At 39.3% G+C, this 72,089-nt stretch overlaps 1 protein-coding gene across 1 annotated transcript; it reads right to left on the reverse strand.

Annotated features, from left to right (window-relative positions):
* Positions 1-13,271: 13,271 nt before the first annotated feature.
* On the reverse strand, positions 13,272-45,796 carry LONRF1 (LON peptidase N-terminal domain and ring finger 1). Its single transcript, XM_032288324.1, has 12 exons — positions 44,970-45,796; positions 33,587-33,705; positions 32,194-32,316; positions 29,298-29,447; positions 28,206-28,446; positions 28,012-28,108; positions 26,624-26,738; positions 23,255-23,376; positions 20,667-20,825; positions 20,394-20,556; positions 17,319-17,471; positions 13,272-14,592 (listed from the first exon to the last, which is right to left on the reverse strand). Exons 1-12 carry the CDS (start codon positions 45,688-45,690, stop codon positions 14,434-14,436), a joined length of 2,322 nt encoding a protein of 773 aa, XP_032144215.1. The 5' UTR covers positions 45,691-45,796; the 3' UTR covers positions 13,272-14,433.
* Positions 45,797-72,089: the final 26,293 nt, after the last annotated feature.

Here is a 72,089-nt window from a genome sequence, read left to right on the forward strand (position 1 = left end):
AAGGATCTTTACATTATCTGAAAATGCCTCTCAATGAGTTACCAATTTAAGTGTTGTCATCCTACAAACTCCTCTCTTGGTTAAATTCCATTTGCCACTCAAACATATGGTTTTGTCCATTTCATTCAATCATTCCATATAAATTGGTAAACATCTTCATGACTGACCACCTGGGTTTGCCCTAAAATTAAAGCTATTAACACTAAACATTCTACAAAGAAGATAAATTAGTTACTAAGGCTTTTTTTTTTCTTCTTAACATATTTAACTCCTAACATTCTTTTTATCAATAAGCAATCTAATAGTTATTCTCCAATAGTGAAGTTTGGAGCAGAGGTGAATTTATGCATTTTTTTGCATTTATAAGATAAATCTAACATTATGTGTAATTTTCATTGCAATGAATTTGATGAAATTCCAAATAGCATTTGAATTCCTTGTCATCTGGCTAGGGGACAGCAGAACAATCACAGGTAAGAGTTTTGTATCCAAGAGGCAGAGGCATAGTTCCCTTCCTTGGCACTTACTGTTCTTTATAAAGAAGAACCCTAGGTCTCTGTTCACATGTCTCCCTCTGTCTAGAGTTCACTCCCTCTCTCTTCACCTGGTTAAACACTATTCATCTCTATGGCTCCATCACCACCCAAACTTCATACAGATTAAGCAACCACCTTTGGAGCTTACCTAATGCCCCAGGTGTGTGCCAATCGCTGTCCTTGGCCCTTGTTTTTAATGACCTGCTTCTCCATTTATCTTTTCCACTACAATAAAAGCTCCCTGGAGGCAGAAAGTTGATGTTACTTATAGTTTGGATGTGTGTCCCTGCCCAAATCTCATGTTGAAGTGATCTCCCATGTTGGAAGTGAGGACTGGTGGGAGGTGATGGATCACAGGGTCAGATTCTGCATGAATGGTTTATTACCACCCCACGGTGCTGTCCTCACAAAAGTGAGTGAGTTCTCACGAGGTCTGGTCATTTGAAAGCGTGTGGCAACTTCCCCCCCTTTCTCTTGCTCCTGGTTTTGCCATGTGACATGCGTGCTCCCTGTTTGCCTTCCGCCACGATTGTAAGCTTCATGCGGCCTCATCAGAAGCAGAATTAAATGTCTTTTCTTTGTAAATTACCCAGTCTTGAGTATTTCTTTATAACGATGCAAGAATGGCCCAATACACTTACATTTGTGGCCAAGCATCTGGTGGGATACTGAGTAGGTGTCTACTGTTTGCATGAATACAGAGAAATAACTGGGATTTTACTGTAGACTTGGAAAGGACACACACAGGTAGCTTTGTAGCCAGAGCACTCAGATTGCCCTTTGCAGATCCAAGGGCAGAGGCAAGGGGGTGGGACAGGAATGGCTTGAATTTAAGATGTAACAGACATCATTGGTAGAACACAGGAATGACAGTGACATAAACTCACAAGTGTTAAGAGACATAAGTGGACAACAACATGGTAACAGGCCACTGAGGGAGAATCCTCTGGTTATCTTCCTTAGTCGAAACCTGGTATCTAGTCAGTAGTACCAATGTAGTGAAAAGAGAGGACTGTAAGATTTGACCAGCTGGCAGAGATGTGTATGTCTTTAGGACCAGAGAACTGTTAGAAAGTTTGATTCCACCAGGCACAGTGGCTCATGCCTCTAATCCCACTGCTTTGAGAAGCCAAGACCAGAGAATCACTTGAGCTCAGGAGTCCAAGACCAGTCTGAGCACTATTGAAATATCGCAACTTTACAAAAAATATAAAAATCCAGGTGTGGTGGCACATGCCTGTAGACCCAGCCACTCAGGGAGGCTGAGAGGGAGGACCACTTGGCCCAGGAGGCTGAAGCAGCAATGGCTATGATTGCACCACTGCACTCTAGCCTGGATGACACAGCAAGACCCTCTCTCAAAAAAATAAGAAAGAATTTTAGAAGTTTGACAGTTGGGGTCAGGTGCGGTAGCTCATGCTTATAATCCCAGTACTTTGGGAGGCTGAGGCAGGCAAATCACTCGAGGCCAGAAGTTTGAGACCAGCTGGCCAACATGGGGAAGCCCCATCTCTTCCAAAAGTACAAAAATTAGCTGAGCATGATGGCACACACCTGTAGTCCCAGGTGCTCGGGAGGCTGAGGCAGGAGAAGTGCTTGTACCCCAGAGGTGGAGATTGCTGTGAGCTGAGATTGAGTCACCGCACTCCAGCCTTGGCAACAGAGCAAGATCCTGTCTCAGAAAAAAAAAAAAAAAAAATTTAAAAATTAACTCATTTTGACTTTCCATAGTTTAACACCAGTGGCAAGAAAGTTTTCACCAAATGTAGAATCAACTAGTAGAAAATTGTAGTGGTGATGAAAAGGTGCCACATGTATTCTTTAAATGGTACTGTTTTAATACCCAAAAGGAAGTCTGAGATTTAGTATTTATTCATACATTACTGTTCATTGTTACACATTTTGGATCTTTGAAAGCTCGTGAGGGGTATTTTTAAATTCATTAATTGAGGCATTTCTACAGATCAGGAAATGTAGCAGATGGTGCTTCCTGCTGCATTGCTTTTTCCAATTTTCTGCCAGTTTAGTATGGAGAAGCCTCCCACAAGTCTCATCTCTTTAAAGACGTCCAAACAGTGAAAAGAGGTTTACTGTTTACGGGATTGGATAATTAGGAAGGTGGGGAGGAACAGTGAAGACATTTCATTCTTCATTTTTTATATGTCTGTATTTTCTTTTAAAAGTGTGTATTATACTTGTGATTATATTAAAACAAAGCAAAAAAACAGCCATCTTAATCGGTGTACCTATTGGCCTGGCGAGGAGTGAGTCAAGAGGTCAGCCTAACGCTCAGCAGCTGCTGACAGACCAGTCTTTTTCAAGGTTCGGGAAGTATTCTTCACTGCATTTTCAAATATTTCTGGTTTCCAGTGGGAGGCAAGAAGGGAAATGTGAGTCTAAATATTTAGAAGCAAGTTATTCTATTTTCTCTACTTTGTGTGTGTGTGTGTGTGTGTGTGTGGACAGTGCAAGAAAATAGGCTAGAATGAGACATTTCCAAAATCTTGGAATTTCAGCCTGCAGTTGACACTCTCGGCCACCAGGGGACGCTTGTGTGTCTCTGCAGGAGAAGACAGATGTGAGCAACATTAATTTGTCCAACGCCGGGCCTGCAGGCTGCATGAGGCACAGGACGGCTTTAAATAGGCCCAACACAAATTCCGAAACTTTCTTCAAATATTATGACATTTAAAATTTTTTTTTTTTAGCTCATCAACTATTGTTAGTGTTACTATATTTTATGTGTGGCCCTAGACAATTCTTCCAATGTGGCCCAGGGAAGCCAAAAAAATTGGATATCCAGATCTAAGAATAAATTTTGATAAATTTGGGAAATTTGAGAAATAACCAGATTAACCCATGGAGAAATGAAGTATAGGTGTTTCTTTTTTAAAAAACATTATTATGTTTATTATATTATTGTTTGTAGAGATGAGGTCTCATTATGTTGCCCAGACTGGTCTTGAAGCCCTGGGCTCACGCAATCCTCCCACCTCAGCCTCCCAAAGTGCTGGGATTACAGATGTGAACCAGATTGCACCTGGCCAGGTGTTTCTTGATGCATTTTTATGGGCAGATCAGAAAAGTTTTATATTGGTAAGGAATTCCACTTTCTCCTCAATTAGGAAATAATGATGTTCTGATTTCTGTCTGAACATCTCTATAAATCTACAATCTAAATTCATATTTAAGATTATGGTTATTAAGCTGACTTAATCAAAATGCACAACGTATACACATATTCATCTCATTCCAAAGCTTTTGGTTGACCCCATGCAACAAAAAAGACAGACATATCTTAGACTTGCCACCCACCCACAGCATAAGTGAAGAGCATTTGTTTTCTTCCTGACCATGAGTGACATCATATAGCAATCTTCTATTCATTTAACCAAAAATGGTACAAAATTCAGCCCCCAACCAATTTCTGTTTTGTTTTTGTTTTTCTTTTCCAACAGTTGAGAGCAATTCCACCACACTGAGACTTGGGGTCTTTTTTGAATTCCCTAATGTAGATAGTGTCTTCATAAAGACATGTACACAAATGCATTACGCGTAATGGCAAAAACATGACAAAAAAACAAACAAACAAACTGGAAACGACCCAAATATCAATAGTAAAAGAAATAAATTGTGATAGGTTCATAAAAATGGAATACTAAAGCAAAGAAAATGTAAAAGTATAGATCACTCATCAACATAATATTGATTGAAATCAGCCAGACACAAAAAGGATTATCACCGAGACAGCTATTTGAGCTACTGATATCAGCCCTCTAGAAACTTACGTTTTAGTAGGAAAAACAGATGTGTGCACAAATGTGATCAATATGCCCTAATAAGCTGTGCTGGCTGGGGAGTAGATGGGAGTTGTGAAGCAGATAAAGAAACGAGGCTGAACAAAGACTTACTAAATAATAAATCACATAAACACATAAGTTTGGGCAGGTAAGAAAAAAGAGTGGGGAGTGTAGGGAATGGTCCATGCAAAGGGATCGGCATGAGATTACAGAATCACATCAAGTTTTGTATTGCTTATGATGTGGCCAGAAGGAAAGTGGGTGATGAAAGAAGCAGCTCTAGATGGGAATGAAGTAGTGGGCAGGTGCCAGTTACCAAGGAATTTCAAGGAATTTCCTTTTTTTATCTTTTTTCTTTCTTTCTTTTTAAACAGAATCTCACTCAGTCACTCAGGCTGGGTGCAGTGGCACACTCTTGGCTCACTTGCAACCTCCACCTCCCAGGTTCAGGTGATTCTCGTGCCTCAGCCTCCCGAGTAGCTAGGATTACAGGCATTCAGCACCATGCAGGCTATTTTTTGTATTTTTAGTGGAAACAGGGTTTCACCATGTTGGCCAGTCTTGTCTTGAACTCCTGGCCTCAAGTGATCCACCTGCCTTAGCCTCCCAAAGTGCTGGGATTGAATCCATGAGCTACCATGCCCAGCCTACAAGGACTTTATTCTACAGAAAATATCCCTGCTCAAATATTCATTTCACCCATATTTTTTTTACATATATGACAATCATAAAAACTACACTGCATTTAACTTTATCAATAGCATTCCCACACTAAAAGGTTCATAACAAAATATTCTTAGAACAAAAAATACAGGGCTAGTTCGATATCAAAATACCTATAACAATTTATTTATTTTACTGTTGATAGACATTTGGGTTATTTCCAGTTTGCTTTTTTGTTAACAGATCCTCCCTGTCTGTTCCAGCTTACAGTTTACCCCTGAAGACCCCTTGGCTGGTTGATGCAGCACTGCAATCTCTGCTTCTGTCCTTACCTGGCCATCTTCTCCCTATGCGTCTGTCTTCACATGCTTTCCATTCTATGTGTGTCCTGCTTCCGCTCTTCTTATACGACATCAGTCATACTGAATTAAAGACCCACCTTACTCGTGTGACGTCGTCTTAGCTAATTACACCTGCAACGATCTCATTTCCAAATAAGTTCATATTCTGAGATACTGGGGTTTCAAACTTCAACATATGGATTTTCGATTTTGAAAGTATACAATTCAACTCATAACAAACAGTTTTAGTCATCATAGCCCAAACTGGAAACAGCCCAAATGTCCATCAACTGGTGAATGGACAAACAAAATGCTGTATTTGCATGCAATGGAATGTTACTCAGAAATATAAAGGAATACGTTACTGACACATACAAGCATGGATGAATCTCAAATGCATTATGCTAAGTAAAAGAAATCAGACTCAAAAGCCTACCTTATCAAAAGATTCAAAAGCCTTCATTTACAACATTCCAGAAAAGGCAAAGTTATAAAGATAGAAAACAGATCAGTAGTTTCCAGGGTAGAGTCTGACCACAAAGAGGCAGGAGGAACTTTTGGGGGTTGATTAATCTGCTCAAAATCTTAAGTTTGATGCTGGTAACATGACTGTATATGTTTATGAAAACCCATAAAGCTATATTGCAAATGGATGAATTTAATGTATGCAAATTATGTCTTAATAAGCTTGACTCCCCTAAAATGGTATATACACAAAAATTAACTCAAACTTGATTTTTGATCTAAAGAAAAAAAGTTGAAATTAGCAAAACTTCTAGAAGAAAACATAGGAGAAATCTTTACAACCTAGAGAGAGGTCAAGTTTTCTTAGATATGACACAAAAAGCACAATCTATAAAAGGGAATAAAAGAATTGGACTTTATCAAAATGTTAAATGTTTGCTCTTTGAAAAACACTGTTAACAAATAAAAGGCAAACCGCAGACTAGGAAGAAATAGAAATAGTCATAGCACACATATCTTACAAAGACTTACATCCAAGATATTTAAGAAAATCTTACACCTCAATAATAAGATAATAAATGACTCAAATAAAAATGGGCAAAAGATCTTAATTAGCATTTAAAAAAATTGATAATGAGCACATTAAAAAAAAAGATGCTCAAGGTCAGTGGACATCAGGGGGCTGCAAATTAAAACCCAGTGAATTAACGTTATGTTCTCATTAGAATAGTTAAAATTTAAAACACTATTTTACATTTTGACAAAACAAGTATCAGCAGATGTGAAGTCACCAGAACTGTCATGCACTGCTGAAGGGAGTGTAGATGGTACACCATTTCAAAGACAGGCTTGGAAGGTCTTTATGAAGTTAAACATATACTAATGTACAATTCATTTTAGAAAATTACCCAAGAGAAATGAAAACATGTCTGCATGTAACTACCTCTTCCAGGTATTTACATAGAAAAATTCCTGGGTTACGGAATAACTACGTCTAGCCTTGTGAGTAACTTCTAGAGTGTTTTCCAAAGTAGCTGCACCGTTTTGCACTCCCAGGCTATGTAGATTCCAATTTTCCCACATTCGCAACAAAACTTGTCACTTCCCATGGGTTCTTTGCTGTTGTTGTTTTGCTTTATTTTTATAGCAATCCTAGTAATCCTAGTGGGTGTAAAGTGGTATTTCATTATGGTTTTGATTAGTGTTTCCCTGATGACTAATAATGTTGAACATCTTTTCATGTGCTTATTGGCCATTTGTGTATCTTTTTTGAAAAACAGCTACTCAAATCTGTTGCCCAGGTTTTTGTTTTTGTTTTTGTTTTGTTTTGTTTCTGAGACAGAGTCTCATTCTGTAGCCCAGGCTGGAGGGCAATGGCACAGTCTTGGCTCACTGCAACCACCATCTCCTGGGTTCAAGCAATTCTCCTATCATAGCCTCCTGAGTAGCTGGGACGACAGGCATCCACCACCATACCTGGCTAATTTTTGTATTTTTCAGACAGACAAAATTTTCACCATTTTGGCCAGGCTGGTCTCGAACTCCTGACTTCAGATGATCCGCATGCCTTGGCCTTCCAAAGTGCTAGGATTACAGACATGAGCAACTGCACCCAGCCCTTTGCCTAGTTTTTAATAGGGGTTTTATTATTATTGTTGTTGAGTTATAAAAGTTCTTTACTCCAGAACTAGACCCATATAAGATTATATGATTTACAAATATTTTCTAACATTCTGAGAGTTGTCTTTTCCCTTTCTAGACAGTATCTTTTGGTGCACAAAACTTTTTCATATTGATGAATTCCAACTTATCTATTCTTTTTTTTTTTTTGGTTGCTTGTGCATTTGGTTTCATATCTCAGAAACCATGACCTAATCGAAGGCTATGAACATTTACATTTGTGTCTTATTCTAAAAGTTGTGCAGTTTTAGCTCTTACATTTAGGACTTTGAAATATTTCAGTTAATTTTTGTATATAGTGTTAGGCAGAGGTACAAATTCTTTGTGGCTGCATTATTAGATAGGGAAAGGACAATAGCAAAAAATGGGGGTATTGTTAAAGGTATATACCCATCTAACCATTCTTTACTGTTTTACTGCTTTCAGTTTTAGGACTTTAAGTTTTTACGAATCTCAAATATAACAGAATTTATTCATGCAACCTCTCTGTTCACAAAGGTGTGGTTATGCAGTGACAATTTCAGATGCTAAGACCCAAGTGTAGTGTGGTTATAGATTGAGCAGATTAGTCCTAGATGGCTATTTGTCAATACTACTGCTTTTATTTTTGCATATTATCTTCCAATTTTTAATTGTGTACAGACAATCATAGTATGACCACAATTTTGAATTATGTGTTTTCACACATTAGTCTCTGGTTATTTTTAATAACTGCACAATACTCATTTGGGTTTCTTCTATTTGTTACCTATGGAAGGCATTATATTTTTCTAAGTTTTTGCTTTCTAGAGACATTATAAATATCGTCCACATGGATCTTTAAAAAAAATATTTCCCTAAGGTAATTCCTCAAATAGCTGAGTTAAAAAGTACGAACATTTTAATGATTCTTGATACGTATTTGGAAATATCCTTCTAAAAAGATAATCATTTATACTGTTACTAAAACTATAGGGCTAATCCTAATGTGAGCAACTTACAATCTTGGTGAAATGCTTAAAAACATGTTCTAATTCCACAGCTGTGAAATGCACCCCTCGTATGTAAAGCCTGCTGTCAGGGAGTCATCAATCTTCCAGACCCTTCACTCAATGAATTTCTTAGATGGCTAATAACTTGGTGTCAACATAAGGTGAAGCCAGACTGCATAGGGTCAAAGTCAGTGCTGCCAAGTGTTAACTGTGTGATCCTTTGACAAATGAATGACTTCGCTTTTCAGTTTCCTCATCCGTACAGAGTACCTACTTCACAGGATTTTTCTGAGGGCTAAATGCAAAGCCTACCAATTTTGAAATTAAGTATATGTTCTTTTGAAATGAAGCCTATATATTTTTTCAATATCCTAAATTGAGAACAACAATAACAACTTTCAGGATAAGATTTAATTTTGGTGAAAGGCACAAAGCTATTTGGAGGCAGGTCTGTAAGAGGGTTCATTTATGAAGCTGGGTTCTAAATATCTCATCTAGCAAAAATGTTTATCCTTTTAAAAATGTTGGCATTTAAACATTAGCTTGGGAAGAAAATTTACATCTTTGGATTCATGTCCTTGAGCCAGTCGTTTCATTGCTGATCAATGCCAATTAAGTTACTGCTATTTTATTTGTCCCCAGTCTGTGTACGTTTGCCTTATTTTTTCCCTTTAAATGGATGGATGAACTTGATCCCAAAGAAAGCAAGTAGAATATTTTATTAGTGTTGAGCTTTGAGAAAATTAATTTGTGTTATTTGCTTGTCTTTTACTCTCCTTAAGAAACTTCTATTAGACGGGTGTTAAAACTTTGTATTTATCTTCCATGTCTCAATTTTTCTCTCATACTTTAGTTTTTTGCTCTCTCTCTGCATTGTGTCCTAAAATGGAAGCAAACTTAACCCTCCACCTCATTAATTCATTTTGTATCTGCATTCATTCTCCTACTGGGCTCATCTATCACTTTTATTTTCATGATTCATTCACTGACTCAGCAAACTTTACCAAATGCTTCCATGGTGACAGAGTTGTCTGAGGAACATTTTATAGATTTCCAGATCTTTTGGGGCATTGCAACATCCTCAAATCTAAAGTTATTTTGTTATCTTGTTTAGAGTGCTAAAGTTCCTAAAATTTCTCAGATGTGATTCACTACTTTGTCATTTGAGAATGCCTTTGTTCTCTAGATTATCCCTGTGGGGTTGGTTCCATCAAAGGTAGCCTATGTTGATCCTGGTGAACGCTGGCTCATGCTGCCACATGAGGGAGGCCAGGAGCCCACTCTCTGTGCAAAATGGCTCCTCAACTTATTGGGGAGCTGTAGCTACTGAAGGTTTTGTGGGTCTTCTCTGGTCCAAGGCCCACAGTCAGGGCTTTGGCCTGAGAACCACCGCTGCAGGCGCCTCGTGCTCAGCCTAAGTTGGAGAGATGGTCCCATGATCCAGCTGTTTCAAGCACAGACTCCATAAGGGCATTTTCCAATACCCTTTCCTAGTTTGTGGCTTCGCTGTGGTTACTCCCATTTGACCTACACTTCTCATTTCTGCAAAGCCATGCTTCCTCAGATCTTATATATCTGATCCTGTTTCTATATTCAGAAACTCCTCAAAAGCACTGGTCAACTGATGATTTTGGTTGTACCATGCCATTAGGTTTCATTTTGTCTTTTTTTTGAGGGGGGGTTGGGAGGTTTAGGGAGGAAGAGAAAGCAATGACATTTGCTCAGTGGAACCGTCTTTATCCCATCTCCCTTCTTAACTGGAATTTACTTCAATTCTGTTCAGTGGTCAGCCTAGGTCTTGGAGCTTAAATCTGTCTAAACTGCCAGACACCAGTAATAATACTCAGAAGATTGTTCATGTGTCTAATTTAGTTAATAAATGAAGCCCAAAGAAAGTGCTCTAAAGTTCCAAGTTCTACTAGTTGGGTGAAGGCATCTGAGTTACACCTGAAGAAAAAGGAAGAATTTGACATGTAGGACAGGCATATAAGAAGATACCAACTAGGCTGGGCACAGTGGCTCACACCTGTAATCCCAGCACTTTGGGAGGCCGAGGTGGGCAGATCATCTGAGGTCAGGAGTTCGAGACTGGCCTGGCCAACATAGTGAAACCCTGTCTCTACTAAAAATACAAAAATTAGCCAGATGTGGCGGCAGGCACCTGTAATCCCAGCTACTTGGGAGGCTAAGGCAGGAAAATCGCTTGAACCCTGGAAGCAGAGGCTGCAGTAAGCTGAGATTGTGCCACTGTACTCCAGCCTGAGTGACAGAGCAAGACTCCATCTCAAAAAAAAAAAGGCAACTAGTTTGGTTTGAAACACTATTGATCACAGAACTTAAGATACTTAAAGCAATGGGGAAAAAATATTTGCCATTAAAAAAAATAAGCTGTATGAAAGGTGCAATAGAAAAATACTCAAAGACTTAAAAAATTATAAACAATAATAATCAGAGATCATTTATCACAATATTAGTCAAATAAGGCTAATATATTTCCATTAGTATATGTGTGTATACATATACACACATATACATATATATACATGTGTATATATACATGTATACACACATACACTAATGGAAATATATTGGCCTATATACATATATATATGTAGTATGTGTGTGTCTTTATATATATGTAAATTCTTCACTTATATTACTAAGTCATTTTTTAACAAGCATCTAATAGATTTTTATTACAAGAAACTTTAATCTCTATACCTTAGAAACTATGGATAAGGTGCTTTCAGTGGAATGGCCCACTCTTCAGATGTTTTCTGCAGAACTATTGAATAGATTCTCAATGGGCATAATTGTGACAGTAAGGGTTGGTCCTCTAGGAAGTCATTTCTGTATACATAATTTTAAAATTTCAATATTGAAACATGATTTATGGCTGGCCATGGTGGTGCATGTCTGTAATCCCAGTGCTTTGGGAGGCTGAAACAGGATTGCTTGAGCCCAGGAGTTCGAGACCAGCATGAGCAACACAGCAAGACCTCTTCTGTACAACAAAAAATTTAATTAGCCATACACCTGTAGTCCCAAATACTCTGGAGGCTGAGGCAGGAGTGATGGCAGCAGTGGTCTGTCTGAAGCATCACACTCCCTGGAGCCAGTAGGGGCGGGAACAGGTGGACGCCCCACCCCCTGCTGAGTTGGCAGGGCAGGAGCCCTACACTACTGGGCACACTTGCAGCCACCCAGCTACGGCTCCAGACCTGGGCATCCCTGCACTCCCAGGAAGCCCTCCCATCCCCTACAGGTTCAGAAGTGCCTGCTCTTGCTCCTCCCCACTCCTGGTACCTGCTCCGATTCTGGAGCAAAGCTGAGGCTGAACCCAGGTGCTATCTCAACCTGGCCAGGTGTGCATGTGCTAAGGGTGGTGCTGACATGACAGTCCTACCACCTTGGCCCCCTCTGAATTTTGGGCACCAACAAGCAGGGGAGGGAGGCTGAGGGGGTGCTGAGGGCAGTTTGACACAAGTCTGCAGGTGACCTTTGGTAGGAACAGCCTGGTTGGTGTGGATGGCATACTGATGGTGGCAGGAGGCAGACAGTCTCCTGGATGGAAAAGAGTGGATCCTCGCAAAACCTCACCTTCAAGCCAGGGATGGCCTGAAGCTTGGGGGCTAGGCTGCCAGTTCCAGGTGGAGTCCTCGGCCCAGAGTGAGAACTTATGGTTGCTTCTTCCCCCATCCACCTATGGCCACACATGGACCAATCGGCACACACTTTCTCCCTTCTGAGCTCATAAAAACCCTGGATTCAGTCAGACTCAAACAGACCCTCAGGACTACCAGCTGCAGGAAGGAGCTACCCACTGTGGGTCTCCTTGACTCTTTCAGATGACTCACCTGTGGAAAGGAGCTACCCAATGCAGATCTCTTCTCTGCTGAGAGCTGGACACTCTTTGGGATGATCTGCCTGCAGAAAGGACCTACCCACTGAGGGTCTTCTCTCCACTGAAAGCTGGACTCTCATCAGAACGGCCTGCCTGCAGAAAGGAGCTACCCACTTTGGGTCTCCTGAGAGCTGTTCTGTCACTCAATGAGGCTCCTCTCCACCTTGCTCACCCTCCAGTTATTGGTGCACCTCATTCTTCCTGGATGCAGAGCAAGAACTCAGGACCTGCCAATGGTGAAACTGAAAGAACTGTAACACAAACAGGGTTGAAACATGTCCCCACTCACCCCCTCCCTCCACGCAACATGTTGTGAGCGACAAGGAGAGAAGGGCTGCAGCCCTCTGGGATGCCCAGACCTAAAGGGTCCCCAAGCCAGGGCTGTGACACCCTCTTTGGAGCTCTGCAGTTCCTGGCATCTCCAAGCTTCCAGGTGCGACAGGGTTCCCCTCGTCCAGATGTGGGTGCCCACAGTGGAAGCCACATGCAGTACATCTGGTCCAGCTGCAGCCTCACATGGAGGTGCCACACCACAGCAGCTGGTGTGCCTGGCTGTGTGCAGTGTCTGGACCCCGCATGCACTTGCCCATATACCCCTCACTGCTCAGTGCCTGGCACGTTCTTGGCAGGTGTGGGATCTGGGCCGGTAGTGCAAGCCAAGCACAGCCTGCCAGGCTGAGTGTGAATAAGCCCAGTGGGCATTAGCAATACTCAGGCAGAAGGCACCACCAGCCACAGAGGTTTCTGGCTGGCAAAGTGACACCCCAAGAATCCTGTGACATCAAGATCATATATCTAATGCCACCAACCGTAAGAAAAACTCATCTGTTCTTTAACATATGCAGTTTGGTTCTTCCACTGACTTTTTTTTTTTTTTTTTTTTTAAATAACATTGACCTTACAATTTAAGAAAAAAGTATTAGGAATTTAGCTTTTATTCAAAATTAAATAAGCAAAAGCAAAAATTTTAAGAAACTTTTACAAATTACTTACATAAAAGAAAGTTAATAGGGACAGTCACAAGTTTGCAACAAATAATTACAAAAGTTTCTAGGGCAGCATGAATATAAACCATGTTGCAGCATGGTGATCTAACTGTGATATGAATAAGGCATAACTAACATTTGCACCAAGACGAGAATTAAAAACAAAAACAAATTTTAAAAGCTTAGTTCTATATTAAACTTCTTCTCTTCTCCCAGATCCCTAATGGGTTTATACTACGTATTTTTTTAAACAAACACATCATGTCAAACTCTAAGTTACATAAATGGGCGGTTAATGTGAAAAGCCCCCTAAAATGTACAAACTAACTGGTACTGAATTGAGTTATCCATTTACCTTTATGTACAGTTAAATGTAAACCATATTTTCACAGTTTTGAGTGTTTTATGAATAGATGCACAGTACCACGTCAGGTTTACAATTGTTCCTGAAAACTGGCTCTAGGTTCTGCATACAATGCCTGTCGGTCACTGTGATGCAAGTATTTACATAAATAAGAAACTGTGTCATAGTCAATGGTCAAGACAGTTCAGCAAGAGCAGTATTTCCAACAAAGAATGATCCTCAACACGATATTTTACATAGTTGTGCAAATATAAGCATTAGGACAGATATATCTGAGGAAATTCAATTTGCAAAAACTTGTATCACTACTCTTGTAAACCTGGGCAATAAATGACCCTCAGCAAGTTCTGCTCTCTATGGCTTTTTTTGTTTTAAAATTTTAAAGCCAGAGAAAATGCACACACACACGCACACACTCACACACTCACACTCTCTCACAGACATACAGAGTTCTTATTTCATTTTAGAGTATGGTACATAGTGCAACTTCACAATGTAGAGGTTTAACACACATTCAGTGCGTGTTTTTCTGTGCAAGTTCTTAGTGGTCTAAATCCTAGTTGAAGGTATTCATTTGCAGAACCACACGATTCAGGAGGTTGAAGGAAAAAAAAAGTTTCATTACATTTCTGAAACCAGCACTAGATGTGCAAAGGCAGCGGACAATCTGGCCATGAATATAGCCAGATTAGAGTAACTTTAAAGGGAGATCCAAGCAGTTAGTTACTTAGATTGGTCTCTAGAAAAATAGGTCAGTATATGCTGTATCTTTGTCAACCGTTCTTTCAAAGACTTCATTGACAAAACTGACAGCTGGTATCGTGGATCTACAGGGAGAACTGCAAGAAGCCACCAACACCACGCAGGTCCATTAGGAGTTGCCTAAAACAATGGACAGTTTATGGTATTAATAAAACAAGGATTTACGTAATAACAACAGTAGCAAACCACCAAAAAACTACTATTTATTGAGCACTTTTACTACGCATCAGGTGCTATCTCCAATGTCCTTAACAATTATGTAAAGTATAAAATGGGGAAACGGAAGCTCAGAAACATAATGCAAATTATCCAGGATCTCTCAGCTCATATGTGGCACAGCCAAGATTCAAATCTAGACTTGACTCCATAGTCAACATGTGCTCTTTCCTCCTTACTGCACTGCCTTAAAGCAAGCTATCTTGACCTCAGGCTACCGACACTTTGAGCCAGATAATTCTTTGTTGTGTGTGGCTGTCCCTATGCACTATAGCACATTCAGCAGCATCTCTAACCTCTTAACTACCAGATGCCAGTAGCACCTCCCCACCCAGCTGTGACAGCCAAAAATGTCTCCATATAATGCTAAATATCCTGTGGGGGCAACATGCCCCTAGCTGGCAGCCACTTTCTTGAGATATATATTTAAAGCATTAAGAAATGTTGAGATTTAAAATTTCCTCAAAGTATTATGGAACCTTAGGAAAGATAGAAGAAAAAGGCCCCAGTTTTCAATTTTGTTCAAAAAGGAAACATATCTCCAGTGAAAAAGTCCCTGTGATGTTGTAAAGGCTGGCTACTGAAAAGACTAGAAATTTCCAAAAAAGATTTGTAAGCTACCTTCAGTGAACCTTGAATTGCTATTTATTGGAATTAAAATATAAAGCTTCAAAATGACAAAAGGAGCTAGGACATCAGTGCTGATCTCAGTAGGCCCCCTCCAGAATCAGATTCAGTTTCTACATTCGTGTATTGTCTGCTGTCAGATAAGCATCGCTACCTCCTCTTCTGCATTCCAGAGATGTTAGAAACTGTCTCCTAGAATCCCCTCTGCCATAGGGTTCCAGATTAGGGTTGGCCAATGAAAGGCACTCTCGTAGGGTGTAGAAGCTGGAAGAGAAGCCATTATCCTCGGAAGATTGTTGCAAAGTATAAGCAGCAGCTTTCCAGAGAGGTCCTGGAAACCCCTTCCTCCACTCCTGAGGTAGTAGTGGGGACTTACTGGGATTCCTAAGAATCATAGCCACTTCCCCACTAGTTCTTCAGAAGCACCCTGTTGGCTGTTCCTGATGCAGAATCTCTGGTGGCAGATTCCCTGACTTCTGCAGGTGACATCCCTGACCTTCCCTCCCACAGCTCCCCCAACTACTCTATAAAGTCTGCATCCTACATCAAAACTTTCATCCCAGGAATATGCAGGGTGGCTGCTTTTGCTTTCCTGCCTGAATCCTAACTCACACAACACTGCTAACAGAAAGCAGTGATAGGGGACAGGATAATAAAAGGCAAGGGTGGTGAAGATGATGGGAAAGTTATATTGAATTTTTCTATAAGCTGTTTTTTTCTTATCATTTAAAATTTCTTATTCAATATTGTTCTTACCAAAGCCTATTTCTGTGGCGTTTAATCAGATTCAAGTAATCAGTTAAAACAAATAGATAACAACTGATAATATGCTAAACAGAATGAATACTAAATGTGGAGATGGCCTAATGTTGGTGTTTCAAGTTCAGGTGAAGGATTCAATTGGGATTCAGACAGATGCAGACCAACCCTTGAAAACGGGAATGAGGCAGTGTGCATTACAATGAGATCTATTATTTCTCCATCTTCACATATTCACTGACAGCCAATCCTATGTAAAATCTATCACCTTCTGACCAAAAACATTTAATTCAATTCAAAAATGCTTATGCCTAAAACGTAGTGCTTTAGTGAGTCTATGATCAGATTTTTCAAGAGCCAGACCCTTCTTTTATGCCTCTTGCAGTTTTGCTTGCACAGAAAGTTCCAGATACACATTCATTAGACTACGCTTAAATGTAAACCCTAAGTACCAGCAAGACTAAAAGAATAACAGTTTCTTGGGAGGCCGAGGCGGGTGGATCACAAGGTCAAGAGATCGAGACCATCCTGGTCAAAATGGTGAAACCCCATCTCTACTAAAAATACAAAAAATTAGCTGGGCATAGTGGCGCATGCCTGTAATCCCAGCTACTCAGGAGGCTGAGGCAGGAGAATTGCCTGAACCCAGGAGGCGGAGGTTGCGGTGAGCCGAGAACGCGCCATTGCACTCCAGCCTGGGTACCAAGAGCAAAACTCCGACTCAAAAAAAAAAAAAAAAGAATAACAGTTTCATAAGGAGTGAAGTATTAAACATGAAAAGGCAAAAATGAGTAAGTGGTAGGGTCAAATGTTGGGAGACAGAAAGATGAGAAAAGATTGTTAAGTGTATAGAAAATGGTAAATCTCTCTGCTGTCGAAGAATAACAGCAACAGGTGATGGGCTTGAAGGCATAGTTGTCTCACAGTCACAGTTTCTAGATAGTAACATCCCATTTTTAATTCCTTACCCCTCCTAAAAATCCTCTTAAGGACTTGCTCCCTCTCTGGCAATCTGTCCTACAGGCATCTCAACTGACACCTATTTCCAGCCTCTACTTGTATGGAATGTACTAGACACCACTACTCAAGAGAACTCATGATTCTAAAGATGAGGTGGGGATGAGAGCAGGGGGTGGTCAAAGAAAATGTAGTGCAGAAACGACAATAAAAAAATGATAATGTCAAAGTTTGCAAATTTGGGTTTACATCAAAGTGACTTTAGGGGAACAGAAAAGCCACCATACCTGAAGGTTTTCTTCCCTCTCGGGCATTGATCCAAAGTGCTGAAGAATTTGGCTTCGAAATCTGTCTCGTAAATTCTGAAACCAGCTGCAGGCTTGAGAGTAGACCAAATCATGAAGCTCTCTGAGATTCTTAATCTCATCTTCATTCTCAACCTAGAAATACAATAGTCAGTAAGACTTCTGTGTCTAATCCCCCATCCATATGCCAACTGACACAAATGGAAAAAGGCATCAGAACAACAGGGCAATACCTGCTTCAGTGCTGACCTCCCAGAGAGTATTATTCCTATGCTATAATACATACTTCTGCCTCATGCAGGGCTAGCTGACCATACTAAAGACAGACAGCAAGGCCTGACCTATGCGTAATCTCACTGACTTGGCAGTGCAATATTGCAGAACGCTACTAACAGCCCCCAAGTGGGAGGACTAAGATTGAGAGTGAATTTTGGTTCAAAGGTCTACACTAATTTGGAATTCCTTTTGTCTTTATGAATCAATGGCTTTTGAAAGCAGTGGAACAAAAAAGTGGGTGACAGTTGCTACAAAAAAAGAAAAGATGAGTGATTAGGGTGCAGATGATATGACAGAAAGTAATTAACAGGAGGAGTCCAGGCCCAGTTACATCTTTTACTAGGGAACTGAGTCAAAGCACAAAAACAAACAAAAAGCTACAACAAATAACTTAGCATATAAAGCCAGTACGTCAGAGGGGTAATTACACAATGATGAACTTCTGCTCTAAATGCCCACGGCTACAGCTACCTCTGGAACTCCCTCAGTATATTCTTTAGAGTACTGGGTCACCAAACTGCAAATGTAAAATTAACTGCATCAGTCTTCTACCTTGAGATAGAAGAGTCATCTCAGAGAACACAGGTGGGAAGATTTAAGTTTAACTCATCCATCTTATATTGATTTCTTTAATGCACACTTACATCCTACTTACTATGTGCCAGGTCGTGCTCTGTGTCTCATATATACAAACTCATCCGAACAAATACCAGGCCTGACTCAGCCTTTCATACTTCAAGGATGACTCATATAAAAACAAAGAAACTCTGAAAACATTTTGAAATATAAAAATAGGACTACAGCACACAAGAGACAAAAAAAAATACTTTTTACTTTTGAAAGATTTGAAATGAAAAAACTAAAGCTTAAAGAGCATCTCCTTTTAGCAAAGCTATGTGAATGTACTTAATGCCACTGAACTGTGCACTTAAAGATGGTTAAAATGGTACATTTTGTATATATTTTACCACAAAAAAATAAATTTTTTAAAAATGTAGAAGAGCCATATAATTGAAGAATTTTGGTCTTGGAACGCCAATACAGGATTCCGGCCCTTGCTGGCATACATTGAACTTGACAGAAGCAAGAAATAATCTTATGCCTTGTTCAGTCTTTTTTTTTTTTAAGCATGTGCTTTGCACCCTCACAAAATTCAAGAAAACAAATGACAGGCTCTAATAAACAAGGAATGATAACAATAAGAGTATGCAATGAAAAATGAAGCTCGTCAAAAAGCAGGTAGAAACTTTAAAAGCAAACTTTACTGTAATAATTTTTAACAGAACTTAAAATTTCATTAGAAATCACAGAAAACAGAATCATTATAAGAAGAAGAAAATTTGCTATAAAAAACAAATTTGAGAAGTTTTTCCAGAATGGACAAGAAAATCACTATATAGATGAAGACATTATGATGAAAAATTACCAGTCATTCCTAGGACCACAAAGAGGACTCAAGTTTATAAACATCAAATCTATAATACTTTCAAAATGTGATTCTATTGCCTACCTGTTTATAAGTATTAATACATATAGTCATGTTATTATGTTATTTAGCCATACACTCAAGTGATTTTGTCATCAAACCCAATATATGAAGACAAAAATTTACATAAAACTGAAATAGGGTTACTAACTTTACAAAGGACATTACCTTTAGCAAACGATTCCATTCACCAAGTACGCCTAAGGCACAGATTATATCAATCAACTCAAAATTTCAACTTGCACAATACTTTTGGCCAACCCCACAAGGCGAAGTAGTCCCATAGCATTTTTATAGTAAGATAGGACATGCAACATCAGAACCATCAGGTTTATCAGCAGAGAGGCAAATGGCATAATGATAAAGCTCAGAGCCTGAGTCGGGGAGTTTGCCTTAATCATTTTTATTACATTACCTATAGGATCTCAGGCAAATTAATTAACACCTCTGAACTGTACTTTCCTCATCTACTATTTCATAGAGTTCTGGAAATTCTATGAGTTAATGTTCATGAAAATACCTAATGCCAACATCCAATAAATGTTGACTGAAATGAAAGGCCTAAACAAATTAATGAACAAGTGATGGTATAAGATCTATGCTTTTATAATGCCTTTCCAAAAGAAACTGCCTTCAATTTGATATTTATAGTATCATAAAAACCAACTTAACCCTATTCTAGAAAGACATCACAAAAACCCTACGCTGGTAAGATATCACCAACAGGTACACTGATAGTGCTTTCTATGTCTGCCCCAGGGTCTTCACACAGTATTCAACTCTATTTTATCATGAGGGTTCTCTTAGGCACAAGAACAACCTTAATATACAAAACAACTCTTACAAGATTTGATGTGTTTACATTTACATCAAATTTCAGTCTACTAATTACATCAGCTTCAACTGCTAATACTTTCAATAAAACAGGGCAGAAATGTAAACCTTTCAAAACTTAGATGGCTGAAAGTTCAACTTAACCACCATTGTTAAGTACCTAACATGTGTATCACACATGTCCATGTGTACATACTCACATACATTCTAGGCACTGGGCTGTTGTTAACCCTGTAGAAATAAAGAGAACCTATGTTCTAGTCTTCTAAGTTCTCTTAGAATGTGCAACAATTTCAGAGCAAGACACAAAAAGGCTAACTTAGAGCTCATTCTCACAGTTAACAGTGGTAAGGCTCTCTAATAAGAACTAGTTCTTATGCCTAGAAAATAGCCTGTATGCCTGTACCAATTCCTGCAACAGAATATACTAAAGTATGTTGGAAAAGCACATTTCAAAATACCTTAACATCTTCCAGATATTCAATGTCGGCAGTGCAATATCCATCTTTCATTCCTCTTTTTAAAACCCTAAACCGCTTTCCTCCAACTGTATCAACCACAGACCTTCCATCAGGTAAGAAATGCACGTTTCTAATTTGTAACATACAACCATAATCTGCAAAACTAAAAGAAAACCTTGATTAGTAACAAAGGTGAAACATAAACATGTAAGTTCTCATCCATATTGAAAGGTCTAACCTAAATACAAATATTTAAGTTCACAAAAAGCATACCTATTTTGTGTATCACTGACACACATGCCAAACTGTTTGGTTCCAGTCTGTATACTTCTTCGAATCATCAATCTATATCTTGGCTCAAATACATGGAGAGGGCAAGGCACAGTGGGGTAGGCCATAGTGCAAACAAATATTGGAACATTCTTGGTCAAGCTGAGGGAGAAACAGTTTAATTATTATAGATCATACAAGAAAAATATTACCGAGCACACAAAAAAAATGAGTGAGGTTTACAACAGTAATGAACTAATGTTAAAAAAAAAAAATGAATTAGTTCTAAATAAGGTGATTTTTGTTCTTAGCAAGAACAAGAATCAGCACCCTGTTCATTAAGCTCTCACTGATGAAATATTAATACTAAAAATCTGCTGTGATCCTCTTACTTATGAGTACATTGAATTTTAAGACACCAGATTATCTTACAGAACTAAGTATCTTTATGAATCAAGATAATTTATTATAAATAAAATTTTATATTAAAAATCTGTTTTAGCTATTTATAACATATGACAGTAAATATCTTTTATCCAAACACTCATACTCTTAGATAACAAGAAAAAGCGAACTCCCACAAGACAAAGACCAAATAATTAAAAATTCTTTGGCATTAAAATATTTTCAAACGTAAGATCAGAAAACATATTCTGATGAGATAACATTTTTTCCAAGTAATTAAAGTGATATAACATTTTTCATTGCCATACTGGTAGAAAGCAAGAAAAGGATAAAGGCAATGCCCAGTCCTGTTCAAGGTATGGGAAAATTGGTAGTGTGGAAACAGTCTGAAACAGCACAAGCATGCTAAAGAACATGGCTACAGACAGACACCTTATGTCGTTGGTAGGAAACGCTCATGTTTTTGGAACCAACCAGCTTACTTTCAGACTTGAGTGGACAAGTGCTAGATGAATGTTCACTGTAGCAATGTGGATAGTAACCAAAATGTAGAAGCATAAATAAGAGACTAGTAAGATCAATTATGGTACATCCATAAAATGGAATACTGTATTTCCATTAAAAGATGATGTGTATGACACTGAATTAGAAGAAATGTTTATATTAATGAGAGAAGGAGGTTTTCGATATAGATCATGAATAACATGATCCCATCTTTGTTTAAAGCTTATTTATACATACTGCATTCAAGTTTGGAAATATACATGCCAAAATGCCAATAGTTGATTCCCTTTGCAGGGTTGCAGATTACAGCTTTTTAAATGCTGATTTGTATTTTTGAGTTTGTTTTTTTTTTTTTTTTCAAAATGACCATCAATTACTTATATAAACATAGTATTTCATAAAACATGTTTAAAATATGTGTTTTAAAACACAGCCCCATTAATCAGCAGCTGAACCCCCTGATGCTTTTCTCTCCAACACGCAGCTCTTTTTCTGTGTGACTACCTCATCTGTCCTTTGAGTCTACCACTGTTCTGTGGGCAGGCTGGTTGTATCACTGTGTTTAAAATTTCAAAAGTGTAACTGCTTCTTCTTAAATCTAGATGCTTCAGCATTGATCAAAAAGGTTCATAATTGTCACATCACAGTATTTTATAAATCACATAGTTAAATATCAATTCTGTGAGAAGACAAAACAATATCTATTTCTATAAAGAGTGGAAATCTTTCTTCTGTTGAAGGCCCCTGGACTACTGAAGACATCTGATGGGCACATGTTGAAAAAGGAGAGTCTACAAGCATAAGTTTTGTTAGAAAGTAACATATAAAATGTTCAATTTATATTTTGAAAAATAATGGTAACAAAAAGTTGTTAAATAAAACAGCATATAAAATTATAATTTTGTTCTTTAGTGTGCTGAATTAAAGGAAAGCAAAAGAAATAAAGAAATTAAAAACTCATGAATAAAATTTAAAGAGACCCAAGTGACTGGTCAAAGAGAGAAAGACATTTAGGGAAAAGAGAGGAAGAAAAACAGGAAACAAAAACAGAAAAGGGACAAGCAATGCCTGGTCCCGCCTACCCAGCTCCATCAGCTGCTGTGTTCTCTTCAGAGTGGTCTGCATTACCCAATCCCAAGGTTGCCTCCAAGATTTTCACCCTCCCGACACCAACTCAGTTCTGCTCCCAGTCAGTATGTTCATTAATTGAGGATTTGGCCCTGAACAGACCTCTCTTCCAACTTCAGTCTCAGATCTCAAAGTTTGGAAAGCCTCTTTCCAGGCCTCCATGTGACAGCAAATCCCCTGCTAATCTAGGTTATTGACCCTCAGCTTTCCTCTTGCCCAACCTACCATGACACATAAGAGCCACCATTACCATCAATGTCACTGTCACCAGCGCCCCCTCTCTATTTCCCATTCCACTGCCTGATGGCACTGTAGGAAATTCCTCCCCCGCCTAAAATACTGCTTCAGCCCACAGAGCTGAGTCAATAACTCCCTATAAAACATCCGGATGTTACCAAGTGAACATATAAAATTCTGTCTGTTGAGGACAGCGGAAACTGACCAGTACTTCTTGACTAGACTGAGAACTAAAGACAGGATCCAGCTTGTGGTGAGATTTCTCCTTACTATTAAAGGGTAGCCGTTCATAATTTTTTTTATGAGAAGAAACTTACTGTGAGAGTTCAGCAGTTTCTTCATCATATATTTTTTTTCTCTCAGACAGTTCATCAGGCAGATACTTCACTATTAATTCTTCCAACAGCTGTGTGACACAGTACCTCCTATCTGCTAGATACTAAAAGACAATATTATTTTACATTCCAGCAGTGGTTTTCCTACAGTATTAAAAAGGCAACACAGTTAACTGATATATTAAAGCCTTTATTACATACTTATACCGTCAATTCTGGATTAATTTTATTAGTGAGGGGAACATTACAGTAGATGATGCTAAGCAAAAAAAAAAAAAAAAACCTGTCTGAGGCTTTGCTCAAGTGCAATAAAGACAGTTGGCTGCAACCTGAACCAAGCCCTGTCCAGAAGAACTGCTTCCTGCTGTGACCACAGCTCCTCTGTTAGCCACAGAGGGCCCTGCCCTGCCATCTTCCATAACATCTTCCTTTTCCATCTGACAGCTCATGGGTACTAAACTATCATTTTAACTGAGAAACAAAAAGGAGATAAGGAATAAATAAAATAAGGCAAAACAGCACATTTGCCTTATTGAAGAAAAGCAAAACATCTGTTTTGTTCCCAATTTCAGACAGTCTCTAGATAATTTTTCTTTCAGATTTTCTTCCATTGTCACCCACTACTGAGTAGAGCAGCAGACCTCAATTCTGTCCTTGAGTAACCCAAGAAAGGTGAGTTTCTTGGGACACTATCACTCAGACCCTTATCAAGATTTTGCTTTTCCTATACAATCCATCCACCCCAGCTCTATATAAAATCGTACATTTACACTGCCCCTAAATACTCTGAAAAAGTACTATCCTCATGCATTTTTGTGTCATTCTCTATTCCAACTTATAAAAGCCATCTCTCTCACTCCTGCCTATTAAAAACGTATCTATCCTTCAAGGTCTGACTCCAATTTTACCTTTCTCAAAAACTCTTAATTATTTTTTTCTAACTCAAGAACCCATAGTTTACTGTTTATACCACATAGAAGGCATTGTATAGTGTAGTATATGTACACAGATACATTACATCTCTGTAGTTAAACTAAAAATTACTTAGGGTAGGGCCAGGGACACGGTCAGAGTGTATGCAAAGAACTTTGTACAAAGAAAAAGCCCAATACATATTTATTTCACAAAACTAGTGAGGATTGTCTCCCAATCACAAGACAAAGCCATCCCTGAATCTGCAGTCAGTAAAAACAAGGGTTTTGTCATTATCCAGTGAAGAACAGATGAGGAAATGTGAGAGATTGGGAAATTGGTGGTGGTTTTCAAAGTTGACCATGAATCAGGGCTTATTAAAATACAGACTACAGAGCCCTAGCATCTGGAGTAGGGTCCAAGAATCTGTGTTTCTAACAAGTTCTCAAGTGACAGATGTTGCTGATCAGGGGAGCATGGAGAGAGGTGCCCCTTGAGCAGGAAATATACACACCGATTAATGTTTATCATAAAATTAATCAAATTACAGACATTACAAAAGCAATTCCATTATCATTTTCTATTAAATTAACAAAGATGTTTAAAAATCTTGGGAAATACAGCTTCTCTCACATGCCTGATAGGAATCTGAATCAATGTAACATTTCTGGGGATGAGGCAATCAAACAACTGGTTTTAAGGGCTTTATAAATATATGACTTTGGATCCAATAATTTACCTCCCAAAATTTAACCTAAGGAAATGGTCAGATGCATACAATCATTAATTTTAAATGATGTTGGAGAAAGCATGGTATATTTAAAAAAGAGAACAAGAAACCTTATATATCCAACAAGAAGGAAGCGTTAAATCATTGGACTATTATGCTGCTATAAAAATTATGTATCTAAAACAGATGTAAATGGAAAAATGAGCAAAATAAAATGACAAATAGGAAAAATGTAAAACTGAAAGCATACCAATATTTTTAAAAGTATATGTATTTTGAATTTACAAATTATATTATGCATGAAGGGTATCTTCAAAGTTGGACACTGGATATTGTTAAATAGTATGTCATTTATACTTTTTAAAATATGCTTAATGTATTTTTCAATGTCTATTTTTTAAAGAAGAAATATCTCTAATTAAAGCAATGGATCTACTATTATGCCAAAAACTGCAATTACTTTTGCACCAACCTAATAGTTAATCTGGAAAAACAAGCATCATAGTTATCCTCGGGAGTATCTAAATGAAGTCTGGAAAAACAGCATATTTAGAGTACTTCATTTAAAAACATTGAGCATATTACATGAAAATGTAACTAATAAACTCTTTTAAAAATAAATTTATCTGATGTTTCCTAATTTTGAGAATACTCTGAATATGCTTTTGTTTTACATAACAACTTGTTATATATGTAAGATACATATCAAACATAATAACAGACATGCTATTATGACATCCATACTGAGTTGTTTTCTATATAGAAAATACTGTATGTATATCCATAATGGTTTTAATTTTTTGGTTCATATTTGGAAGATATTTTTCTTTAAGCAATCCTGTCAATCATCAGAGACAGAATCACTTTCCCTAATCAATGTTACCACTGCAACTGCCTCTCAGAATCACAGGCTTTAGCCTGATTGTAGGTGATCTACAGTCACTCAGGCATGATTAAGAAGGTGCTGTCTTCCCATCAATTACAGAAGACACCCACTGAGACCTAGCTACTTTCCTATCACAGGTTATTAGTACTGATCACTGACTGACTCTAAAGAAAGGGTATAGAAAGCTGTACCTACCTCTCTTCTTTCCAGTCTACCACTTTTCTAGAGCTGCACTGTCCAATGTGGTAGCCACTAGTCACATGTGCCTACTTAAATTTAAGTTAATAAAATATAAATATAGTTTCTCAGTCACACTAACCACATTTAAAAGCTTAATAGGCATACATGGCTAATGGCTAACATATCAGACAGCAAAGATATGGAGCATTTCCATCAATGAAGAAAATTCTATTGAACAAAGTTGTTCCAGATGTTAAGGAATCTGAAACAGTCTACAAATCTGGCTTATTATTGAGGGTTGGAAGCAGGAAAATAATGTTTCCCCAATATAGTCATCACCAAAATTGAACTTATCCCTAACCAGATGACTAACCATATTCACTTTTGTTTAAAAAAAAAAAAAAAAAAAAAAATTTAAGCACAAGGAGTTTGGTCTTGAGTATCTGTCTTCTTTCCCTCCATCCTCTTCAACCTCAATTTTCTCCAATATTAGCATATGGGTAGTAAAACATTATCCTTGTTAGTCACTCAGCATACAGAATGTAATTCTGAACATGATCATCACTATTTCTATGGCTGAACAGAAATTAAACCATGCTGCCAAACTTAAGACCAATAAACAGACACATATACAAATATTTACCTCTTTTAAGCTTTCTTTGCAAAGAGGACAATATGGTGCATGATCTAAACAACGCTCCAGACAATTCTTACAGAACGAATGTCCACAAGGGGTTGTTACTGGCTCAAAAAACAACCTGAAATCAACCAAAATACCTGTTAGTTTTCATATTAAACTATTTATTGGAAAAGCTTGCACTACTATAGAACTGTAACACTAATCTCTATTTAAAGGAAGAAGGAGGGCCCAGCAGGCAGGAAGGAGGGAAGGGACAGTAATAAATGTAACCATAGCCTCTCAGAATGTTTTAAAAGCTCTCCATCAATGAGGCCTTCTGCCAAGGCCCTAGAGATATCCTGAATAATGCCACAGCCCTTGGATACTATGGCTACTAAGCACTTGAAATGTGGCTAGTCCAAACTGATACAAGCAGTGAATATAAAATATATACCAGATTTCCAAGACTTTGTGCAAAATAATGTAAAATACATCATTAATAATTATTAGCTTTTGTAGAGCCTTTAGATTCCCATTTTAATAACAACTTAAAAATGATTCCTTAATAGGCTTAAAAGACTCTTACACTGTAAAACTCATACAAAGAATGATCTAATAAATAATGCAGTTGAATTATAAAGAAATAATATTAGGCTTAATATTAAATGTATTATTCAAACACTGCAGAAAAACTAGTTTTACTTATTTTCTGAAACATGGTATTTCTGAATTTGCTAGAAATAGATTTAGAGGTACTTTAGGAACTGTTTAATATAATCCTCTCACTTCACAGGTGAAGAAAGCAAGGCTCAGAATTAAGACTTGCTCAGGAATTTAACTTCTACCAGCCTAATATGACCAGCACCAGGCCTCCATAAAAATCTTCTGATCCTACACAATTCATTTAAATGAGAAATGTTATTTCAAACATTCAGTCTTTTAGAATTATAGAATTCTGGATAATGGAAATCCTTATCCTTATGTTACTTTAAAAAGATTTTATAGTTGATATATATTAATAAGATAGGATCATATACATAAAATATATAATTAGAATTCTTACCCAAATTTAAAACCATAGAGATAGGTAAGTTTCAATAATAATATCTATAATTTTCTTAGTGCTTTATAATTTCCCAGATTCCTTTTATACTGAAGTCATGTGATTTTTATAACACTGAGATGCATGCTATGCAAAGACTGACCCAACTTTCTAAATTAGAAAACCTGAGGTTCAGAGATTCAGTTATTTGCTCAGGCATGAAAGGTAAACCCAGGACTAAAATTCATGTCTTTGTATTTTTATTCCAGCATTCTGTTACTTTACATTGTCTATTATTACCTTTAACTACATTGTATTTTATTTATACTAATATAAAACATTCATCTTCTGTAAAGTTTTACATGCTTACCTCATGCAGAGAGAACACTCGAAATCCGAGACATCAATTAATTCTTCTGGAATATCGCCATAAGCTAATGAAAACATACAGACTTCATTGGGAGTTTCTATTAAAACAAAGACACAGGGTTTCTTCTTTAGGAAAAATTTTAAAGGCTATTCTGACTAAATTTATTTTATATAAGTGTAGAGCAAAATTTTTACCTCCTTGTTTTTTAAGCTTATTTCTTCCATCTTCATTTACAATCACATCCTGTTCTAAAAGAGACAACTTTCTTTTCAGCAGAACACCTTTTTCTTGAACAGACAGAACAGGTTCTGAGGACACTCTTTTTAAACAGTCTTCTCTGGCAGACATTTCTGTTGAATTTATAGACTGTGCTGACTGAGCACGGTTTAAACTTCCTTTGACGGGCTCTGAAGTGACTTCTGGTATGTCTTCACTCTACAAAAATACAATAAACAAAGGTAACTGTATTTCTTTACTATCCTTTATTCCTCTCACCAAGTATCAAACTGAAATCAAATTTCAATGCCTTATAATGCTCATTTTAATGTTCATTTAATAGCACTAACTTGATTCCAACACTGTGACAAGTAAATGATTTTTGCCAGCACAGTTGGCCCTCCGTATCCATAGGCTCTGCATCCGTGGGTTCATCCAACTGGGAATAGAAAATATTCTAAAAAAAAGCCTGAACATATATAGACTTTTTTCTTGTCATTATTCCCTAGATAATACAGTATTTACATAGCATTTACATTGTATTAGGTATTATAAGTAACCTAGAGATGATTTAAGCATACAGGAGGATGTGCATAAGTTACATGCAAATACTGTGCCATTTTATTAATATATCAGGGACTTGAGCATCCTTGAATTTTGGTATCTGTGAGAGGTCCTGGAACCAATCTCTCACAGATATAAGGGATGCCTGTACTTACACAGCCGTAGAAATCAAGCTGACTTATGTTATAATGAGGTTTAAAAGTAGTCATGCTCTAACACAGCTGTTCCTATCCTGAGGAAACATAAATGCAATGTTCTATACATATTTCTTGAAGAACTAAATATTTTCTGACATTCACATGACCTAAAATAGTGACTAATCAGCAAATATTTTACATAAAAGATTTTAGTGTAAAATAAAGGCTATGGAAAAAATTCTACTAAGATAACTAACCAGGTTAAAAGTACTTAAGTAGATGCTAGTACTTGAAACTAGGAAAATGAAGATCTTAACTTGTAAAGAAATAGATATGCTAAATTCATGATAACCTCGTCTCACCCCGTACCTGCTTTGGGCTAAGCTCACTGGGAGACTGAGACTCTTCCGTCACTGAAGGAAAATCAAAAGGTCTGTTTTTAGTACACGGTAATGAACTCCAGGAAGATTCCTTCAGGCCTTCTTTTAAGTTTTCAGGTAATAATAAATCACATAAAATCTGCAAGAGAAATATTAAAAGTAGAAAATATAAAATATTTTGTTAAGGATTATTTTGTATAAATTTACCTAATTAAGAATATTTAGAAAGTTTGTAGCAGGCATTATTTTTAATGAGCAGGAGAGGAACAAGGTAAGCAACATGTAAGTTCAAAAGTCTTGCAAAACTAGGTGTGCCTCACGGAGTCAAATCACCCGCAAAAACACTATTCAAAACTTTGAAAGGAAGGCATGGGAGTAGTTATCAGGGTAAAGGTTGACCTTTTAATAAAAGGACTATTAAAAAATCTTAAAAGAAATATTAAATATCTATCTCTGAATCTTAGTGAGCCCTATCCTATCTAAATAGTTTATTGTTCACTTCAATGTATATTTATAAGGTTGGACTTGAAGCACTAATGTGAACTAAACCTTGGACTTCTACCTACAAAACTACACAACTTCCTGTACTTACCCTCAATTTAATCTCTCACTGAACAACTAACCTGTGTGGGCAGTTACTGCTGCCCAACACTTGGTTAGGGGCATCCAATGGCAGCTTTCCTATAATAGCTAGGAATTTAACTGGGAGACAGCTGGAGAAATCAAATTTCTGGGTGCTTATCTCAGGAATACACCTAACACTCCAACAGAAACAGGGTAAGTTAAGAAAGGAGAAGAACGTGGCAAGAATAAAATGAAAGGAATTCTGATATTTTTGCTTGTCAAATAATCTATATTTATAGGTACAGCACATACTTCTTAAAGTCTAAATTGGAGGTTCAGTTTTTCAGTTGTTATCTTTCAAATACACAAAAATCAGAATGAATCACAAATCATTCATGGAAATATAAGCAATGTAGATAAAAGTGTGTATCTTTGGTAGGTGCTCAAATACTCCATTTAATAAGCAAACATTTAAAAATCTGTATATACACATTTATATTTCTTGTGTTTTAAAAAATGTATTAAACATACATCTACCCTGGAACCCAGCAATTCCACTCCTAAGTTTTTGCCAAAGAGATGTAAAAACATATGTCCACAAAATGACTTGTACGAGAATACTCATAGCAGCTTAATTTATATCAGGAAAAAATACTGGAAACAATCCAAATGAAAATCACTACTAACTGAAAACCACAAATGCCATTATGTTCATATAATGGAATACCTAGTCAACAATAAAAAAAGACTAGATATATCTAAAAAATATTATGTTCAGTGAAAAAAAAAAAAAACCCAGACACAAAAGAGTACATACTGTATGATTCCATTCCTATGAAGTTCTAGAATAAGCAACACTACTCTGCAGTGACAGAAATCTGAATAGTAATTGCCTCTAGGAGCAGGGATAGAGGATTTACTGGAGAGGAGACGAAGGTGCTTTCTAGGGTGATAGAAATAGTCTCTGTTTTGATTGGGATGCTGTTAGACAGGTATATACGTTTTTCAAAACTCAGTGAAAAGTAAAATCACTCAGCATTTTATTATATGTAAATTATACCTCAGCTTAGAAAAAGTATATTGGAGAAAAACAAAATATTTTAAAGCATCATTTGTTTTGCATCCACCTGATCCTATTAACCAACCAGCAAATAGATACAGAAATAGAAGAATGTCTGGCAGCATGCAAAATGCAGAAACACATGCTCTTAAAGTTTGCAATCTCAACAAGAAAGTAACAGTGATGAACATGGAAAAGTCAGAAAACAGACAATAGTAAACATTTTTTTCTTAAATCAGTGGGCTAGAATGTATATGCAAACAAACCTCATAGAGGATATACCAATGTCAGCTGGATTCCTTAGGGAGTTGAAATCTGAGAATAATCTCAAAGTTCTCATGCTTCAGGGTACATAAGCATCTCCTGGGATGTTTCTTAAACGACTGCTCCAATTTCAGAGATTCTGATTCCAAAGACTTGTACTTGGTGGGCCCAGGACTCTTTAAGGTTTAACATGAACCCCACATGATTCTGACAAAAAGCCACACTCTAAGAAACACTGTAACTGTGATACATAATGTAGCATGTGTTGAGTATATAGAGGAGAGCATCATGACTGGGACCCTGAATTTGTATTAGCATAGATTTTCTTAAAAAATTTTTTGAAGACCCTACTCTTTCCAGATATTCTGTGAGTAAGTCTGGCAAGAGCTGAATACTAGTTTATTTCATGTAGGTATATCAAAAGCTCTGAGATGTTCTGAAGAAACCTGATTAACTTCGCTTAACCCAATGCTTCCCAAAGTCATTTCATCAAACAGCTCCCTTCCTTGTACCCTCCCCTATTTAAAAAAAATTAGTAACTACTAACACACGACAAATAGAACAAAGTATGGAAAGTGGCATACAGAGTATTGAAAAAAATAAGGCAAAACAAGTGAACTTGGCAATCCTGGGGAGTAAGCAGAGGTTAGACCTGAAGTGAAAGGCAAAAGGCAGGTCGATAAGGCTTCTGAGCAGGAACATCGTGACAGCAATGCTTCATTAAGGTCCATCAGACTGGCTCAGATTGAACAAACTATTAGGAAACTAAATTAACCAAAAAAAATGCATTGACATATCTGTGGATGAAATGTTTAGATTTCACTAAGAACTCAATACACTAAGTATATGAACCTGAAAATCACTCAAATTGTCACATTTGTTCGTAAGTTAGATTTATTTACTACATATGTTCTTATTCCCACTTTTATTAGCATTTTTTTAAACCTGTTTGTCTCCTAGCCCTACCTTGAACTACAGTTGCTGGTAAACTGATTACCTTTTCTACTTGCAGCTTTGCAGGTGCAAAATCTTCATCAAGGGCTAAGCACTGAAGAAAGAGTTGTAAGGCATCACCTAAAAAACCAGCATCGTGGAGTACTTTTCCTTTCCTGAAGTAGACCTTCAATAAAAGCACATATATAAAATTTTTGTGATATGAATCGCTATTTAAGAGATCATTATCAAGTAAAGAAAAATAAGAGTCTGTTCAGGAATGCTGATTTTGGGCCAGACACAGTGGCTCACACCTGTAATCCCAGCACTTTGGGAGGCTGAGGAAAGACGATCGCTTGAGTTTAGGAGTTCAAGACCAGCCTGGCTAACATGGTGAGGCCCCATCTCTTCTAAAAATATAAACATTAGCCAGGCTTGGTGGTGTGCACCTGTAATCCCAGGTACTCAGGACGCTAAGGCACAAAAATCACTTGAACATGGGAGGCAGAGATTGCAGTGAGCTGAGATCACACCAAGGCACTCCAGCCTGGGTGACAGAGCAAGACTCTGTCTCAAAAGGAAAAAAAAAAAAAAAAATGCATATTTTGAAATTCTGAATAATTGAGGCCAAAGCATTTTAAAGGCATAACTACACACTACCCTGGAGAAGTACTAATAGGGGAACTGAGGCCCAGACAATGACTTTTTGACCAAAGTTCCATAGCAAGTCAGAGCTTGGCAAGATCAGAAATACCATGTTCCCACATTTTAAAGAAATTATTTGATTTAAATACGTATTTAATAAGAACTGTTTGAGGGAAAAGAAAATTGTATATAAAATTATACTGACTTTAAGAATGCATCAAGATTAAAGAAACATTAAAATGTAAAGAAAACTTTGTCTTAGATTTAGGTCAGTATGGTAAATGTCTTCCAAGTTATTAGGAATCTATAATTGCCTATGCTATTTTTTAAGAAAGTGCTTATAGACATGATAATTTTCAGAAATCCCTTATTTTGTCTTTTATTTTTCTCCTTCATAATGTGAGTTCAGCAAGTTCTATGACAAAAATTAGAATCCTACTAATTACTATTGATAAACCAAAAATTCATTTTGTGGGTTGGTCCACCAACAAAGTGTCAGCTGGTAAACTTTAAATGTGCCTTGCTTATGTGATTAGAATGAAAGAGATTATTAGTTAAATAACATCAGAGGAGCCTAAAGAACATTCAAGTCTCTAACTCCTGGGCTCAAGTGATCGGTCTAATTCAGCCTCCTAAAGTGCTGGGATTACAGGAATGAGGCATTATACCCAGCTGAGCCTACATACCTAGAGCACTAGGTATTTTATTTGGAGTCAACTAGTTACTTTGTTAAAATTCATAACTGTGAATGAATGCATGTCCCCTATAGTTGAAATTTTACAATTTATACAAATATAAAACAGTAATTTTACCTCAGGCCAATCTGGAAGTTGAAAAAGAACTGCATTTAAATCTTCTATGGCTGCTTTAAACTCTTGGAGACCAGCATACGATTCCGCTCTGTAAATTTTTACAATCAAGTCACTGGGCTCTGAAAAAAATATTTTATAAAGATATGATTAATTTTAAAAATTACATAATCCACAAAATATGATCATACCAGATTAAGAAATGACTTAATGATTCCAGGGTTAATAATCACCAAACTAAAGTCTATAAGCCAAGGACAGTATAGGCGCAACCCATTTTACATGTTGATTCTTATCTAGAAGTTGTATCAAATCATTGTCATTTTAGTGGAGGAAACTGTTTTTCAGAATATTGTAAATACTTTCATAATACGAATAACTACTCCTAAGAAAACTTTTCTTTTTTTATAAAGGATAGTCTATAAATATTTTAAAGACATATGTCCTAGATGTTTAGATTTGCCTTTTTATATATAGTAAATCTTATATTTTTGCTCTAATTTCTAAATCCTAATTTATAAAAATAGCCATATGTGCAACTATTGCATGTGGAATTCCTACAGTGACAAGGGAATGATAAACGCTCAATCTTATGAGGGTATACAGTGGTCTTGATTCTGGAAGAAACTGGTTAATAAGAGTCAGCTTCTAAGAGATCAAATTTTAATTCCTGTCACTAGCAAAAATAGTACTGGCCCAATTCAAAATATATTTAAAATACTCCTGAGAAAAAAAGGCTTTGCTATTCACTTCACTATCATCTACATCTGTACTTAAGAAACCAAGTTATTATCCTACAGCATTCAGAATTTCAGACACTTAGCTGGTTCACTGAAATTACTGCCATCAATTACTAAAGGTACACAGATTCTGAAACTGACGTCCAAGCAAGAAATTAATTTCTAATATAGCAACAAATGACATTAACTTGACTTTTATTTTAAAACTATCTTTGAGGTTTTTAAAAACATAAAATAAGGTATTTATTGTCAGATGGGCATCAAGACCTTAATGCCTCTAAATAAAATTTAAGAAAATTCATCAATAGCTCTTGGGTTTAGTTTTTAGATGATTGCTTTTCTATTGATAACTCTCGCTTGAGCAACTAATTTAGGAAGGCCTCTTCCAGTTGCTGGTGCTTGAGAACTGGAATTATAATGTTCCCACAATTTTATATCAATGAAAAAATTTGAAAAGTAAAATACTTTGTGAAAACATTTGTTACTTCTTAAAAAAGATATGTCTAGAATATTTTGTCTTGTGCTTCTTAAAGCAATGAAAAATTATCTCTGAACAAAATGCATATGAATTAGAAGTTCAATATGATTAATCAGTCAAAGATTAAGAGTTCCTAGCACAAACCTAGACCCTGTAGGTGTTCAAAATGTTTTATATTATTCCTGTCTTTGAGGAACTTACAATCTAGCTAGAAAATTTTACTGTGAAACAGCATCATCCAATACTGACTTGTCTAGTACAACTGGAGTTGAGAAAACAGAGTGGTATATGGCAAAATAGTCTAAGAATAAGTAGTAAAAGCATCACCATCAAAAACTCTAGGTTATAAAGGACTGGGTTCAGAAAGTACAGTTTTTCACCCACAGCTGCAGTGCTTCCAATAGCATCCTTGAGACAGACTGTAGTACCTCCAGCAAGAAGGAGTTCATTATCGCAAAAAGCAACTCATTCTTGGATTTTTATTTTATTTCAATGTTTTTCTTATACATCAAGTTCTCACTCCTTTACATTTGATGCCATGCACATTCAGAACTGTTGAATATTTCTCCTTTTATCCATGCCTTCACTGCTCAATCACCTTTATACAGTTTCTTTACGGTAGCAGTGAAAGACGTGACTCAGAAGGCCTGTCTTTGAGAAAAACACAGTAAAACTATAAAATGTATCCTCGCTGACCAAAGCAAAAATAGAAATATTTCTTCCCCTCTCCATACAGAAAAACTCAGGATATTGAGATCTCCCTGATGGAGGTCCTAAAACGTCAGTAAATGTTGGGATAAGAAGAGAGGATGCACGCCGTAAGTAGAGATAAAAGGAGGTAGATTTAAAAACTCTTGTTCCCCAACTCCTTGTACATAATGTTCTTACTGAGAATTTCAAATGTTAATGGATTATTTTGAATGATTATTTTTTTCTTGAAAAAAAAAAAAAAAAAAAAAAAAAAACCCTCATCAGGTGACTTCAGACTTCCAACACTTTTATAAAAAGATTAAGGCCATCACACTTATTGATCTCAAACTCTTCTTAAATCTAAAAAAGAGCCAAGTGTGCTAAATAAGGCCCTTTGAAAAGCATACAGAAGGTCAGCTTTCCATGTAAACTTTCAAGGAAGGCAACAAAGCGGCAATCAGTCCTGACTCTATCAAGTTTGAAAGAGTCAACAAGTATTTACTACATGCACTCTACGTGACCTTGAGGACACGAGAGAGAACGAGCCACCTCACTGCACACGACATCAGGAAAGATGCTGGTGCTCACTCCATTACTGCAGGTAACTGTAGTGCCTAGCAAGTGCCTGGCATATTATACACTTTCAAATTGTTGAAAAACAGACAAAATCCAAAGACAACATGGTTTAAGCTAATTGTATTGAATATGATTGTGGTACTTTGTGATCTTATTCTAAATCACTTAATATCTCTGGTCTTTTTTCCATATCTACCAGAAGCAGGGACAACTGTGTTAGTTGTCATGATTTAACTTCCTGATCTTTATCTTTAGCCCTGATTTTTCACTCTATCAAATGTCCAACTGCCTGCCATACTTTCTCAAACTCAGCATGTTCTTCACCAAAAAAGCGTTTTTTCATTGTATTCTCTATCACTGACACCATTAACTTCCCAAATCAGAATCATCCCTAACTTTGTAAATGTTACCCCCTATGACACCCCTTCGATCTGCCCTTTTCCAGTCCTATTGCTAGTGGCCCTGGGTTAGGCTCCCCAAATCTCTCTCCAGTACTATCGAAATAGCGTGCTAACTCATCTCCCTGCCTTCAGTTCTACTCTACCTACATCCTTACACTCCACAAGATAAAATAGGTATTATTTAGTATGAGTTCCTCCATCTCTCCAACCTTAATTACTATTATGATCCCCCCACTCACTCTAAGTCCCAACTATACCTAACTACTCACACTGCCTGCTTCCTGTGCTGAGCTTCTCCCTTATCACACCATTCTTTATCTTGATAACTTTATCATCCAGCAAGACTCAGCTCACCAATCTCCTCCCAAGATTCTTTGCTTTGAGTCTTCCTTCACAATTTATGATAACCATTAAGAGTATGATCTGGCTCTTCCACCTACTCACTGTGACCAGGGGCAAATTATGTCATCTCTGTACTTTAATTTCCTTAGATTTAAAATTCAGGGGCTTTAAAAAAAATATTAACAAACACCACTATGTGCTGTTCTGAGCGATTTACAATCTTCAGAACAATTCTACATGGATCTAGTATTGTTCACATTTTTATAGAAAACAGCAGCGAGTATACACAGTTTGCCCATGATCATACAGATAGTAAGTGGTAGATTTGGGATTCTAACTCGGGAAGCCTGGCTCCAGAGTTCTAGCTGTTTACCTCTGCATTATGAATATGCTGGTAACAGTCTCTATCTCAAGGGTTACAAGAGTAAGTTAATGGGTGCAAAGTACTTAAAGCAGGGATTGGTACATTGAAAGCATGGTGTGTTTCATATTATGATTCTGTGCCTTCACTGTATATACACAACATTCATTCAATTAATTTTTAAGACTTTTGAACTCCCTCTGTTATTTCCTATTTTTTGTCCTCAGATCCTGGCTTTGATAAATGTTTCCTGAATTAGGAAAAATTCACTAAAATTTGATTCCTTAAGCTCAATCCATGCTTCCATTCTCTCTTCTTTTATACCCAGTATTATTTGCAAGTCATTTGGCAACTAAAAAGATTGAAACAAAGCTCTGCTTCACCTCTGAGGAATCTAGTCTTCAGCTGTCCAAAGCATTTATTTCATGGGTTGAAGAGAGAATTTTCTATTCTAGAGTTATGGTTTCCTATCTTTGTTCCAATCCTTAGGGATCCATGCTTAGTAACAGGAGTCTTGGAGTTGTTTCTTTAGTTCACATTCAAGAAATTTTTTTCCAAATCACAAAAGCTTAAAAAATGTTTACTCATAAAATTTGAAAATTATAGAAATAAGAGTTAAAAACTATCTTCTGCCCATCACAAAGAAATAGCCAGCGTTGGTATTAAAAAATAATAATTAAAAGAAAAAAATTACCACAAATTTAAAGTTCCAATTGACTTTTATTTGTGATTCTAGAAATGGGGCAACACCTTATTCTATAAAATGGGTGTTCTGATGAGCTAAGCAGAGGAGGTTAGCCTTCTAGGCAGAAAAGGGCTAAAGAAAGCAGAAGGAACAAAAGGTGGATTGGCTGTTTCAAAATTGAAAACTTTCCTTACAGGTTAAAACAGAGGAATTTTCTTATTTCACTAACTCAGGTTGACTGAAATCTCTCCCTTTATTTATTTATTTATTTATTTATTTATTTATTTATTTATTTTGAGAAAAGATCTCACTCTGCAACCCAGGCTGGAGTATAATGGCATTATTATGGCTCAATGCAGCCTCGACCTCCTGTACTCAATAGATCCTCCTGCCTCAGTAGCTGGAACTCCAGGTACATGGCCCCACACCTGGCTAATTTTTAAACTTTTTGTAGAGATAGGGTACCAATATGTTGTCCAGGGCAGTCTCAAACACCTGGGCTCAAGTGGATCCTCCCTCCTCAGCCTCCCAAAGTGCTGGAATTATAGGCATGGGCCACCATATTGGGCCTATAAAGTTACATAGCTATATAACGTTTTCAATACATTCTGCCAACCCTTCTTTTATAAAAGCTTTATTTTACACTCCCACAAGCTGTGTGTTTTTCTCTTTGCTAGAAATATATAAATTAAAAATAGCATCATAATTTTAACAACATGCATTTCTTCATTAAGTCTGACCTTTAAAACTTTGCTTATTCAGTATTTGGGTTGTGTCTAAAGTCATATCCTTTTTCTCATTTTTCTGAGTGTTCTTTTCTTAGATTTATAAATCAAGTTATCAAAATTTTCAATGATTAACAAGAATATATAATTTTTTAAATTTTGCTTCTATTGCATCATTAAGTTCAGTATAGTAGGACCTGGTTACCAGAATTGAGCTCAAGACTGCCAATTGATAAGTTATTGATGATTGATTAAGAATGTTCAAGAGTAGGAGTTTGAGATAGTAGGATCATAAACACTGGATTCAAAAGGCTGGGTTCAGATCCCCTTTTGGTAGTTTAATTCTTTGAACTCTCCTCACCTATAATATGCTCATCTCTAAAATACCTACATAACTGCCGTTAGGATTGAATAAGGCAGTGCATGTTAAACAGTTAACACAGCGCCTGAGACATACATGCTCCATCTAAAATAGTTGTTGATAACCTTCCAAAATATCTCAAAACCAGGTGATGAAGATATTGGATTACCTCTTGATAAAAGGTACAGAAGAGTATTTTCTACCTTGTGTTTTACTCACATAAATGGTAGCCTAGATAAGAAACATCTTTAGGGATCAGCAGAGCAGACTGGACAACAGACAGCATAAAGGTGGGCCAAGGGGAGGGGAGGAAGCAAAAGACCTTACCAAAGGGAAAGAAAAAACCAAACAGAAGCTTCCACCTTGCATTTTAGAGCTCCCTGAAGTCATCCAACTTCAGTAATAAAACAATTCCAATTTTGAAAAATACCTTTGGAAAGAGGCAGAACACTGTACAAATTCATTTAAAATTTTACTTGAGATTTTCCAAGCCTCTTAGAAATATTCCACCAAATAGAAAAATGATTCTGAATAAAAAGTTTATATACATATATCTATATCTATATATCTAGAAATCTAAGATAATTCAGTTTTTGGTAAATTCTGCATTTGATGAATAAAAATAAGATAAAAACCAAATTATTCATTTGAAATGGGATACTTCAGTTTTTTTAATCACTTATATCAATAGCCATTATAGTTGATCTTTTTAGTAGCCCTGAGGGACTAAAAAAAAAAAAAAAAAAATCCTTGAAGTACCTTACAAATCAAAGAAAATAATTAGAGATATAGTCTTGGTTAAGCAGAAGTCAATTACAAAGTAAATCCCATTTTCTAGGGATTTTCAGTTTGCTGCAATTATAAAGGAAATAAAAAGTACAAACTCTACAAGGACTGGGACTTTTACTCCTTTTTACATTTCTGGCACCCAAAACAATGCCTGGTATATAGTAGCTACTCAATAAAAATTTGTTAAATGAATAGTAAGAATATTTTAGATTTATGTTTTACATGCTAATTTTTAAATAAACTTTGTGTTTAGAATCAATATGCACATACTTGGGTTCTGCTTTCAGTTGAAAGCAGAACTTGGTCACTTATTTGCCTTAAGAAAGTCACTTAAAATTCTTGGGACTTTCTTCTTAAATCTGTGAATTAGGGATACTAATATTTCCCCTCCTATCTCATGTGAGTTTGTGTAAGGATCAATTACGATAATAGAAATGAAAATATTTGTGAATGATAATCACCATACTGACATCAGTGTTTATTTACTGTTTCAAGTCCTCTGCACTGTAAGAACATAAATAAGTTATAGGAGCCTCCCTTTACGCAAGGGGGACACGTTCCAAGACCCCCACAGACGCTTGAAACTTTGGATGGTATCAAGCCCTATATATACTATGATGCCTACGATAAAGTTTAATTTATAAATTAGGTATAGTAAGATATTAGCAACAATAATGGTAAAAAAGAACCATTATAACAATATGCTGTGATAAAAGGTATAGGAATGTGGTCTCTCAAACTATTTTATACTGCACGATGGGTAACTGAAACCACAAATAAGGGGAAACTACCGTATTATTTAAATTCAAATTTCTTCACTTTAACCTAGTTGAGTTACTAAAGATAAACCCTCTACATTTTCTTTACATGCATTCAGTATTTAGCTATAATTTGACTGATCTTCTTATAGCTAAAGCTTTTCAGAATCTACAGTTTATTGATGAATGCTAAACTACTAATTAACATGTATAAACTAAAATCGGGATGTAACCTTTACTCTCTACCAGGTGACAGAACATAACAGGACATAAAATCCCAAGGTTTAGACTCCAGTTTCAGTGAAATCACCTTCTAGCCATAACACATTTTTACATTTTAAAAATATTTAATTAATATTTACTGTGCATTTACTGTGTGTCAGGCACTATTTAAAGCACTTAGCATGTTTTGACTCATTTGATTCTCACGACACCCTATGAAGTAGAGACTATTCTCATTTTTCAGATAAGGAAACCAAAACACAGAGAAGTTAAACAATATGCCCAAGGCCAGAGAGTGAACAGATGGCTGTTATCAGGATTGGAACCCAGGTGTCAGTGTCCAGTATGCAGAGCTTTAATCACTAAGCCACACTGCATGTCTATCCCTAGGTGCCTCAGTTTCCTTCTGAGGATAATATTATAGTGCTCCATAGAATTCTCTGTAAAGATTAAATGATATTAATATAAATAATGTAAAAATACTGGGTAACAGTCAATGATAATATTTTTACTTTAATTTTTGATTTCTTTACAAAGAATTCTATGGTTTTTTTTTTTTGAGATGGAGTCTTGCTCTGTTTCCCCGGCTGGAGTGCAGTGGTGTGGTCTCAGCTCACTGAAACCTCCACCTCCCAGGTTCAAGCAATTCTCCTGCCTCAGCCTCTGAAGTAGCTGGAACTACAGGCACGCACCACCACGTCTGGCTAATTTTTTGTATTTTTAGTAGAGACGGGGTTTCACCATGCTGATCAGGTTGTTTTCAAACTCCTGACCTCAAGTGATCCACCTGCCTTGGCCTCCCAAACTGCTGGGATTACAGGTGTGAGCCACCATGCCTGGCCAATGATTACAGAATTAATATTTAAGATAAAATTTTCCTTACTCAAATATCTTAAAACAAAATGTCATCCCTTTTACAATCTTTTTTTTCTAACCTGTACAAACTGTAAATTATACTGTTCTGTTGTCTTCTTTTGTGAGAGAGGTGCACACAGGAAGGAGACAAGTCAGTGTAAAAAAACATTAAGCACAAAAGGCAGACAGCTTGGCTTAGTGGGATCATTTCAATAGGCTCAAGTACAGAGATTCAATGCAGGAAAAACTTTACATAATATCCTTGAATACTAAAAAGACAGAAAGTTATGAAACATCTGAGGGTTAATACCAAAAGATCAATGGTTTAAATGTTATCTAAATATATTTCAATTCAACAGAAACTTATGTAATCTAAATGGGAAACTTCTGATTTTGGCAAAGGTTTTCAAGCTTTCTTTTGCTGCTGGCAGAGATAAGTTTGGATGTGTGTGGGCTAACTGCAGACTAGATTTTTTCTAGTTAATAGTATTTAATTGTTTCATTGTAAGAATTACATGGAGAAATTATAGGGAAGATCTTTTTCATTATCAACAATAATCACAAGGTCATTAATAACTACAACTGTACAGTTATATAAACATATTTCAAATGCCTATCTAGGTAGCTTGCCAATTTCAAAGAAGTTAAAGCCTAATGATTGTACAAATAGATTATGACTCTACTAGTTAATATTTTGATTTACACCCAAAAATTGTGAAGCACTTATAAATTGGCCCTTTACCAACTCTAATTTGTTAGCTCTAAGATTTTTTTTCCCGTTACTTCACATTAAGAATTCAAAAGATTAAAAAACGTATCCTCATTAGTGCTACTCAGACATTTTCAAGTATGGAATTAATGATTCTTGAAAGAACTAAAAATAAGGAAAAAATAAGCTAATGAGGTGAAAGTCAGAAGACTTGGGTTCTATTCCTGCAAAAGTAGGATTAAGTTGCTAAGTGGGCAAAATTCCCATGTGCAATCTATGCAACTTGAAAAAAAGGAGAGATTACATCTTTCAGAGCCTTTTCCTGTTAAGCATAATATCCTCGATTCAAGAACCAGAATCTCTGTTAATTAAAACATTATTGGTCACAGAATGTTAAGCTAGAACTCTATTAGCAAATGTGCTCACTGTTCTTCCACGGATGAGGACCTGGATTCTTGTGAAACACCCAATTTAAGATCAAATCACTGAATCAGTAGTGATTAGCATTGAATAGTACTGTCCGTAAGTTTCCGCCTCAGTGACCAAAGAAACTTCCTTGGGTATGTACACTAAACATTTTCATTGGATGAGCTATAAGGCAGGATGAACCCTAAACCAACGTTTAGGAAAAGTGGAAGATTCAGTGCTGCCTCTCAACCAGTTAACTGTATGACTGTGTATAAGTCTTCACTGCCTGGCTTCTGCTTCCTCCCTTCAAAAATCACACCATGGTCAGCGACTGTACAGGTCAGGTCTGTACAGCAGAGTCCAGTTTCTCTTCTCTTTATTAACTCAGAGGCAGAGTCATCTGGTATCAGAATTCTGTGTTCCACATACTTTTTCTTTTGTTCTGAGCCCATCATTCTTTAACTGCCTACTCCACACAAGGCGCTGAAAGAATACAAAAATCTCCGAGATTTGTGCTGTGAACTCTAAAGGTACTAAACTCAAGATCTTGACATTAGTTCAACATGACTAAGCACGTGGGGCAAAAGATGACCTGAAAGATGATCCTTTCAGTTACATAGGTTATACAATTAACTGTAATACCCAAAGTCAGTTGCCATTTTAGATGTCTATTTTCTTGGGGATTATTCCCCCAACTATCATTTCATGCCAACGGACAGACACTATAATCTTGAAATACACTTAAAACAAGGTTTATCAACAGGCCGGGCGCGGTGGCTCACGCCTGTAATCCCAGCACTATGGGAGGCCGAGGCGGGTGGATCACGAGCTCAAGAAATCAAGACCATCCTGGTCAACATGGTGAAACACCGTCTCTACTAAAAATAGAAAAAATTAGCTGGGCATGGTGGCGCGTGCCTGTAATCCCAGCTACTCAGGAGTCTGGGGCAGGAGAATTGACTGAACCCAGGAGGTTGCGGTGAGGCGAGATCGAGCCATTGCACTCCAGCCTGGGTAACAAGAGCGAAACTCCATCTCAAACAAACAAAAAAAAAACAAACAAACGAGGTTTATCAACAGTGACACTTGGGGCCTGATAGCCTCTAGGATATCTGAGCAGCTTCCCGGACCTCTCATACTAGTTGTCGGGACTAGCACCAGCCCCATAAGAGGTGGCAACCAAAAATGTCTCCAGATACTGCTCTAGATAATGTCCCCTAAGAGAGCGGAGATTAAATCCCCCCGGTAGAGAACTACCGATTTAAAGAACAACTCTTCCTTTTACGTAAGAGAAACCTGACCCTGCCCCCTTTCAGCGCCTAAAACCACCTTAAGAAGAAAAGTGCTAACCTAGATTAGGAGGCCGAGGCTGCTTCTTGGAGACTAAGAAATGCACTCAAGACCTACAAGGCCTTTCCTCACAGCTTGATCATGAGTGGAAAGGCCTGGAGAAGCGTGGCAAAGAACTCCGGATCTGGGAGCCCCCCTCATCTTTACCATACACTAGGTGCACTGGAAAGTAGATAGGAAATAAGTATGATCTGAAACAGGCCAGCTGAAACTTTCAAGAGGAGCCAGTTCGGACATTTCCAGGTAGCCAGGGACCACCCGGCGCAGCTCCGCCCGAAGCCCAAAGCTCGGCGGCCTGCGGGGCCTCCCGGTGCCGGTTGCCCGCGCGGAGCTCCCGCCACGCCCACCGGACGTCACTCGTTACACAACGCCCCCTGCCCCCACCTTACGCAATTCTGCCCTCCCGCGGCTCCCAATTGTCCCGGTGACTTTTGTGGGTGAGGAAGGGAGACGCCGCCTGACCAGCCTCGTTCCCCTGGCGGAGGATTCTCTCCCCGCCCTGGCAATAGTTCCACCGCGGCGGGCCCAGCCCGAGAGCCAATTCCCGGAAAGCGCGCGGCAGGAAGCAAGCGGACGCTGGGGCTCGCCCAGCTCCCACCCATCCCGCGCTGGGGCGGCCACGGTCCCGGTCACCCACTCCGCGCCCGGCGCGCGCGCGCTCGACAGCCAGGCCGCGGTCGAGGGAACCCCGCGCTGAGCGCCCCTCCCCGCGCCGCGTCACAGTCGGCTTCCAGGGCGATCCCCATTGTGACCGAAGCACCCCGGGGCGCCGCCCCCTCCCACACCCCCCGACACCCCAAGACCCGACACTCCTGTGGCCCAGCGGCCTCGGGGAAGCAGAGGAGCCTCCCGGGGCGCAGATGAGCTCCGGGTCCCGGGCCCTGGGGGCCAGGAGGGTGCGGTCGGCCAGGCCCCGCCGCATCCCCGCGCGGTCACCTGCTCGCAGCGCCTCGCAGGCGGCGGTCAGGGCCTCCCGGTAGCGCCCCTGGTGCAGCAACTCCCCGAGCCTGCCGGCCGCCCGGGCCCGCTCGCGCTGGCCTGGGAACCACTTCTCGGCCAGGTGGTTGAGGACGACGCTGGTTCTGAAGTCTGAGGCGGCGATGGCGGCGGCCAGAGGCGGCGGCCGCGGGGCGGTCCCTTCAGCATCAGTGGCACTGGCGGTGGCGGGCGGCAGCCGGTCCCGGCAGAGGCGGCAGCGGGCGCGGAACTCCCTCCGCAGGCAGCGGCGGCAGTAGCTGTGGCCACAGGGCACCGTCACCGGCTCGCTCAGGAAGCCCCGGCAGCCCAGGCAGCTGAGGAGCCCGCCAGCGCCGCCGTCCGCGCCGGCAGTCGGGGCCGCGCTCCAGCTCAGCCCGTGGCGGAGCCGGTAGTTGAACACCAGGCAGTCCACCAGGGTACCCAGGCACTCAGGCCTGGCCGGGGCCCCGCGGCGCAGCGCCGCCGCGAACGCCTCCAGCGCGCCCTTCAGGTGGCCACCCAGCGCCAGCAGCTCCCCACGGCGGAGCAGCAGCTCCCAGCGATCCGACTCGGCGACCGCGCGCTCCAGCCGGTGGCTGCTGCCGCCGCCCACTTCCCAGAACCGGCCTCGGCCCTGCGGCGCCGGGACCATCTCCCGACTCCCTCCCGGGGAGCTCCTCGCCACCACCGGAGAGGACATGGCCCGCGGAGGGCTGCTCCGCCGCCGCCGCCGCCCGCCGCCACGGTCCCGGAGCCTCCCAGGCGCGCGGCTCCGCACGCGGCCCGCGAGCAGGGGGGCGTGGCGCGCGGACACGGCGGGGCGGCGCGCGCCCGGGAAGCCCCGGGGGCGGGGCCTGGCGAGGGCGGGACCAGCTCGGCGACGGCGCCCGGGACTCCCTCACGCCGCCCGCGGCCGCGCTACCGAGGAGCCGAGCGCTGGGCCCCGCCCCTTCCGAGCCCGCTCCCGGCGAGGGACGCAGGTCGGATGATTACCCCGGCGGAGAGCTATTGGCTTTTCCGGAATGGAGGGCTCGGCTTGTGACGGAACAAAGCCCGAAAAAGCAGGGAGCCTCCGTCCCCGCTCGCCTGGCCGCCGACGTCCCCCGTCTGCGGTGGCCCGAGCCCCTGCCTGGTTGGAGGGTGCTCCCCGGCCGCGGGGGACTCCGGGTCGCCACCCCTCTCCCGAGGCGCCCTCCCGGGCGGGACCTGCCCCAACTCCTGGCTGGCGGGGTTCTCCCGGCGTGGCCTAGTGCTTGTCAGGTGTGGGTCTACATTTTCATTCGTTTATGCCCGGGTTCCAGGTGGGCGCGCCCAAGCAGGGGGCGCAGGAGGGCACCGTAGCCCGGTGACTCGGACTCTTCGGGTCTAGAGGCCTCAACTTTAAACTTGAACAAAAAACCCACGTTCCTGGGGCGACTTCCTCCAGAGGGTAAGGTGTGTTTCCTGGTGCCCAGTTGACTGCTGCCCGTCCTACTTAAAGCTCATCCCCGACCCACCTCGAGGGAGAAAGCCCCCAGTTTCCTCAGGTGCCCCCACACCTCAAGAACTGCCCTACAGCTGGCTAAGGTCTATATTTGGCATTTTAAAAAGAAAACATCAAGAAAAATGTTTTTCACATGGCGGTCACCATATTACTACAACCCAAGCAGGGTCTGTCGCTTTGCCGACAGAATAAAATAATGGGGTTGATATAAAATGGGTTCTGTTTCCCTTAAACTTCACAGCAGCAAGTTTAAAGCTCTCCGCTGAAAATATTTATAGATTTGATTATAGGATATTATAATTAGGGGAGTCACTTAGAATTTTTAGTCCTTTTTCAAATCTTTGGAAACAGGCAAAGTTATTTGTCAAAAATCACACAATCTAATAGATTTTAAGATCACGTCTATTCCACTATTAACTACGTTAGACTAATCGTATGTAATATTTAATTCATATGTAATATTTCATAGAAAATGAGGTTTTCAAAGTAAAGGAAGTTGCTAATTGGAAAGTTCATCTGAGCATGCTGTATCTGAAATTAGCAAAAGTTTAATATGTCTCTTTATAAGGAACAGACGAGGCTAAAAGATGTTTTGAGTTAATTTGTTTTCACTACACAATGAGCAAGTTATGTAACTTCAGAAAAGATAGAGATATATTACCCTAAAGGGAATGAATAAAAAAGAGGTGCCTAGGCCGGGCGCGGTGGCTCACGCCTGTAATCCCAGCACTTTGGGAGGCCGAGGCGGGTGGATCACGAGGTCAAGAGATTTGAGACCATCCTGGCCAACATGGTGAAACCCCGTCTTTACTAAAAATGCACAAATTAGCTGGGCATGGTGGTGCGTGCCTGTAGTCCCAGCTACTCGGGAGGCTGAGGCAGGAGAATTGCCTGAACCCGGGAGGCGGAGGTTGCGGTGAGCCGAGATCGCACCATTGCACTCCAGTCTGGGTAACAAGAGCGAAACTCCGTCTCAAAAAAAAAAAAAAAAAAAAAAGAGGTGCCTTAGAAAAAGCCAAGCCTTCTATTCCAACAGGATGCAGACACGAACAAGTTCATTTATCATTCACATTGCACCTGAACCAAACTGCAGCCAGATCCAAAGAGCACCTCCCAAGCGTTTGGCATGTGAAGCATTTGGATTAATTCATGAGCAAAACCTTAATTCCAGTCCTAAACCCCTAAATTACTACCTTCCCGCAACAAGCAGAACAGTGACTTTCATCTGTTGCCCACATATCCCTTGAGACCTGAAATCACAAATAATATAACAAATACCTATGTGTACATGCACATTCATTTTGTGATGCATTCTCGTTCTTAATAGCAACTTGCAAAATGTACAATAGTAAATATTTAAACAATGCATTCATGTTTATACAAGGAGTATCATAAATTAATAAACACTCATAAACTTCTTTTCAAATATAAAGTCAGGTTCCATTATGGGATTTCTGCCAAAAGTACAATATGTGGTTTAGAAAAAAATGTGAAGTATTATTTGTCCTTTAGAGTTCCTTCCCCTAATAAATATGACAAATAACCACATCTGATTCTGATGTGAAATAAATGGTACAATTATGATAATGTGTGGGAGAAAAAAAATGGGACCGTAGGAGGAATCTTGCAGTGTTCTCTTTGGCATTTGTGAATGGTTATAATTCATGTTTGCTGGTTTATACATTTACATAACTTGTTCTCATTTATGTAACTTATTTATGTAAGAGGCTGTACTGCTGCTGTGGCCTCTGTGTGCTGCATAACTTCCCTCTGAATCAGGAAGTCTAGGCAAAGTAGTCACTGGCACTGTCACAGGTCACTCTCCCATCATTCTCTGCTACCAAAAAGTTGCACGATGATGTGACTGCTAGTTGAATTCAAAGGCGAGAAGAGTTAGTATCCTTCTTCATTCATTTCCTAAAATTTAGACAGGTCTCTGAGTCACCCAGCAGGCTGTGATGGAGAAGAGGGAATCCTGCTAAACAGCCCCTAGCTGGGAGAACATAATGGAGTGAAGAGCTCTCTTTTCTTTTCCTTCCCATTACTTGCTTGTGTCATTCTTTGCTAACAAAGTAGTAAAATTATGAGATTTGTATTCTGTTTCGGTTTTTTAGTGTTGTCTTCTAAAATAGATCAGTTATGTAAGAGAGTAAGAAGAAAAGCGTATCTGTTTCCTAATTTGGAAAATGCTTATCACCATCATTGCCTGCTTATCCCTGCCTCCCACTGCCACACCATAAGACTTTTCCTGTTATAGTTTGGTAAACTCCGATTTAAGAGTAACATAACACAGTGCTTTTCTTGTATACATCTCAGCTGAAGATGTGTATTTGAACCTTTTTTTTTTCCTGTGGGTGATTTTACCATTTGTTTCTTTACGTTCTTATCATTAAAAAAGAAACTGAATTTGTCAGTCCAAGCAAAATATGTCCCATTCCTGATTCATTTTAGTTGATAACGTTCTATTCAAAGAGAGTAAACTACAAAGTTTCATTTAAACAGTACCTACCCAATAGCTTGCTTTTTTTTTTTTAATGACAGAATCTAGCTTTGTCACCCAGGCTGCAATGCAGTGACTCAGTCATAGCTCACTGCAGCCTTGACCTCCTGGACTTAAGTGACCTTCCCACCTCAGCCTTCCTGAGTACCTGGGACTACAGGCACATGTCTCTATGCCCAGCAACTTGTTTTTGTTAACTCTTTGTAGAGGTGGGTCCCATTATGTTGCCCAGGCTGCTCAAACTCCTGGCCTCAAGCAATTCCCCTGCTTCAACCTCCCAAAGTGCTGGGATAAACCACCATGCCTGGTCCCCAAAAGCATTTTTATGTACAATACACAGATGGAGGGGCTCTAGAGACCACCCTTTCATACCTCTCATTTTATATATATGAGAAAATTGAGAGCTGAGAAGCTGCTAGGTTTGTAGAAGTCATACCGGCAAGGGAATCTGGACACCTGGTGCTGACTGTGTTTATGCCTCTGTGCTGGGGAAGAAGCCACCTGGTTTCCCTGAGCCTCGTTTGCTGTCTGTAGAAAGAGGGAACTGGAACTATACCTAAGGTGCCTTCTGCCTCTGGAGCCAAGCCCCAGGGCTTGGTTTGAAGGCAATTAGGAGACAGAGCGTCTCCCAGACTGAGAAGCACAGCAGTGTGATACCTGCTGAAAATGTAACAGCAGGTGAGGGCTTAGAATAGAAGAGAAAGATATCAAGAAACATATTTTCTTGGTGTACACCCATCCCTGTTTAGAGAGAGGGAACCAGTGTCTGAGACCTGAACACTTGCAGTCACTGTACAGGGATCCCCTATTGCACTCACACCTCCTTGCCCCTAATGTAAAACTGTGGGAGGCTGAAAAAAAGCTGTGGGTGGGGGGCAGGGGAGAGCTGATTATATAACTTGGGCATTTGTGAGAAAGTTTATGTAAGATGCTAAAAATAGAATATATGATTGCTATAATAGTGTTCCAAGTAAAAAGCCCTAATGAGGACAGCCTACCTGAGTAGGTTAAATAGAGCTGATACTAAGTGCAAGTCTAAAGCCAGTTGCCTGCAATGACTACCATCTAACCAAGTACTGTTTACTGCTCATTGCAAACATATTCTTTGTTATCCCTACAGGGCACACAAAGTGCGCAAGGGCCACTATCCTTATAAAGGGTGCTATGCTTTATTCTTAATTTCTAATACTCTGAAGAATCTAGAAATGCTAAGTGTGTAATCCACAGCCTATTTTCTTCTGGTAGTCAAATTGATTAAATGAATACATTTCCCTGCATCAAGATGTTTAAAAAGTAGACATAGGAATAAACCCCATATATTAGTGAACAAATTCTAAGAATGTACTACATATATGAATTCTCCGGTACTTTCCATCCTCCTTCCTTGTTGCACCCCCCCGCCACCACACCCTCAACTTTAGTAGTTATCATTATCTGACATATTACATACACATTACTTGTCTCCACCCTCCAGAATATAAGCTCCTTAAGATTTAGGGTTTCTGTACATCTTGTTCACTGATGTGTCACTAGCACCTAGGCACCAAGAAGACACTAGATAATCATTGTTAAATTAGCCCACCCACAAAGATCTTGCTCTGTTACCCAGGCTGGAGTGAAGTGGTGTGATCATAGCTCACTATAGCCTCAACTTCCCAGGCTCAATTGATCCTCCTGCCTCAGCCTCACAAGCAGCTGGGCGTGAGCCACCATGCCCAGCTAATTTTTTAATTTTTTGTAGAGATGGGGTCTCACTATGTTTCCCAGGTTGGCCTCAAACTCCTGGACTCAAGTGATTCTACCACCTCCCATTCCCAAAGTTGTGTGATTGCAGGTATGGCCACTGTGACCATCCCCTTAAGTATTATTTTGATGTATCCATTATTCCTCGGACTTGTTCAGAAGCCTTTTATATCTTTTTAACCTTCGTGATATTTGCTGTGATCTGAATATTGGTGTCCTCCCATATGTTGGCATCTCTATATGTGATAGTATTAAGAGGCCGTCATTTGAGAGGTGATTAGGTCATGAGGGTGGAGCCCTCTTGAATGTGATTAGTACCTTTATAAAAGAGTGTGAGGGAGCCTCCTGTTCCATTCTTCCATGTGGGTACACAACAACCGGGCACCATCTATGAACAGAAAATAGGCCCTCACCAAACGTAGAATCTACTGATCCCTTCATCTTGGACTTCTCAGTCTCCAGAACTGTGAGTCATAAATTTTGGTTTATAAATTACCCAGTCTAGGGTATTTTTGTCATAGCCATCCAAATACATGGATACGTTAGTGTTCCATGCGACAGAAAAGAGGCCTTCATGTTTTCTACTTAATTTCACTTAAGTTTGAAAATAATGTCCCCTCCTATAATGACTTCAGAATTGAAAGAAGAGATGTGCATCCTTCTCTTTCATCCAAGACCCTTCTCTTTAGCTCAAGGCCCATACCCGTCCTAAAACATGTACTAGAAACTGACTAAAAATTATCTGTAATGTACATTGACTTGATGTATTCTACATCTTGCTTCTCATCTTGTTTCTCTTGACTTTTTAAGCTGTTGACCTGGTTGGTGGTTCTGCCATTTCCTCCTTGTCTTGACTCTGATCCTACACAGTTTCATCCCCTGGTTATGAACTCTTCCATCATCTGCAGTCATCATGTCTCCTTATTTGGCACTGAACTTGTAGGCCATATTGCAATACAGATCATCTTGTCTAACCTAGTTACAGGTGTTTTTCTACTTAACATACTTGACCTTCACCAAACATCCTCCCCACCCAACTTACTCCAGTCTTTTATACAAAATTATAGACGTATTTCTCTTATCCATGTCACTCATTAGTTTATGAACTGCAATTCTGAATCCTTTACAATTTACCTAATAACTCAGATTTTTAAAAATCACACAGGAGCTGAAAATGTGCCAGGTAAAGTTGCACTGCATGCCTTCGTTCTCTAAACTAGGTGAAACCCCAACCGCACCATATAATCCTGGGAATGTATAAAACAAAACGACATAGGAGGAGAACAGTGGCAGGGGATCCTCTATATTTGATGGACATGGGGGATTTACCTGATTGCCACTATGTTCAGGAACTTTCCAAAGGCGTAAAGTCACTTAGTGTTGGTCACTAGAGCTAGTCATTTTTTTTTTCAAGAAACTGGATATTACAACTTATCTCTCTTACAAATAATATTTTGTTAGATCCTGTCCTCGGAAACCATGTTAGAGCTACCAGTCCAAATCCTTAATTCCACAGGCTTCACTCTTCCTTCTAGTTGTGGCACAAGTGCCCATAACCATTAGAGTCAGGTGCTAAGCATCAAAGCAAACACGTTTCTGTGTGTAGCACGAAAGCCCTTTTCTCATTTGTTCATACAACCATTTTTTAAATTGAAGATCAATTATGTGTCCCAAGCATCAACTATTCAGCAGTGAACAAAGAAGTTAAATGCCTTATGGAATTAATATTTGGAGCAGACGAACAATAAATAATATTAAATATACAGTATGAATGAAATATACAACATGTACAAAACCAAATATATAGTATAAATTAAATCCACAGCATATTAGGGATAGTTGCTAAAGATAAAAAATGGGTAAAGGAGATAGGAAGACCAGGCAAATCACCACAGAGAGGGTGGCATTGCATAAAAGCCTAAAGGAAGGAGGCTTGGGGCTATCTAGCAGAAGAGCATCTCAGGCAAGGAGAACGGAAATGACAAAGGCCCAGAAGAGACCCGTGTGCCTGGACACTAGTAAAGATTGGGGATTCCAGCCAGAGATGAGGTCAGAGAGGTTGCACTGTAAGGGCACATCAAGTGCCAACTTCCAGGTCACACTTGGGACTTTGAATTTTCTTCTGAGTGCAGTCAGAAGCAGACACTGTTTGGAAGAGCATCCAGTTGGAGTTTTGAGATGACAACTCTGCTTGCTGTGTTCCGCATTAGTAATAATGTGGAAAAAAGGGGTGAAATGATCAAAGCAGAGGCTGCTTAGAAGGCTGATGCATGGATCCAGGAGAGAGATGCTGGTGTCTTCGGGGAGGGTTGTGGCCGGGGAGTGATGAGAAGGGGTCCGATTTTGGATTCTCTGAAGGTAGACCCAAAAGGATCTTCTGGCAGATCGGGTGCCAGGTGAGAGAAAGAAAGGAGTTGAGAATAACTCTGAGATCTTTTGACACGTATAAGCATCCTACCAAATCTAAAATCTTCAGACTTGCTGATATTCCCGGGAGTTTAGGAAGCACTTTAAAACAGTAATCCTAATAATAATGCTGGAGTCTGTATTCAAATTATTAATGCTTTCTTTGCTTTCTTGATTGACATATACATATATGGTATATATAGTTTACTGAATGTAACTTTATATCTGTTTCCACTTGCAAAATTATTTCTCTTACCTAAAGAATATCCAAACTTGTCTTAATTTTAAAACAAGTGTTGTAGGCTGGGTGCAGTGGCTCACACCTATTATCCCAGCACTTTGAGAGGCCAAGCAGGCAGATTACCTTAGGTCAAGAGTTCAAGACCAGCCTGGCCAACATGGTGAAACCTGTCTCTACTAAAAATACAAAAATCAGGCAGGGAAGGTGGCAGGCACCTATACTCCCAGCTACTTGAGAGGCTGAGGCAGGAGAGTTACTTAAACCTGGGAAGCAGAGGTTGCAGTGAGCCGAGATAGTGCTACTGCACTCCAGCCTGGGCAACAGAGCAAGACTCTGTATCAAAAATAATAAATAAATAAAAACAAATAAATAAATAAAACAATAGATGCTAATGTCTTGGGCCAGGGTGGTGGTGGTGGTGGGGGTTGGCTGTGGGGAGAAAGAGTAAGAGTGGGGAAAGGACTGTCTGACACACCAAATGGGAAGTATAAGAGAAATACAGGATGTCTTAGTCAGCTTGGGCTGCTGTAACAAAGTATTATGTTGATGCAATTGCCATGAAAAGTAATGGCAAAACTGCAATTACTTTTGCACCAACCTTGTATCATAGACTGGGTGGCTTACAAACAACAGAAATTTCTCACAGTTCTGAAGGGTAGAAATCTGAGATTAGGGTGCCAGCATGGTAAGGTTCTGGCGAGGGCTCTCTTCTGGGTTGCAGACTGCGTATTTCTTGTTGTATCCTCACTTGATAGAAAGAGACTGAGCTAGCCCTCTGGCCTCTTCTTGTAAGGACACTAACCACAGTCACAAGAGCTCAACCTTAATGACCTAATTATTTCCAACAGGTTCCACCTCCTAATGCCATCACTCAGGGGATCAGATTTCAAAGTATGAATTTTTGGGGGAACAAAAAACTTCAATCCATAACAGAAAAAATGAAGAAAATAAATTGCCCCGATGTATTAATGGTAAGTAGATTTTTCTTGTTGTTGTTGTTTCTGAGCAGAATCTCTGTCACCCAGGCTGGAGTACAGTGGCACAGTCTTGGCTCACTGCAAACTCTGCCTCCCAGGTTCAAGTATTTCTTGTGCCTTAGTCTCCAGAGTAGTTAGACTACAGGAGTGTGCCACCACACCCAGCTAATTTTTTGTATTTTTAGTAGAGACGGGGTTTCACCATGTTGGCCAGGCTGGTCTCCAACTCCTTACCTTAGGTGATCTACCAGCCTTGGCCTCTCAAAGTGCTGGGATTATAGGCATGAGCCATTGCTCCCTGCTAAGGGTTTTTGTTTATTTGTTTGTTTTTGAGACAGAGTCTTGCTCTGTTGCCCAGGCTGGAGTGTAGTGACACGATCTCGGCTCACTGCAACCTCCCACTCCTGGGTTCAAGTGATTCTTCTGCCTCAGTCTCCTGAGTAGCTGGGACCACAGGCATGCACCACTATGCCCAGCTAATTTTTTGTAGTTTTAGTAGAGACAGAGTTTCACTGTGTTAGCCAGGATGGTCTCAATCTCCTCACCTCATGATCCACCTGCCTCAGCACCCCCAGGTTTTTATTACTAACATCTTATTCCCAGAGTAACTTTGCTACAAGTGCTTTTGGCTTTAGGGGATTTATGAATCCAGTTGCCACTATATCATTGTCTACAATGACACCAACTTAGGCCTAAAAAATGAAGGTCTTTCCCATATAAAGTGGCTTTCCTAGATTTAGATCAAACCTCCTGAGCAGCATGAGGAATTCTGAAACACCTCCTTTTTTATTTTCCTTAAAATTGATGATTTAAAATATGAGTAGATAGCTCAGATACAGCCAGCAGTCACTGATTGTACTCAACTTTCATTTGTATCTACTTATATAAACAGCTTGCTGAAAAGAATGCTTTGGAGTTGCTTATATGATAAATCAAGCTTGTTTTGTGTTTATATGAAAACAAAATGCATCCCCATATATAAACAGGAAAATTGGCAACTGCCAAGATGGTACTGTTACCTGGAATCCTCCCATGGGATGAATCCTTTAACCAAGGAGATCAGCAAAGTTGGAGCTCTGGACCAGCAGTCTTGGTTCTTGTGATAGTGAGCAAAGAATTGCCAACTAACACCAAAATGCAGACTCAAAACAAAGCTTTCTAAAGCACAGTAATATACTCTTAGAGGGAGAGCAGACTGATCTCTGCGAAGAGAAATCAGACTCTCTTTATAGAGCTTAGGGTGCTTTTACGCAGTTTCTAGGAACGAGTTGAGGCTTGGGCTATATTTGAGTGACAGGATTATGTCATTTGATTTGCAGTTTATGCTTATATCACTGAAGTTAAACTGCACTTCTTTACTCATAATTTGTTAAGAAAAGCCCACTCAGGGGGCCAAAACCTCATGTAAATTTTATTATAATGATTGTATAATGACAATAGGGTTACCTGGGTTTATGGCCTAGATGAACTAGGCATGTGCCACTTTAGGGGATTTTTATCTGTGCCCAGTTCTTCTTTCTCCAGGATGTGCTGGTCACAGGCTTTACCATAAGCGCCATCCATCAGGGTGCAGATAGGGTGGTCTTGTGGCTGAACTTAGGTGGGCCAGGGCCTGTTTAGTGATAGCCTTTCTACCCTCCTCTCTCACCCCTCCCAGCTGCTAATGTCTATTTAACCACCTAACATTATGGGTGGGATACCATGTTCCTGTGGTAATGTCAAAAAGTGTATTACCAAAGGGTAAGCCCCCTTGATTCTGTTCACCCATGGGTGAAATTTCTCCAACTCTGTGTAGGAGGAGGGTTATAATATTTTCCTTTTTTTTTAGATGGACTACAGCTCTGTCACCCAGGCTGGAGTGCAATGGCACAATCTCAGCTCACTGCAACCTCTTACTCCCAGGTTTAAGCAGTTCTCTTGCCTCAGCCTCCTGAGTAGCAGGGATTACAGGTGACTGCCACAACGCCTGGCTAATTTTTTTGTATTTTTAGTAGAGACGGGGTTTCTCCACGTTGGCCAGGCTCGTCTCGAACTCCTTACCTCAGGTGATCTGCCTGCCTCGGCCTCCCAAAGTGCTGGGATTACATTCCAGTTCAGGGAGAGTACAATCTCTGAACAAACACATTCCTGCCATCCAGTGAAAATGAAGCCTTGGGGCCCACAGGTAATACCTTTTATTTTGCAACTTAAAACCACCCGAGTCGGCCCTCAGAGGAGTGGGCCAGCCCTGTGGAGGCAGTGTCTACACAGGCTTCACAGCTTCCTCCGGCACTTGGCGCGGGGTTTCCCTTGTGTTGCAGGCGGGGACCAATGCATTGTGGGTGGGGAGGGAGATGTGAGCACAAAGGGCGCAGTGATGTAATAGGTGATAGGTCACAATGGGTAGAAGGATTGTTTAGGTGGAGACATCAGAGGAAGGTGAGCGTGGCGGATTGGGCTCAAGCTGCTGTGAATGGGTATTAGCCTGGGAGGCCCTGTAACCAATCAAGCTATTTCTGTAGAGTACTTCCAGTTTTCTGTCTATAAATAATCCCTGCCCAGGGAGCTCTCTGACTCCCACTTGTTCTAGGTGTTACACTGGGAGTCCAGTGCACCTCCTCATCTGCCTGCCCCCCACATCTCTGCGCCCTCGACGGGATGGGCACAGTCTCGATCCTGGCACCAGGATCAACATCAGCCGGCACCAAAGGCCGGAGTAGAGGGTAATTGGTGTCCCCATTCCAGCCCAAGCCCCGCTTCCTGGGTGTTCTGGAACAAAATGGGGGCCTGCACAGGAGCCCTGGGTTCCAGGGAGACCTGGCTTAGCAGGACAGCGTTTGAGATGTGATGAGAAAGGTGTGGAGCAGCCACCAAGAGTTGTCTTAATGAACATTGCCAGGAGCCACGAATCTATGTAACCATGCTACCCTGTGGAAAACAGCCAGCAGAGGGCAAGTTTAACAACTCCACGGGGAAGCTCCAGGGACAACTGTGCAAGAGTGTACTGTTTTCAAGTACGAATCGTTCTGTTGAAAGAAAAAAACTTTAGACAAATTAAATTGAACAGAGTTTAATTGTGCAAAGAATGATTCATGAATCAGGCAACACCCGGAACAAGTAGAAGTTCAGAGAGCTCCCTGGTCAGGGATTATTTATAGATAGAAAACTGGAAGTACCCTACAGAAATAACTTGATTGGTTACAAGCAGGCATTTGCCTTTTTTGGACATGTTCTGATCAGTGGGTAGCCTGTGATTAGCGGAAGTTCTGTTGCTATGACTGGCTGTGACACAGCTATTTGTTACAAAAATATGCTCCTAAATTAGGCTTTCAGTTTGTTTATCTACTAAGTTAGATTGTGGTTCCTGACACAGAAACTCAAAGTATGGAGGCATCCTCAGGTCAAAATCAAGTTAATTTAACAGATTTTGAAAGAGACTTTTTCCAGATAACAAAAGAGGAGTGATATACATGTATATACACCACGGGAATGGTGGCTGTGGACCTTGTATCCACCAGCCTCAGCCAGAAAATACCTGATGCCATGCTGCTGGCCTGAGCAGAAGTGGCAGAGAGGCTAGGCGTGGTGGCTCACACCTGTAATCCAAGCACTTTGGAGGCTGAGGCAGGTGGATCATTTGAGGTCAGGAGTTCTAGACCAGCCTGGACAACATGGTGAAACCCCACCTCTATGAAAAATACAAGAAAAAAAAAATTTAGCTAGGTGTGGTAGCAAGCACCTGTAATCCCAGCTACTCAGGAGGCTGAGGCAGGAGAATCGCTTGAATCCAGGAGGCAGAGGTTGCAGTGAGCCGAGATCACGGCACATATTGCAGCCTGGGTGACAGAGCAAGACTCCATCTAAAAATAAACAGAAATAAAAAATAAGTGGCTGAGACGTCCATGGTAGAGGCTGCTGGCCTATAAAGACCTTGGAGGCAACAGGGGTGCCTCCTTGAGGTTTGTGAAGACAGCCATCCACAGTCATGACAACAGTTCCAACTGAAGCTTGCCACTGGCCACTCATGTCACCTGCAGCTGTGCCCCTGCAGATGCAAAAGATGTGGGAAAACCTTGTTTATCCCCTAAGACCACCAAGGAGGATTATATCTGTACCCAGACCATCCCCGCTGAGGACACAATGGGCATACCTGTGTGTGAGGCAGAGCCCAGGGGCCATGGTGCTCCGTGGAGAAGGGGATCTGCATCAGGCTGGCATCAGGAACTTCCCACAGTCCCCAAGGTGTTTGGAGTCACCTCCTCTGATTATGCTGAGGGGGAAAAATTTCAACACATCTCCTGCACGTGTGTGTTCATGGAAATGTACTCTTCTTCATTCTAATTGTAATGCAACCAGTGCCCAATGAAGGGGCAACCGCAGTGGTAACAACAAGCATGACAGCCTGTGCTGTGGACACACAGGCCACCAAGTCTGCAGACTCAGAGCACATTAGCACAGCACCAGCAGGAGCAGCCTCCTTCATGGTTCCAGGAGGACATGGAACCAGCACACCATGGCAGGTGTGCTCAGAGGAGCTTTAGGTAGTTGGGGCAACTGCTTACAAGCACGCTCCTGTGCTCAGAGAGTACATCCAGGATGCCAGGAGGAGCTTCTGGTCTCTCCCCAGAGAGCAGCCCAAGTGTGGTGGCTGAAGGAGCAGAAATGACTGCAAGCCTGTTGCAGAAACAGTTAAAGGCCCAATGGCAGGACCCCTTGTCTGGGCCTTGCAGATGAAGGTTACATGAGTGAATGGATGAGACAGAAGCCAGAAAGTCTCCATTCCCAAAATAAAAAAGTAAAGGACAGAACTCCCACAAGAGGCCATTGCCATCACCAAAGGACTGAAGCACACAAGTCAACCCTATGAGCATTCATCTTCTGGTCCTTAGCCTGCAACAGACCAATAGGGATGAAAAAAGGAAAAAGCTAGAGCATTCCAGGAGGCTGAGGACACAGCTCTCCCCCCATGAGGACACAGCTTCTCCCCACTATGTGAGTATATCTGAGTAATAAATTGCCAGTCCCATTCTCACCACGAAGGAGTCTAGGTTATCTCAAACACTGGGGAGGAGCACACACCTATACTCACAGTTACTCAAGAGACTGAAGCAGGAGGTCCCTTGAGCCCAGGAATCCAAGACCAGCCTGGGCAACATAGCAAGACCTATATCAAAAATAAAATAAGAGGGAGTCAAACTACGACAAGTTTATGGTCTTCAAGCAAACATGACTATTTGTGAAGTTCAGAGCTTTACTCACCTGGAAGAGAGTAAAGTGGTGGGATCAAGTCAGAGACTGCAGAAAAGAGCAGCATGGAACACCACACAGTCAGCAGAGTGGGGCCAGGGCTAGGGATCACTGGGACTGTAGCTGAGATGAGAGGGACAGCAACTTTAAAGCCCATCTAAAAGGAATTAGAGCATGGAGACGAAGTGGTTTCTAGTTTAGGTGGCCTTGATTTAAGTAAATAAATATAAACAAATAAAATACAATCTTAGAATGAAAAAAAGACTATAAAGTGTCATCTAAAGGCACGTGTCATTTCATGATGAAATTCACATATATCCATTGGGAAGAAGCGTTGTCTGAGGTAGGGAAGGAAGAGTCACACACTGAAAGGGTGACCATGGGCCAGTGCTGGTCAGTAGGAGAGTTTCTTCACTTCGTTTTTTTTTCTTCAAAATACATGCATTTCACTATTGAACTTTGTGATTCTTAAATTGTAGTGGGTCTAAGAATAATCTGAGATGCTTTTCTGAAATTCAGGTTCCTGGCCCTGGACAAACTGAACCAGGACCTCATAGCATGTGACCATCTTAGGTGATCCTCATGGAGATGATCCAAGGTGTGGACTCAAGGCTAACACTGGTACATGATCCAATGGAAGAAGAGACCTTGAGAGTTAACAAGTAGGGCCTGTAGGTTTTCATGTAAATATGCTCATCTTTTTTGGACTAGGCATTGGTTCATTTCAATCACAGCTACCGTCAACTTTTATGCATTAACTAATACTAGAATAAGAGTTTACTATGTGCCAGTTGCTGTTTTAGCTGCTCTACTAGTTGAACCTTTCCATATCTTGAAGATCTGGTTTTTAGAATGCTACATGCATATTTGCCTGGTGCTCCTTAGGTGCTGCCTGGCATACCATTGTATGAGTGAGTGTCATATGTACGACTGACTGTTCCTCCTAAGGGAGATGGCATGGGAAAGACAAAAGGGACAACGGCCCTCTTTATCCTTTTCCTTCTGTCAATAACCTTTGCAACATATACAACATTCTCTGACTTTCCAAGGCTTTATAATGTTTTATTTAAATAAATATGCTGTGAAATATGTAATGGGGGAGGCTGTGAAGAACCTTCACATAATACGTAAGAAATTATAAATATTTCTGTTTTGAGACAATGTCTACATTGAGAAGCAGATAAATCTATCTACCCCTCATTTTAATCAGTAATCCTATCTCCCTGGATTGCACTTGCCGTAAAACTCGCAAGACTGGAAAATAGGTTAATGGGTAGAACAGTATACATATTTCAGTAAATGAAATAGAATGCTTTATTGCCTCAAGAGACCAAATAATTGCTTCTTTTTCAGTATTATCTAGTCTCAGCCTTGTGCAGTATGTAGAAATAAAAAAAAATCTTTCATGAAATGATAGTCACTTTTAGAACATTGCTTTGCTCTGGTTTTATAAACCAGGAGAATGAGAGGTCTGCCATGTTGGCATGTGTGGTCTAAGGTCTAAAATTAAGGCCCAGTGTTATGTGCTGCCTTGACATCCATTGAAATCGGGAGGCCTTGAATGTTCTCACAGCAATTTCCACTCTTTGCTCTGCTCTTGTAGATAAAGTCGCTTGGCTGACCAATTTTCCTTTCAAGCGCACCAGAGGCAGTTCCTACTTATCTTGGAATATTGGGTTTCAGCTTCCTGCTAGCTTTCTGAATTGTTCAAACAAGCCAATCGTTTTATCGTATGAACCAACAGACACCTCACCCTCTTGATACTAGAAAGCCTGCCTCCCACAGCCCCTGGTTGTCCATTCTGCTCTTGAATGCAACCCTACTTAGTCTACAGTGTCCCTGCCACCGTTCCCTGGGCAGTGACTATATCTGACTAATAAATTGCTGTTGCTCTTATTTTTCCAGTGTTGGTAGTAGCATCTTCAGCCATCCTTATAACCGTAGGGCAGGACTTCCTCCCTCACCAACTGAATGAATAGGAGGTGATTAAAACATGTTTTATCCACTGAAATAAGATCTTTATTAAAATAAAATTAAGTATATATGCATAATTTTAGAAAGGATTAAAAATTACGTGTTTTTTTTCACCGATGCTAAGATAACCAGCAAAAGCACTACTTGGATATTTTCTTTTTATTGTGGCTTGTCCTTGTAATAGTCTGGAAGCAAAAATATGAATGGTAGGCCAATTGCACAGTGTGTTAAAGGACCATAGGTTATCACAGTCACTAGTGAGCCCAGAAATTAGTCAATACTGGATGAAGGAGGAAGTTCTCATTTCTCAGGAAGCAAACTAGGCAATTACAAGAAAAAAGGTCTCCTACAAGTTTATTTATATATGGATTAGGAGTATGATAACACCTGTGGGTTGACTCAACAAAAATAAGAGCTCAGGTCACAAGGCTCATAAAGGACAGCGGGCATCATGGCTCTAGAAGAAAGGTTTGGGTGGGAAAGAAGGGAAGAGGGTCCTGAGAGGTATTACCATCAAATCACTTCTCTGACTCTTCTTTACATGCCAAGCAGAGGCACAGCAGCCCTTGCTGATTTCTACCCAGGCATGATTTCCATACCCTAGTGCCAGGCAGCAAGACCATAAACGCCCACGCAGGCTCAGTAAGGAATACATTTTGTAAAGGATAACCTGGAACGTGAAGCCTGCAACAGGGAAGAAGGCTTTGACCTGCTGAAGGCAGCACTTGATTTGGTGGTTGCCTTCACTTGTATTTGTGACTGCCTTTGGAGTGCCAGTGCTGAAGTGAATCATACAACTTGTCTGCACAACATCAAATGCAGCTGGCTGTTGTAGTACCAAATCTGCTATCATTAATTAGCAACTGCATGGTTGCTAATCACACACTGGTTCATTATCTTCTTTAATCCACTTAATTTTTCGAGATAGATACTCTTATCTACATCTTACAAATGACAAAAAGCAACTTATTTGAGGTTGCATAGCTAATAAGGAATGGAGCCTGGACTTAAACCCAGAGACAGGGTTCATTCTTTTTTTTAAACAATTTTGTATATATTTGAGGTTTGCAACATGATGTTATAGGATACATAATGATAATAAAATGGTTGCTATAGTGAAACAAATGAACATATCTTTCACCTCAAAGGGTTATTGTCTTGTGATAAGAGCAGCTAAAATCTACTTATTTAACAAAAATCCCTAATACCATTTTATTAACTATAGTTCTCATGCTGTACATTAGATCTCAGACTTGTTCATCCTGCATATCTGCTACTTTGACCTGTATCTCCTCATCCCACCCCCCTGCCTCTTGACCTTGTGTTGTTTAGATTCCACATATAAGTGAGATCATGCAATACTTTTCTTTATATGTCTGGCTTATTTCACTTAATATAGTGAAAATGGGGTGTGTGTGTGTGTGTGTGTGTGTGTGTGTGTGTGTGTATGCATGTATATATGTATGTATGGATGGATGTATTATATATAATATATATAATGAAATACTATTCAGCCTTAAATTAGAAGAAGATTCTGCCATTTGTCACACCATGAATGGATCTGCAGGATTCATTCTTAATAGCATACAGGGTGGATCTGGGCATTTCTGAGAGAAGAGACTAGAGAAAGAAGGCTACTAGGACAATCAACTCCAAGTACAATGCTAATAAGAAAATAGGCCATGTCTTTAATACAAGTATAGGCAAGTTTGTTTTTAACAGAGAAATGAGAAAAACTCAACCAGGTGTCCCACAAGCATATGCCATTAGGACCTAGTCATAGCAGACTAGATTATAATAGACTGGCCATAATAGAGCTGAATTCCTTTAACAGAAAGTGACGGGATAATTAAATAACATGAAATAAATACGTATTAACACTGTGTGTTTCTTATCACTTCCAAATGGCTTGCAACTTACTGTACAAATTTTTTGAAGCAGTATTTTGTGTTGTGCAGAAAGCACAATCCAAAACATGGGTGCTCTGAAGGGCATCCATCTGCAGCCAGCCCCAGTCTGCATTGGTTATGTTTTTATCTCCCTTTTCCTTATGTAAGCATGTTTATGTTATATAACATCAATACCTAGACCTGTAGCCAAGTGATGTTATGCTAACTGATGGGAACAGAAAAGTACTGCAGAGCTCAGCACCTCACAACAGCCCTTCCTTCTGATGATATCTGGTAATTAGAAGCTACTGACCTTGAGAACACACCCCCTGTAGGTCTGTAATTAGTTCATTTAATTTTACTGCTTCTTTGACATTGATCGCAGTCCGCCTTTAATTCCCATTTATTACTGGTTTTGATTTAAGGAATTTTATTTAAAAATTCTTTCAAGCATCAAAAAAAAAGAAAGAAAGAAAAAAGAAAAGAAAAAAGTGACCTGGGCTCATACCTGGTGACTTTTATCAATGTCTCTTGTTTGAATCCGTTGTTATGAGGTATTTTAGACATAATGATTCATAATGGCATTTACAGAGCTTAATGTTAGGTCTGAAAGATTTACTTGTAAATTACATAACTTCAGTTACATTCATGCTAATTGTGTTGCTTCAGAAAATTTGTTTATATTGACATTAAATCATTGTGTTTTGGAGACACTGTCTTTCATTAAACCTGCTCATGGTAAACCCAGACTACTTTAGTGTCCTTCACTACTTCAGCACTTACTATAATTCATATTTATGTATACTATATAAATATATAATTATCTGTACACATATGCTCTATAACCTCTAATTTGTTTTGACTCCTTTTATTTTGTTGAGACAGGATCTCTCTCTGTTGCCCGGGCCTGTTTAGTGCACTGGAATGCAGTGGTATAATTACTATTAACTGCAGCCTTGACCTCCTGGGCTCAAGCAATAATCCCTTTTTAGCCTCCCAAGTAGCTAGGACTATAGGCACATACCACCACATCCTGACTCTTCTTTATTACGTTGAAAGTATGTTAGGATGGGTATATATATCTTCTGCCTCCACAGGCTTCAAAACTCCGAGCAGAATACTCTGAATATTGTGAACACACACACATACACACACACATGCAACAGGATTTTGTCCGACAATAAGAGTTTCAAGTCAATTTCAAATCAATTAACAATATTGTAGCTTTGGAAGTATCTCACAGGAATCAAACCTAAATGACTTTTCCCAAATACAAGCCCTCTCTTGGGTAGTTTTTTTCTTAGAGTAAGACACTTTCAAATTACTTGTTTGTAGTTTATATAATCAAATGGCCGTATGCTTTGCTCCTCTGAGAGCCCATGTTAAAAGGAAATTAAACATGGAAGTATTCATTTGAAAAAGATCTTACTGTATCTAAAGGCTAAAGATAGTTTAAATGTATATCCTATTTCTAGGTAATGCTGATTTATCTACTCACCTTTTCTCCAGCTTTTTTATTCAGATCCCATCAGTAATATTTTATTTTCCCAGCCCATGTATCTGAGTATTTCTAGATCCATCAGTTACCTTATAGGTGTTCCTTATTTAATAAAATCAGGTATATAAACGTCCAAACTTCCCCAATGGTTAAATTGGGAGAGATTATTTTACATTACAAAGAATTTTTCGCTTTATAAAAAGGACTTCTTATCCCTCTTTTCCATAAATTTCATTGATGATATTTGTAAATGAAGAGTTCTGTGGTTGGATGGTGGTGCTGATAGCACAAAAATGTGAAAACACTTAATGCCCCTGAACCACACATATAAATATGGCAATGATGGCAAATTTTATATTATGTGCATTTTATCACAAATATATATAGAAATATTATTGAGGCATCTCTGTGGGCCTGCACTGTGCTGTGTAATGGGGCCAGGGCACTGAGTGAGTCAGGGATCATCACTACCCACATGGAGCCTGCCGTCTAGTGGAACAAACATCTAGTCCACTGACATGTAATCTAGCAAATGTGGCCTAGTGCTATCGAGGTAGGAGATCAGCAGGACTTTTTTCCCAAACACTGATCATGACCCCAATCAAGACCCTGTTGATCAGAGCAGGATCTGCTCAAAACATCGCAGTGAAGAAGCTGGCCAAAACCAGTAGATAGTGATGAAAGCAACTTCTAGTTGTCCTCACTGTTCATTAGCATAAAGATACTCCCACCAGTGCCATGAAATTTAAAAATGCCACGGCAATGAACCACGTCAATGGCCCATACTTTATATGGTTGCAAAACCTCCCTGCCCCATTTGCAGAAGGTTCTGAATAACCTGCCTCTTAATTAGCATGTAATTGAAAGTGGATATAAACACAGCTGCCAACAGCCCATATATTGCTACTCTGGGCACGCTGCCTATGGGTTAGCCCTGCTCTGCAAGGAGCAGTCCCTCTGCTGCTGCTCTTCAGTGCTGTTTCAATAACAGTTGCTGTCTAACACCACCAGCTCACCCTCAAAATTCTTTCCTGGATGAAGCCAAGAACCCACCCCTCTGAGGATGGTGATGTGAGAGATAGCCTAAGCACTGTCATCTTACCTAAAAATTTCCAGCCCTTTCTCCAGTGTCTCTATATCCCTGCCCCAATTCAGCAACTCGTAGAAAATAACTGAGAATTAAAGTGTAGATGAAGGAAGGTGTATATTGGTAAAAGCATATTGACTTCTGAAACAAATGAATCCTACCATTGTTGTTAACACAGTAGAGGTTTTTCCTGCCTCACGGTCATCCAAATGAGAATGTGGTGCTGCCTGCTCCTCAGAGTCATTCAAGAATCCAGGTTGCCAGAGACTCTGTCCTTTTAAATACTTGGCTTCCAAAATTGTCCTGAGCATCAACATCCAGCAAGCAGTTGTTGGAAAGGAATACATTATATATGGGAGCTTTCACTTGCTCAGACCTAGACGAAAGTGTCCATCACTTTCACTCACATTTCTCTGGATAGAATTCCACCTGCAAGGGAACTGAGAGATGTAGCCTGGCTATGTGTCCAGGAAGAAGAGGAAACAAGTTTGATGATCACTTAGCCATCTCAGTCTCATCAAAGATGCTGTGGTTCCCATATATAAAGAGTTATAAAAGTAACAATGGAGGACAGATGGTTGGAAATTGTATTTTATTTACTCATTTGCTTGTGATTACAGGGATCACAAATTAGGAGTCAAGGCCTGGCACAGTGGCTCACACCTGTAATCCCAGCACTTTGGGAGGCCAAGGCGGATGTATTGCCTAAGGTCATGAGTTCAAGACCAGCCTGACCAACATGGTGAAACCCCGTCTCTACTAAAAATACAAAATAAATTAGCCAGGCGTGGTTAATTTATTGTAACCCCAGCTACTTGGGAGGCTGAGGCAGGGGAATTGCTTGAATCAGAGAGGTGGAGGTTGCAGTGAGCCAAGATCGTGTCACTGCACTCCAGCCTGGACAGCAGAGTGAGACTCCGTCTCAAAAAAAAAAAGTAAATAAATTAAGAGTCAAAAAACAATAATTTATTGTTTTACAAGAGATGAATATGTATTAGAAATTTGGAATAGTTATCAACTTCCCTCAACTAAAGATCTGGACAAGGAACTTGGTTACAACCTACATTCAGGAAGGGGCTCAATAGTGATTCATATATAATATATGTTGGCAAACATTAAATGAGTCTCTACTTACTACAAGTAAAGATAAGAAATAAATAGAGCCTATAAAATTGGCTCAGATAAAATGAAATGAAATGTCATATGAAGACAAATTAAAAATGCACCCCTGAATGTGACTTTTTACAGAAATCAGAAGAAAAGCACCCTCAGTAGACTGCAAGAATGCAAAGCTTCCAGGAAATAAAAGTTACAAGTACAAGGAATGAAAAATCAAGATGAAAGAACAGTCATGTAGAGAAAAGGAAAGGAGAGGGTTATTTATGACACTGGACAGGATCAAAAGGACACTAAAAATATAATCGAATAATTCACTGTTGAAGATGTGTAAGGCACAACTGGAGAAGACGAAAATGAGTTAGGGATATGGAAACCAAATGGAGTTCTCACAGAATGAAAATAGAATGGATGAATGTGAAAGGATGAAAGAAACGAAGGTAGCTATGATCAGAGAACTCAGCATCATATGGATAAGTTAGGTTCTAGACAAAAGGTCAGAGAAATACTTTGCAAAAGTGATCATATATACATACACACACACACACACATATATACACATACACGCATACATCTCTAAATATACAGAGAGAGAGAGAGAAAGAGAGAAAGTGAGAGAGAGAGAAAAGAAGAGAAAAGAAGAGAAGAGATTGAGAGTCATTTAATTCCAGGCAAAAATCAAGTAACAAGAGATATAAAGAGCTACATCTTGGTACTCATTTTGAATTATAAGGATAAAAAATTTAAGCCCTACCCGGGCCAAAAGACAAGGCACTTACAAAAAGAGGAAAAAGGGACAAGATTCACTGAAATTTTTGAGATCAGATGGGACGGTTCTATCTAATATTAAGATAAAATTATTTCAGATCCAGCTGTTCATAGGCAGCCAAATTGTCCTTCAGGTGAAATAAAGATATGTACATCAATTCCATAGCTTAGAGAAAGTATCATCCATGTACAATTTTTTGAAAAATTATTACTTGATGATATAATCATCGTGACTGTGAATGAAGCAAAATTATGAGCTCAGGAATAGGAAAATTATGGCACAAGAGTACTTGGAGTGAGCACCAAAAGCACTTGTATGTAGATTTAAATCTAATTCATGAGCAAAACTAAATGTTCTAAACTATTCCTTGAAATATAAAATATATAATGTAAGATAATGATTGTAAAACAGTAATATTAACCTATATTCTCAAGTTATACTAATAGAAACTGAAAAATCAAAGGGATTGTGATTGTATTTATTTCCGTTACTTAGCCAGAAGATGACCCAAAGGATTTATTTTGGTTCGGATAATTAGGGAAATAAAAATTGAAGAAGGATTTTGAATCTTAAAGCAAACCATAAATAGTTTAACATAGAGCTGTATCTCCCAAATTGGAAGAAAAGATAAAAATAAAACTATGTCTGCATTTTTAGCAGTCAGAAACAAAAAAGAGTCACTGAAAAAAAAAAAAAAAGGCACAAAACAAGATGACATAAGTGAGACCACATGATAAGGCATAAGGAAAGATGTAAGAAAAGATGTCAGAAGTTAGACTAACCTTATTATTTATAACAATAGATGGAAACGTACAGAAACAAAAATAACAAAAGCAACGTTAAATGGATCAAAACTCCCAATTTAACCTTTACAGATTGTTCCCGACTTATGATAGTTGGACTTAAGATTTTTTTAACTTTATCATGGAGCAAAAGCAATATGCATTTAGTAGAAACCGTACTTTGAATTCTAATTTTTTTCCAGCTGTAGGTTAATGTTAGTGTTCTGAGTACCCGTAAGGTAGGATGGGATAAGATATGATGTCTGGTAGGTTAGGTGTATTAAATGCATTTCAACTTATGAGATTTTCAACTTATGATGGGTTTATGGAGATGATAGGTTTATCGTTTATGTAAATAAGGAAGTTTAAAAGAAACATAAAGCTGCAAAAAAATGAAAGTATGGCATTCATAAAGATAAAAACAGAAATTTGATAACAGAAATGCATCACATCTTAAACATTCTCATAAACCTTACAGATGTTAACAAAAGAAGTTCTTATATACAGGTTATCTCAGGGAAGCAATATTTATCTAAATCTATGTAAATCAGTGTTATGTTCACTTGTAATGTGTCCAGATTTGCTAACAATGATGGATTATGACCTTTTCTTGTCAAAATGGCTTATCATCACCTATGTAGATCTAGAGTGGCTTCTAAAATTCAGATACTCAGTATTACAAATGTGTGAAAAAACTCACTTATGAGGATACTTATGATATTTTTTTCACTGAAAAATTGGAAAAAACCTACATTTCATAAAAGGGGGATTTTAATTTAATAGATTATTCTATCCATATGGACTAACACTGTGCAATCAACAAAATGGTACTACAGAAAAATATTAAACAACATTGAAATGCTCACAATATGTTAAGATTCCAAAAAGCAACTGGCAAAATGTACTGCAATCTCATTTGTTTAAATACACACACACACAGAGGAGAGAGATAAAGAGAACACTAGCTGTTGCAGATAAAAATTACAGTGGGGAGGGTAGGGAACCTAGAGGACGGGTCAACAGGTGCAGCAAACCACCATGGCACATGTATACCTATGTAACAAACCTGCATTTTCTGAACATGTGTCCCGGAACTTAAAATAATCTTAAAAAAAAATTACAGTGGGATTACTACTGATCTTTTTTCTTTGTGTTTCTCTGAATCTTTCCATTTCTGACATGAATTTGTTTTATATTCAGAAAAAAATCATAAATGTTATATTTTTAAAAATATTAATGCCTTCAGTAATATTTTATGAGAAAGTCAGGTATTGTAATACCACAATTAGTCTTTCTTTTACTTAGCACATGTTTATAGGGTGTATACCAAGGTAGGCACTATTTTATACACTAGAGATATAACAGTAAACAAAACTAAGTCCCTACCCTCCTCTCACTATAGAAAGAGGGAGAGATAGAGGATAAACAAATATATGTCATATCATTTGGTAACAATGTCATGAAGGAAATTATAGCAGCATAAAGAATAAGGAGTGATGAAAGACAGATACGCTATTCTATAGTATATTTCTGGCTTTGTTTATTTTTTCCTTTTTTTTTTTTTTTTCTTTTTTGAGATGGAGTTCTGCTCTGTTGCTGAGGCTGGAGTGCAGTAGCATGATCTCAGCTCACTGCAACCTTCACCTCCCAGGTTCAAGCCATTCTCCTGCCTCAGTCTCCTGAGTAGCTGGGATTACAGGCACCCGCCACCATGCCCAGCTAATTTTTGTGTTTTTAGTAGAGACAGCGTTTTACCATGTTGGCCAGGCTGGTCTCGAACTCCTGACCTCAGGTGATCCACCTGCCTCAGCCTCCCAAAGTGCTGAGATTATAGGCACAAGCCACCGCACCCAGCCTATTTTTTTACTTTGATTTTTAGTTTACACACAATTGTATATATTTATTGGATACAGAGTAATATTTTGATACATGTATACCATGTGTAATGATGAAATGTGTAAAGATAAAAATAACAAACACCTCCAACATTTATCATTTGTTTGTATTATGAAGATTCAAAATAATCTCTTCTAGCTTTTTTTGAAAATACACACTAAATTATTGTTAACCATATTTGGCCAACAGTGCTACAGAATACTAAAACTTACATCTCTTATCTAGCAGTATAATGTAAATTTGTATTCATAAACCACTTTCTCTATCCTCTCCCTCCTCCTATCCTTCCCAGCTTCTGACTACAATTCTACTTTCTACTTTTATGAGCTCAGTTTTTTCTTAGCTCTCATATATGAGAGAGAACATGCAGTATTTATTTTTCTGTGCCTGACTTATTTCACTTAACATGCTATCCTCCAGGCTCATCCATGTTGCAGCAAATGAGAAGATTTCATTGTGTATATATTCCACGTTTTCTTTATCTATTCATCTGTTGATGGACATTTAGGTTGATTCCATATCTTGGCTATTGTGAATAGTGCTGCAAAAAATCATGTGAATAAAGGTTTCTCTTTGATATAGAGGTTTCCTTTCCTTTATATAAATTTCCAGCAGTGAGACTGCTGGATTTTATGGTCATCCTGTTTTCAGTTGTTTGAAAAACCTCCATACTGTTTTCAGTAATGGCTGCACTAATTTACATTCCCACCAACAGTATATGAATTCTCTTTTGTCTGCATCCTTGCCAGCGTTTGTTATTTTTTGTCTTTTTGATTATAGCCATTCTAATTGGGGTAAGATGATATATCATTATGATTTTGATTTGCATTTCCCTGATGATTAATGATGTTGAACATTTTTTCACATGCTTGCTTACTGTTTGTATGTCTTCTTTTGAAATCTATCTCATGCCTATAATCCCAGCTACTCAGGAGGCTGAAGCAGGAGAATCACTTGAACCCAGGAGGCAAAGGTTGTGGTGAGTGGAGATTGTACCATTGCACTCCAGCCTGAGCGACAGAGCAAGACTGCATCTCAATAAAAAAAAAGAAAAGAAAAAATATGTATCTATTCAGCTCCTTCATCCATTTTTAAATTGGCTTGTTTTGGGGGGGTTTTCTTTTTTTGCTGTTTTTTGCTGTTTTTAAAGTTTCTTGTATATTCTGGATATTAGTCCCTCATTAAAGGACTAGTTTGTGAATATTTTCTTCCATTTTGTAGGTTGTCTCTTCACTCTGCTGATTGTTTCCTCTGCTGTGCAGAAGTTTTGGGTTTGATATAGTCTCATTTGTCTTTTTTGTTTGTTTGTTTTGATGCCTGTTTAAGTCTTACCCATAAAATCTTTACCTAGAGCAATGTTCTGAAGCATTTCCCCTGTTTTCTTCTAGTACAGTTTTGGGTCTTATGCATAAGTCCTTAATCCATTTTGAGTTGCTTTTTGTATATGGTGAGATATAGGGTTCTAGTTTTATTCTCCTGCATATAGATATTCATTTTTCCAGCACCTACTAT

Source organism: Sapajus apella, unplaced genomic scaffold (assembly GCF_009761245.1).
Source record: "Sapajus apella isolate SASKATOON/1434 unplaced genomic scaffold, GSC_monkey_1.0 scaffold21, whole genome shotgun sequence".
NCBI lineage: Eukaryota > Metazoa > Chordata > Mammalia > Primates > Cebidae > Sapajus > Sapajus apella.

Excerpts from the sequence above, each read along its gene's own strand:
- LONRF1 (XM_032288324.1), bottom strand. The coding sequence starts at position 45,690 with ATGTCCTCTCCGGTGGTGGCGAGGAGCTCCCCGGGAGGGAGTCGGGAG. Across the intron at positions 28,447-29,297 it reads GTGAGCTTAGCCCAAAGCAG|AGTGAAGACATACCAGAAGT; the intron begins GTACGGGGTGAG and ends GTATTTTTGTAG. Across the intron at positions 28,109-28,205 it reads TAAGCTTAAAAAACAAGGAG|AAACTCCCAATGAAGTCTGT; the intron begins GTAAAAATTTTG and ends TTGTTTTAATAG.